Source organism: Neovison vison, chromosome 6 (assembly GCF_020171115.1).
Source record: "Neovison vison isolate M4711 chromosome 6, ASM_NN_V1, whole genome shotgun sequence".
NCBI lineage: Eukaryota > Metazoa > Chordata > Mammalia > Carnivora > Mustelidae > Neogale > Neogale vison.
In genome coordinates this window covers 76,695,481-76,767,569 of record NC_058096.1, presented here as the reverse complement: position 1 = coordinate 76,767,569, position 72,089 = coordinate 76,695,481, and the positions used below count along the sequence as shown (strand labels likewise).

The following is a 72,089-nucleotide window of genomic DNA, read 5'->3' as shown; positions in this document are numbered from 1 at the left end:
TGGCCAACTCTTGATTTTTGGCTCAGGTCATGATCTGAAGGTCATAAGATCAAGCCTCTGGTCAGGCTTTGCCCTGGGTGTGGAGCCTGCTTGGGATTCTCTCTCTCCTTTTCCCTCTGCCCTTCCCCCCACTCACTGGCATACATTTATGTGCATGCACTCTCTCCTCTCTCTCTCTCTCCAAAATAAATAAATAAATAAATAAATATATGTATATAAAACCCCATCTTCAACATGCTTTCACTTTAAATCAGTTCTGTGTTGTCCCCTGCTGAATCCCTGGCCCTTAGAACAACAACCCCTGACATGCATTAAACACTTGATAAATATTTGTTGAATGACTATGGTCAATTTTCAACCCTTCTTTCTGTTCCAGAAAAAGCTGACTGCCTCTTCTTCTTCCTTTTTTTTTTTTTTTTAAAGATTTATTTATTTATTTGAGGGAGAGAGAGAGGGAGGGGCAGAGGGAGAGGGAGAGAGAGAGAGAGTCTCGAGTAGATTCCACACTCAGCACAGAGCTCGATGCAGGGCTCTGTCTCATGACCCTGAGATCATGACCTGAGTGGAAACCGAGAGTTCAAAGCTTAATTGACTGTGCCACCCAGGAACCCCAAGCTGACTGCTTTTAATCTTTGTTGGAGTCCCTAAACTGAGTCCACTCCCTACCGTCTTGCATGTACCCCTTCTGGGTTTCCATCTAACCATAAATGTACCAGGACCCACAAGCCTTCATTTTGAAGGGAGTGATGTTTTTGAGACATGAGGTCTATTAGACTGCCACGTCTTCCCAATCCTTTGCCAGCAACTGCCCACAACACACGAGAGAAGATGTTGTCTGTTCTAAGGAATGAGTCAGATGATTTATGAGATAATGATTAAACTTTAGCCATAGATCCCATTGGAAAGAAAAGCACAGGACATAGTCCCTGTTCTTAGAACTTAAATCAGTTTTCAAAAATCACAGACACAATGGTGCTGCTTAGATACAGATCATTTTCTCTAGAAGTGAATTCAAGTTGAGCCAGCTTGTTGAAGGTGGGGAGAAACTTGGTTCAAGCCCAAACTCCTGCTCTCACCAGTCCTGTGAGACTGGAGCCCACCTAACTTTTCCTGACCTTTGTGTGCTTATCTGAAACTACTTTAAGGGTCTGCAGACTTCCCAGTGGATGAACATAAATATAATCACACTGGATTTCATTTCCAAATGTTGATGGCTCTTAATAGCCCCTGGCCAAATAAAGAACCAAGGCATTGCTTTCCGCCCTCTCTCCCACAGCCCTCCCATTTCATTCTGGGAGTGTCTAAGTTCTGTTTCCTCAGGAACAAGTCTGTCCACACCAAGGCAGCTCACAGCCTCCTCGCCTCCCAGGCCTCGGTGAGGAAATTATTTTCCCAAAGCAAAGGGATTGTTCCGTGAAGGCTACCTGGCCACCCTAAGGATCCAGAATGCACTGAGGTCTGTGACGGAGTCAGGGTGGGGATGGAGAAGAGCCCCTCCTCCACTCTGTTGCACACGTTGTCCTCTGCTTTCCCAACCAGCCTTGTTTGTGTCTGGGATGTCACCTATCTTCCAAGAAATCGCAAACCCAGACCCACACGCTGAGCATGACACAAGTGCTTGCCGTCTCTCCTGTCACAAGACCCTTTTCTCTCCTCTCCAGACACCCAGCTACAAAATTATCTTTTCCAACCCAAAGGGAGAAGCCTCACGGTGTATCAGCTCCTGTCAATGTCCTATCAACGCATCCAGAAGGATCCCTAACTCACATTCTGTAGAGTCAGAATTCAGTCCACGGCTGGATTACTCATGACATGAATGAGGATCTCTAGGATCCCTCACGGCTAAAACAGCCAACGACTCGAAGGAATCCAGCTCTTCTTGAGGGCACAGAACTGCCAGGCCGGGCGACACCTCCTTGCAAGCATAGACTTCAGTGGCATGAGGGTGACAGAGCATCCTAGGGCCAGCCGTAGCCCAGTGGTCCCACATCGTGGGCATTTGGGAGTCTTCTGTGTGAGGTTCCTCCATGCAGACCAGAAAGACAAGAAGGTGGACAGTCAGTATTTAAGGCCATCGGTATCCCTTGCTCATCTGATTTTTGAGGTTTCTTCTCCCCCTTGTTTTTCTTCTCCTTCATATTAGTACTACTTTCCATTTTTCTTAAAAAGGCTCCCTAGGGAAATTGGAAGTTTCTGGGGAGGGCACCTCCAAATCTACCCCTTTCTCAGAAAGGTTAAAGTTGTGTCTTTAGCACCTTGTGAACTGTAACTGTTCCAGAGTCCAAGTCAAATTAATCACTGCCTTTAGCTGAGGTTTCTTCCAGCCGCTAAAGGGAAGGAGGATTGCACTGGTTTAAGAAGCTGAGGTAACAGCCCGAGAAGGCATGTACAGTGCTGATTAGATCTATCTGGTGGCGGCAGTGTGGAGAGTGCTGGGAGTCCATGGGAGGCCAGCTGCCTAGAGGCCGCATGGAGGAAGCAAGCACAGACTCCAGGGAAGGGCCGTGTGGGCTGGCAGTCCCACCATTTCTGACGAGAAATGGCACAGTTGGACTTCGGTAGTGTAAGTACCTACTAAGGCCTGTGGAGGAGGGATTGAAACAGAGACCGGTCAACCAAGAACATTTACAGAAACTCATCCAGGAGAAGTTTACAGAGTTTACAGAAACTCATCCCTCCTCAGGCAGTGGAGGGATGCAGAAATGTTTATGAGGCAAAGTAAATTGGGGTTCAGTGATTGGTCAAATGTGAGGAGTGAGGAACCGGTTGTCTTTGCCGTACTCAAGAGTTGATCTCAGTCTCTTTCCCTTACTGCAATAGCTTGAATAAAATCTCCTGTCATTTTTAACAAGTGTCTGGTGAAAGGGTGTCCTATTGTACCACCGGTGAGCCACCCAAATGTCAGGAGGTGGGTGAGGATCGGATCGAAAGGACGGAACGCAAGACTGGAGCCTCAGAGGCGGGGCCCTCTGGGAGTCAGAGAGGTCAGAGAGGCCCTCTGGGAGTAGCCACAACAGGAGATCTAGATGCTTGAGAGGGGCCTCAGAGGGAAGCAGAAATCTCCCGGGAAACACATGAGGAGGCAGGTCTTCCAAAGCCAGCTAGCTAAGCCTGCCTGTGGTGATCACGCAGTGCGGCATGAAAGTGTGCCCGTGTGGGGACACACACATGTGCTTGAGCACACAAGCAATTCCAGCAGCCACCTGTGCAGTCCGATCTCAAGTAGAGGAAAGATCTGCCCTTTCTCCAGGAAGTCCACCTCATCTCTTTCCTGATACATCAAATCCCTTTACTAGAGAAAAGTATGTTTTTTAATGTAATCACAATTAAGGATAACGTGGTCACTGGAGGGGAGATAGATATCCAAAAACTCACATGTTTTCACAGTGTCGATGATTGCCGTTGGAGTCTTTTCTAATGGCTAATTTTGACTTGGGAAAAAAGCATGGCAGCAGGAAGAAACCGTAATGTACCTTTCAAAAGGGCACAGATTTTTAAGATGAGGGCACGAAGTGTTAAAATTTTGCCAAATTTCGCTATAATTTAATTTCTTAGCTCAAGGTTCTTGTAAGAGAAATTCCTCTAACAAATATCAGCCAAGAAAATGTATTGAAGAAATAAGGTATATCACAGAATACAAAGACTTGATGACTTCCAGGACTCAGAGAAGACTCTAGGACCCCACAGATTTGAAAAGTACCTGCAGACCTTGGCCACTAAGAGGACTCCATCATGATCAGCTGACCCTTGAGGCCAAAGTCATGTTTCCAAAAACAAATTTTATCAAGCCAATTTGGGACAAGATTCAATGTTGGAATCATCCAGTTATGACTGGGATGTGGTCCCGTGCAGACAGCTGACTCCTAGGGGCTTCCTCTGCGAGGTTAGCATGATCACATTCAGGAACAGTACAGAGCGCCAGGGTTCCCTCCACACATTACTTAACAGTAATGTGGCTTTTTCTTTCAAAATCCCAGTCACTTCCTTCTGACTCTTCACATCCTCACTTATCACATAAGGTAGGCTAAGCAAGGGCTCTTTCCTGTGAGGCAGTGATGCTTTCTTCCATGTGAAGATGAGGCTTATAAAGCTTAGCTGACCTGCCCCAGGTTACATACAGGCTAAATGAAGGCAGAAGGACTACAAACCCATGCATCCTGAACTACAAAACCAAATATGTGATGGCGGGTGTGGGTGTAGGAGGGGCCAGATGACTGCATGGACAGGAACGCAGGCACAATAGGTGGTGGGTGTCTGGATCAGAACCACCAGACCTGAAGGAATGTGGTCACATGGGTTCCCACACCAAGCTGTTTACAAGAAGGTAAGGAAAAGGGGAGGAGGGGTCAGAATACTGAGGGAGGAGAGGGAAAGCAAAAAAAATAAACTCAGATAAAGAGGGAGACTCCTAGAGTTTGTGTACAAACATAATGTAAACATAAATATATACACACGTGCCCCAACAGCTACTCTCTCTTTACTGTGTACTTAAAATATTCCCAAGACCATGAATCGTTGCCCAGCTAAGGACTACACTTCTAACCTCTCTTCTAATTAGTAGCCACACAATTCTGACCTGTGGAAGAGAAGCAGAAGTGACATGTGCAGATTCTGTGTCATGCCCTTAAACATGTCCTTTAGCTTTTTTTCCCCTCTCCTGCACTCTGGAATGCAGTTAATGAAAGGAAGTGAGGCAGCCATGTTGGACTAGGAGATGAAAGCAAAGCATGAGGATGGCAGGGCCACAAAATTGAGATGTCTGTGTCCTGAAGCCCTGATGCCAGATGATTAAGAAGCCACTATATTAATCACTGGGAACCCAGATATATTTTCAAGTCCAAGCAATAGTTTTATGACAGTTATAGTGAAGAAATAATAAATTTCCATGTATCGTGCACAGTATCATAGTAGGCACCCAACAAATGGTAAATGTTTCCATGATTGATGCATATGCTAAAAACTAAAAAAAAAGTTGACTTGACTGGAGAATTAGGGATAATTTCTATGTTTTCTTTATTTATCTACTTTAAACTTTCAAATGATGTTTAATCAATAAAAAATTTATTAATAAAATGTATTCCATCAATTGAAATTTTTAAATGCTAGGGACTTTTACACAACCATTTTTCCCCAAGGAATTTCTTTTTCTCATAGGAAAACTTGTTTCTAAGTATTTCTATTATAAACACATCTACAATGGCTGTAATTATACACTTTTGGCAGTTGTGTGAAATTTTTCATGGACCAAATTCCTTTTAAGTACAAATTTTTAATCACTGGTTATGAACATGAAGTATTTTCAACTTTCATTATGGAAAGCTTCAAATATGTCTATGATTAGAGGAAGTAATATAAGATACCCTTCTGAACCTATTACACATTTTCAGCTACCAATTCCTGACCAATTTTTTTTTTTTAATCTATACATCACCCACTTTCAACCCTCCCCAGCTGGTTTATTTTGAGGCAAATTTCAGACATCACATCACTTCATTTTAGTATGGACCTCAAAATAAGGACTTTAAAAAAAAAACAAAAAACACGATCACTGTACCATTATGACACCTAAAAAATGATCAATAATTCTTAATGATTATCAAACATACAGTGCTTAAATTTCCCTAATTATCTCATACTTTTTTTTTTTTTTTGGCAGGATCCAAATATATTCTATGGATTGCAATCAGTCGATGTCTTTAACGTATCCGTTACCAGGACTTTGATGGAAAAGCCCAATGACCTTCTAGTTTGTTGAAGCCGCTACTATTCGGATTCTCTGTTACAGCAGGGACATCCTAACACTCCATCTCTTTACTAGGTCTGCAGGATCCTCCATCTAGAACTACTACCTGTCCCCAATCTGAGGGCAAACCTGTGGCTCATGACCCTGGTCCCCATGCCTGAGCTGACCCAGCATGGGGACAGGACCAGAGTCTAGCACCCCATCTCATCTTGGGCCCAGACATGTCTGGTTTTTTCAGGCCACCCCAGGGTTGCCAGTAGGACTCATGGAAAGTACCAGATTTCCTGTAAGAACAGCCCAGGCGTGGTTCACCTGAAGCCTGGAATTTCTTTCCAGGTGAGAGGGAGTTGTGCAAAGAATCAGTCAATTTGTAAAAGGAGCTACAGGGACCTATGAGACAATCTAGCTCAGAGATCAGCAAACTTTTTCTGTAAAGAGCCAGATAGTAATTCTTTTAGGCTTTGCAGGCCTTAACAGCCTCTGTTGCAACCATTCAACTCTGCTAGAGTGTGAAAGCAATCACAGGGGACAAGTAAACCAATGAGTGCGGCTGTGCTCTGATAAAACTTTATTTGTGGATGTAAATTTGAAAATCATGATTTTCATGACATATTATTATATATTATTGCATGTTACATCTTATAACTATACATTGTTTATAGTATACTATGATGTAGTATGATATTCTGTGTCCTGAAATATTATTATTCTTTTCATTTGTTTTCAACCACTGAAAAATGTGAAAACCATTCTCAGCTTACAAGCCATACCGAAACAGACAGCAGACCAGATTTGTTGGCCTATGGGCCATAATCCGCCAACCCCAGATCCAGCCAACTTTCTCATGTCTTTTACTGAGAATTAAACTTAAGACCAGAGAAATGAATTAATTTACCCTAAGTCACACAGCATGCTGATGACAGAGGCCAAATCAGAACCCAAGCCTTCATCTCTCAAAATGCCCAAGAGAGTTGAATAATTTGCAAGAACAGTCTACTTAAGAACCATTGGAAAAGGCCAAAGACAGAGAGCCTGAGCTTATATTCAATGCCATATGGATACGTAATGACAAGAGAAAGCCTGACTGCAGGGCCGTCTCCTAGTAACCACAGCTTCTCTGATGAAAGATTGCTCTGCCTTGTTATTTATAACTTATTTCCCAATAGGGAGGGTGAGTGATTTGTTTATATTTAGTTATAAGGGCCAAGGAAATCCTGATCTACCATCTTCGGATAGACACAAACCTTATAGCCACAGCTGCCAGGAGATGGGTGAAAGCAAAGAAAACTGCAATGCACAGTGTTGTCCCCGTTACCAACAACAAGGGTCACATATAGCAATTACTGACTGCCTGACACAAATAACAGATGGTGTGAGGGGAAACGGGGAGGGAAGGGATGCATTCCTATTTATAGGAATAGGACTATTCATAATGACTGTCATTATGAAAAACCTTTCTGCACCTTGTTCATTACTTGGAGCATCTGTTAATTTTGCCTGGATTTTGATGTTGTTAGCATTACTTTGTTTCTGGTTCCTAGAATTACATTCCTGAGAATGAATTCTGCTGTCTCTGAAGGGGCTTTCTTGGTTTCATAGAAAACTGAGTAATCTGAAGTCAAATGAGAGGGTACAAAGTATTACAAAACCACAAGCAGCCTGTAAATGAAGAAGGCTCATGGGCCTGAGTCAAGAGATTCCAGGTGGAATTAGGTATAATGGACAAATGAGGCCCAGATCAGGGAAAGTAAGCACTGAAGGGGTTATCGGGCAATTATATAGTGTGTTCCAATGTCTTATTTTACCTTCTCAGCCCCAGAGAGGGTTAGTGACTTGCATATGATCACACAGCAGATTCAGTGAACTCATATCTCATTCCTCACTGCCCCATGACCTTTCTGACACACGAGCAGCCTCTAAAACAAGATAAAAAATATTTCAGGGCACGCAGATGTAAAACACCAACAAGATAAATCAATACAGAACCTCTACTTCCCTCTGTCCACAAATATAAAGAGACAATTATGTGTCATTCCACAATCAGAGGAAAGAAATGAAAAGCTCTATTCGTTAAAGAATGAAGAAGACAAGCCCTAAAACAATAACTCATCTCATCTGTGTGATGTTTTTCAGTTAACAGAGAGGTCTCATCCCCCTGAGTTTTGTAATAACCCTAATCAGGAGGTCAGAAGTACCAAAATTGGCAGCAATTGTCCCTATTTTGGAAGACAAATACCTAAAAGTCATTGAACACTTGCTATGTGGCACTGTTCTAAATGTTTCTTAGGTATTAATGAATCCTCATAGTGAATCAATAAGATGGTTAATATTATTATACCCATTTTACAAGAGTAGAAACTGAGGCACATAGGTGAAATGACTGACCCAAGATAACTGCCAGCATGTACCTGTGGTGGATATACCCTAGGGTGATCCCCCCACCCCCAACAATTATAATATCCTCCCCTCGAGTGTTGGTGGGACCTGTGACTTGCTTATCAACAGAATATGGGATTTTAAAAAGCCATTACATAATGATAGAGGAGCCAATTCTCCAAGAAGACATGACGGTTTTTAATGTGTAAGCACCTAACAACAGAGTGTCAAACTATGCAAAGGAAAAACTACTAGAACTGCAAGGAGAAATAGATGAATCTACTATCATAGTTGGAAACTTCAACACCTCGCTCTCGGAAATGGAAAGATCTAGCAGGCATAAAAATCAGTGAGTACATAGTTGAAGTCAACAACACCATCAATTAATTGGATATAATTAAGCTATATAAACTGCTTCATCCAATATGGAACACTCACCAAGATAGACCACATTCTGGGCAATAAAACACCCCTGGCCAGTTAACTGGTTGACCTCTTACAGTTGTTTTAAAACTTAACATACTTAGAAGAATAAAAATTATATAATGTCTGCTCGCAGACTACAATAGAATTAAAATAGAAACCAGTATCAGAAAGATAACTGGAAAATCCCCCAATACGTAGAGATTAAACAACTTTAAATAACATGGATCAAAGAAAAAAATCTCAAGAGAAGTAAAAAATATTTTGAGCAAAATGAAAATGAAACACAATCTACCAAAACCTGTGGATGAGGCAAAAGCAATGTTTGGAGGGAAATCTATAGCTTTGAATGTATATATTAGAAAAGAAGAAAGATCCAGAATCAGTAGTCTAAGTTTCCACTTTAGGAAATTGGAAAAAGAAGACCAAATTAAATCCAAAGTAAGGAGAAGAAAATAAATAAAAATTAGAGCAATTGAAAATAGGAAACCAATAGGAAAAAACAATCAATGAAACCAAAAGCTGGTTCTTTGAAAAGATCAATGCAAGCACTAAGTCTCTACCCTTAGGGCACCTGGGTGGCACAGTCAGTTAAACATGGTTAGACTCTTGGTTTTGGTTCAGGTCATGGCCTCAGGGTCTGGAGATCAAGCCCTGCTCACCTCAGGTTTTGAACTCAGCATAGTCTGCTTAAGACTCTCCCTTCCATGGCGTCTAGGTCTCTTAGTCACTTAGTCGGTTAAGTGCCTACCTTTAGCCCAGGTCATGGTCCCAGAGTCCTGGGATCAAGCTTAGAATCAGGCTCCCTGCTCAGTGGAGAGCCTGCTTCTCCCTCTCCCACTCGCCCTGCTTGTGCTCTCTCTCTGTGTCAATTAAGTAAATAAAATCTTAGGGAAAAAAAAAAAAAAGACTTCCTCACTCTCCCTCTGCCCCTAGCCACCCCCTCGGTAAAATAAATAAACGAATCTTAAAAACAAAACAAAAAAAAAAACCAGTATGCGTTTAGCCAGGCAAAGAAAGAGAGCGGACACAATGGCTAATATCAGAAATAAAAGAGAGGACATTACCACAGATTCCACGGACATTAAGAGGATGATAAAGGAAAACTATAAACAACCCTATGCTCACAAATTTGATAACCTAGATGAAATGGACAATTCCTTGAACGATACAATCTACCAAAACCCATAAGAAGAAAGAGACAATCTAAAAAGCCAACAGAATATGGCAAAGGTGAGGGGATATCGCTCCCACGATTATGCTACCTTATCCAGCAAAGGCGAAGGGCTTTTTCAGGTGTAATCAATGTCCCTAATCAGTTTGGACTTTGAGCTAATCAAAAGGGAGATTATTCCGGGTGGGCCTAACCTGATCAAGTGAATTGTTAATAAGGGAGCTGGGGCTTTCCCCACGATGAGAAGGACTTGAAGCTGCAGAAACCTTTTCTGTTAGTCTTGAAGACACTAGTTCTATAATTGCGAGGAAGAGGATTCTACCAACAACTATGTGAGCTCTGGAGAGGACCCTGAACCTTGAGGGGATCTGAAGGGCTGGCTAACACCTTGACTGCAGTTTTGTGAGACCCTGAGCAGAGAACCTACTTAAAGCCATGGCTGGGCTCCTGATGCATAGAAACTCTGAAAGAGTACAAAGGGACGTTGCTTTAATCTGCTAAATCTGTCCTAATCTGTTTGTCAGTAATAGATAACTGATAGAGTAAAGGAGTAAAAACTCCTGCCCAAGTAGCCTGACTTATGCTTAAAAAGCTGGGTGCCCAGTTGTTTTTGACACTAAGTGAGAAGTTCCCCTAGGCCCTACCCCCACCATCCTGTTCTCCGATTCTCCGACTAGGTGAACTAGTTGTCCCACAATTAATTCAGTTCTGGCACTAACTATCTAGAGTTAGAATCCATGGGTTGAAGGGCTCAGTTCCACAAGATTGTTTCCACTTCAGACTCCAGTCACAAGTATCAGATCATTCTGACCAACTGGCTAGAATCGAGGCTTCTCACACCCCCCTCGTTGGATCAGCAACTTGCTAGAACAACTCACAGGACTCAGGAAGCACTTTCCTTATATCAACTAGTTTATTATAAAGAATATAGGGGCGCTTGGGTGGCTCAGTGTGTTAAAGCCTCTGCCTTCGGCTCAGGTCATGATCCCAGGGTTGTGGGATCGAGCCCCGCGTCGGGCTCTCTGCTCCGCGGGGAACCTGCTTTCTCCCCTCTCTCTCTCTGCCTGCCTCTCTTCCTACTTGTGATTTCTCTCTGTCAAATAAATAAAATCTTTAAAAAAAAAAAAAAAAAAGAATATAAAAGAAAATCCAGGTGAAGAGGTACATGGGGGGGGAGGGTCCAGAAGGTCTCAAGTGCAGGAATCTCTGTCCCCAGTGGAGTTGGGGTGTGTCACCCTCCTGGCCCCCGGATGGTTAGGGGCTTTATGGAGGTTTCATTACACAGGTATGATTGATCAAATCATTGGCTATTGGTGATCAATTGCTCTCTGGCCCATATGCCCTTCCTGTAGGTGGGGGGCTGGTGCTGAAAGTCACCGAGGTCCCATCACTCTTTGTCACTCCGGAAATTCCAAGGATTTTTAAGAGCTCTGTTCCAGTGTGGAGGCCGAGAAAAATCAAGGCCATCCCACCTCAGGTTTAGCCTTAACATAAGTACAGCCATCTTAGTTCCACAGCCATCTCAGACCCCTGTGCCCAAGGGCTGAACTTTCCCCCACCGTGCTTTAGTAAACTCCACCCTGCTTTGTTCCAGAGACACCCCCAAGCCTGCTTTGGTTCCAGGAAACCCCACCCTGCTTTAGTAACAGGAACCCATAAATACCCCTGCCTTAACTAAGCTCGGGGTCCAAGTCCCTACTCCGCTGTGTCGGGTATACTTGGGCCCACGCTTAAGCTTGTCAAATAAACCCTCGTGTGATTGCCCCGGTGCTTGGCTCCTTGGTGGTCTCTCAGACATGAAAATTCGGGCATAACACCAGTAACCAGGGACAACAACCACATATGTTTTCCCATTATACCACACTGGCCTTTAAGGTCTTCCAGATGAGGACTGGGCCCCACATGAGTGACTAAGTGACAAACCAAAGCCCACGTGGACTGAGGGACTGGTTGGACCAACATCTGCATTTTCTCACTTTAGGACGTGGACTGCTGGCTCCATGAGGCTCGTGATGTGACTCTCAAAATACATAAAGCCATGAAAAGATAAAATGTTTTACAGGAGAGTTTTTAACATACAGGAGGCAAGAAAACATTGGTTAAAGATTAGGAATTTTCACATAAGTCATATTCATTATGATTTTATGAATTAAGCCAAAGAGCCACAGCAAATGAAGTTCAGAGAGACTAACTTTTCCAAGGTTACCAAGTCACCGGGGAGGCCCTGGCATTTGACACTGGGCCCAACACCCTCTTTCTCCTCCTCATCTCATCACCCGAGAACAAAAAGAGAAGATATCAGACATCTTCTAGTTTCCAGGGGATTGGCAGAATTCTTTCAGTAAGGAATATCATCAGGAAATTTCCATCTCCACAGAAAGTAGATCTAAAGAAAATGAATGATAATCAAAGCACAAAGGATTTAACTTAATCCTAAGGAAGAGCTCTCCCAGGGTAAGGTTAATTAAACACTAACGAGATTCTGTTTTAAAAAAAAAGTCAGAAGTTTCTAAAATTTCACTTCTGGATAGCTATTTATGAAGCATCATCATAAGAGAACAGCAACGAGAAAGGTTGGGGATCATTTTGCAAGCTAGTCAAAATGCTTGTAAGCCCAAGGTTTTCAAATTGGACTCTAATGCTGATTGAGTAAAGGATTGTAAAGATCAATCATAGCTTTCTGGGAAACTACAGCAAATGTTAACCACACTGCATTTTTATATACTAATTTCCAAGTTTGGAATAGATCCTAGCTTTTCTCATGAAATCACTGGCTTTGTTTTTCAAATTTATCAACAAAGAAAGCAAAAGGATTAAGACAGGTTTCTGCACTTACTTAGTACACTTCCTTCATGGGTGAATGATTTCGGACCCTCTACCATCACCCACTGCCCCCACTACATGGCCATAAAACCTTCCCCCTCCCTCACTGTCCCTGCTCTGTTCTTGCTCTTGCCTTGAGCTGCTGCAGACCTACTACTGCCCAAGACTCCATAATCAGCCCCAATCCTTTGCCTCAGCAGGGACCGCCTGGGAGCAAGAGCTTTAGGTGACTTCACATGCTATGAGAGCCTAAGAATGTAGAAAAGGAAAATCCCCAATTCCACATATTTCTCCTGCCCTGTTCTTCAGACCTGGCCCAGGATCCCTCATCCCATCTTTCCTTTCTATCCCGCTTCTTTTTTTTTAAAGATTTTATTTATTTATTTGACAGAGAGAGATCACAAGCAGGCAGAGAGGCAGGCAGAGAGAGAGGAGGAAGCAGGCTCCCTGCTGAGCAGAGAGCCCGATGCGGGCCTCGATCCCAGGACCCTGAGATCATGACCTGAGCCGAAGGCAGCAGCTTAACCCACTGAGCCACCCAGGCGCCCTCTATCCCGCTTCTTACACTCAGGCCTTCTGCTGGGAGTCTTGACAAAATGGCCTAAGAGGCGGCCTGGTTTCCTCTGGATGTGGCTGAATCACATTCTGGACTCTTGGTGTATTCCAAAGGCCAGCCCTTTCCATCTATAGAGCCCTTATCAATATCCAACCGAAAAGGGAGAGAATGGTAAGGAAATAAAGGCAGTGCTTTATTTAAAAGAGCAGAACCATGAATTCCAATTTGAGAGTGAAAGGAATAAGAGGGCTGCTGTTGGCTGCTCACCAACAGTGAAGAAAGTTTGAAATATGTATCAGAAATCTTTGAAATGACCATATCGTTGGATTCAGGCATTCCACTTCAGGGTATCAAACAACGGGAAGATAAGTCCGGTCTAAACAAGTGGAGTGGCATACTGTTCTCAGAGATTAGAAGTCTTCATATGGTAAAAATACGAAAGTATCCCCACTTCACAGATGAATAAACTGAGGCACAGAGAGGTTAAATAACTCGTCCAAAAGCCATATAGTTCCAAGAGATGGAGCCATGCTTCAAAACTGAGCCGTCTGGGCCCAAAGGCCACATTGTTACCCAGTCGGCTTTCCTGCCTATGTCTTGGGCACCCATAGCCCACTGAGCCTGTGTACACAGCATTTTCCTCTCTCTGTGCGTCTGTTTCCACCACTAGAGAGAGCAGGAACCTCATCTTACTCACCATGGCTCTTCCAAGTGCCTCGGACACAGGAAATACTCAAAATGTGTTTATTAAACCCAACAGAACAGTTTACTGGTTAAGTTGTCTGTTCACTAGGATTTATGCTTCTACCTTTATAGAATTGTTTCAAAAGAAGGACAGAGACACAAACAACAAAAACAAACAAACAAAAAACACACAGATTTAATGACTCTTAAGGAAAGGGCTTTCTTATGATCTCATTGATATGTGACATTTAAGAAACAAGGCAGAGGCTCATAGGGGAAGAGAGGAAAAAATGAAACAAGACGAAAGCAGAGAAGGAGACAAACCATAAGAGACTCTGAATCATAGGAAATAACCTGAGGGTTGCTGGCGGGGAGGGGGTGGAGGAAGGGGGTAACTGGGTGATGGACTTTGGGGAAGACGTGTAGTAATGAGCACTGGGTATTATATAAGGCTGATGAATCACAGACCTGTACCCCTAAAACCCAATAATACATTATATGTTAATTAACTGAATTTAAATTTAAGCAAAAAAGATAAAGAAAAAGGTTTTCTTAGCTCTTCTCCTTTCTTGGTTTGGAGTTGTTAAACAATTTAAATGGCAGATGCAGAACTTATTTTTTAACATGACTTTCTAAATAGCAAAATCCAAGACATTTCTCATCATTATATTATTTAAGAGCAAGGATCACATAATTTTTTTTCCTATACTGGGAGTGCCCAGTAGATATTAAATACTATAAAATTATAAAAGGGGACAATAAGGCTTTAAAAAAGAGGATTTATGGTTAGAGAAGGGAAATAAGAAAGGAATTATTTGTGCCCGTTACGTTTACAATAAAAATATGAAATCTGATGGAAGTTTGTGAATATGTGAAGCTTGTGAATATGAAATGGTTCTACAACCACCAGAAGTTCATTTAAGAGACTGAAGATAGAGAAGTCCAAAGCAAAACCACGGACACCTAAATCCACCTGTGGTCTATCTAGTGACTTGCTGTGTTTCAGGGTCTCTGCGGTATTACATAAAACCAATCCCCTCAGTCCCAACCACACTAGTCATAGTAAATCCAGGTCGCCTCTTTGCCTTGACTTCTCAGCATTCTCAAAATTTTACAGAACTCTTGGGATGCCTGGGTGGCGCAGTTGGTTGGACGACTGCCTTCGGCTCAGGGCGTGATCCTGGAGTCCCGGGATTGAGTCCCACATCAGGCTCCCAGCTCCATGGGGAGTCTGCTTCGCTCTCTGACCTTCTCCTCGCTCATGCTCTCTCTCACTGTCTCTCTCAAATAAATAAATAAAATCTTTAAAAAAAAAATATTTTACAGAACTCTTGATCAGGAATGTTCAAAGAGAAAAATGACCTCTTTAGGATCAATTGTGATATTCAACCAAATCCGAAGAGATAAGAAAACTTTTACTGGTAGTCAGTATTTGTTTTTGTTAAATACTATTGTATTACTCAAGGCTTTCCAGAGAGAAAGAGAGAGAGAGAGAGAGTGAGAGAGCTATCTTTATTGTAAGGAACTGACTTACGTGATTGTGAAGGAGGACAAGTCTGAAATGTACAAGGCACTTCCCTTGCAGGGAGACTCAGAGAAGAGTGAACACTGTACTCTTGAACATGAAAGCCGACTAGAGGCAGAGTCCTTCTTCCTTGGGAGACTTGAGTCTTTCCCCCTAAGGCCATCAGGTGACTTGTTGAGGTCCAACCTCATTTTGGAGTATAACCCACTTTCCTTAAAACCTACCATTTAAATGTTAATCACATCCAAAAAACAAAAAAACAAAAAACCCTTCACAGCAACATTGGGATTGGTGATTGACCAAAAACCGGTTTCTGTAACCTCACAAGAAGACGCATAAAATTAACCATTACAGCAAGGAATATTCTTTATTATGCCAGCTATTGTGGCTACATTTCCTTCAGCCAATAGGACATGACATAATTTGGGGCCTCTCCCTGAAACAAAATCAAATCAGTCCTTCAAACTGTGTGCAAGATTTCTGTGTACTAAACTCTGTGTCAGACATCTGTTGGCCAGTTTCTTCCTTGGCCTCCATATGATCCAAAAGTAGTTGACACAGTTTTTGGATATCAACAGGATGGTGTTTACCCCTGCCCCCGCCCCCTTTTGGCTCTTTCTGTACCACAAACATTTCCACAGAGGCATGACAGCTTAAAGTACTATCACATTCCACCGGGATGGTATCCTTCGTCAATTAAATTATCTCAATTGTTCTGATACAGAGAAGTAATTGCAATCCTTTGTTTATAAACCTGCATCTTGGATTAAACATTCATGATATCTATACAGGGAACAATAATACACAAAGTATTCCACCTCTGATGAAAGTTGAGTCATGATCTGATAGCAGGGGCTTACATTGAGCCCAGAGCAGCAACGGTGTGGTGTGGTGTCCTCTCCTTGGTCACAAGTTGGGGCGGCCCTCCAGCTGGCCAAGCCCACAGAGCCAGCGTCTCGCTTCCCCACTATCCGACCTCTCTCTCCCAACCTAACAACTCCCTTCTTAATTTCCCCATCTTCCCCAAAGGACTATGCAAGTCTCGGACCAGGAGCAATGCTCCTGGGAGCTGGATTTGGAAGAGATAACCGGAAAAATTTCATTTCTTGACAAATGGCGGCAAATCTTCAGTTGTCACAGGTATGATGTGCTTGTTTTCTCGTTTCTCTAGAACCAGAGGGATTTCAGGTGTTTTATGCTCACTACATGAGTAGTCCCCATTATAGGCTGACATTTAAGATGTTTTAGGAATAACCATTTGTGGAGAGAGTCTTCGCTAGCAAGATTGGGTTTGAGGGGGTTTGAGGGTTGGATAGAGTAAGTCATTTACTTGATGTTTTCTCTTTCATTTATAGGTTGGGAACCAATAACACAACTCTTCAGGTAATTACTTTTCTCGAAGCCGATGTGTTTTCTTCTAGTTTCTTCTTCCAACAATCACATTAACGGCATAATCTGCATTTATTCTATGCACATAATGTTACTCAGGCACCCGGCATTTAACGTGTGAACACATAAAACTAGAAAGCTCGTTGAAATCTTGTCTTGTGCTTTCCTTTTTCATAAAAATCTCTTCCTACTTTTAAGTACTTTTCATCATTAAGAGCGCCATATGGTTATTATTTTAGAAAAAAGTAATATTAGAATCTAAGGTTCTTACACTTGTGAAATAACACTAGATTCTGACATCCAAGTGTTTCAGTGTTGCTGAAGAAAAGTAATTTTGAAAGTCGCTATCATCTTTATTCAGCTTTTGAAAAACTGTTTTCCTTCATCATTTTCAAATAAGGCAAAGGTGACTGAATTCAGGTGTTACTAGGTATTTTAAAATCTGTTACACGATAGAAGATGAAAGATTTTTTTTATCTCCTGTAACCTGGAAAGGTTACAAGGTAACGAACTTGGTATTTCAGATATTAATTCAATCTCTGAACAAACACAGCGCACAATAGGAAGGGGATTTTCCTGGCACCAATATATGATATGATCAAACAACTGAATTATTAATATTTTAACTGTAACGCTAAAGCAACTACCTCCAAGTAACCTGTCATCAGAAGCCTTATTTGTGCTAAAACTTTTGTAACCCTAGTCTAAATTAGAATCAGGGAGATAATGCTTCCATTTTAGTCCTGGAAGTATTAAGTGGAAATAGCTACCATTTGGGTGACTAGAATATTCAAAAGATAAAACAATCTTTGAAAGGAAAAATAAATAAATAAATGTCAAGTTACGCTTTATACAAGGAGAGGGAAACCCATCACTACAAATGCAAAGATTTTCCATTTGATTTACAGAATGTGTCATATCCCAACAGCCGTCTGCAATTTGGATGCTGTGTTTCTGAGATAAGAAAGCATCTTAGCCTCTAGGAATCCAGAAAAGAAGGCCGTTTCCTTCATGTTTCAGCTACCGATAGGGCAGATTTGTTTCACGACATTATTGAAGGTAGACCAGATGCTAACATATTTAAACGCCACAAGAATCAGTCAAGAAAAGCCAAAAATATTTTCTTTCCCTTAAAGGTAGGAGATGGATTTTTTAAAGAAAAAAAATATATAGCTCACTTATTAGGGAGCAGGAATCCAAGAGAATTAAAAGGAGGTAATCTGACTTTATTTAGTGGCCAGTGAACAACACGGGGAGGACCTTCCAGTACAGACTGGAAGGATTCATTGTTTATAAATTGTTGTCTTCTCAAAACAAGAGACAGTGACATTTACATTCTTCTCTAAACATAATTTCAAGTCAATGTCTTGATAGCATTAATTATGTTTCCATAGTTACATTTAACCTCTCCCAGTCACGTAGAACTTACGAGAAACCCCTTTGACACAGACAGTAGGGTTTTTCTGCCTCTTTTACTGCTATTTATCACTATTTTCTGATGTCTGTAAAAGGGAGGCAGTATTTTCTGAACACCGCTATTTCAGAGAGAAAGAGAGAAGAGGGGAAAAGCACATCACCAGCTCTGTTTGGTTTGTTTTTTGGTGGTGGTATTTTACACAGAATCACGAAGGCAACCACCCACCTGCTGATGAAACTGAAGCTGAAACGGGAATACCTCAGCCCGAACGACAAGGATATTGGCCATCAAGTAGCCTTTGTTCTATCCCCAAACCCCCTATCATCTCTTCAAAATCAGGCGGCTTTCCCATCTCCCTAGCAATGGCCACGGTAAGTATAGCTTGTCAATTAAACATGAAAGGAAACGTAATCTTCTCCAAACAACAAGGCTGGGGAATCTTATCTGCTGTCATGGGAGAGTATTATCGAAGATAAGACTACAGACGGTGGTTATTGGTAAAAGGAGACTATAATTAAAATGACTTCCTTATGCTATTTTTCAAGGACGTCGGTGATGTTACAATCTTTCCCTCCCAAACTCAGAGTGTCTCTATTCACTTCCTTGGTCTGCCAATTAACTTCGAGGGAGTGAGGGAGTTAAGTTCAAATAAATCACTATATAAGGTAAGATAGGGCAGGTGACGAGTGCTGCCAACAACTGCGCAGGAAGCCGAGTTGCTGGGTGAGGCAGGCTCTGTCCTTGCTGGCAGGGTCAGGGAGAGGCGGGGCACCTGGGCCAGGCCTGGTCCTGGGGCAAGGAGCTGATCTCAGGAAATGTTTTCTGGGGCTGCCAACGAGCCGGCAGATGTGAAAAGAACCTGACACTGAGGTTATTCAAGTGGATCTGGAAGCTCCTGGTCCCGGGGACCATTTGCTCAATTCCACACTTGATGGGTGGAAGCAGAGGGCTGAGGCAGAGACCCAGCAAAGAGGTGAACTAGCAGTATCTCATTGGGTCAAACAGGCCAGGGCTGGAGCCAACACCTTGGCAATGGTCCGAAGGCCCAACTGTCAAGGTCAAAGAGGCATGATCGGGAACTGGGGAGGATAAGCCCAGGGTCAAGCCAGGGGGAAAGGAACAGCTAGAGTGAGGGATCCCTTCGACTGGATTGCCTCCAAGATAGTTCTCTCAACCATAGTGAGACTCAGGACAATTTCTTCTCAGGACCTTCACCCTGACCCTTGAACTTGCGTGCTGTATCCTAAAGCCTCGGGCAGAGACTTTTCCTATGGGCCCTAAAACAAAGAACTGGAAGAAACACTTCTTCCTGAGGACATCCTGCCCTATACCTGAGCAAGCTACAGAAGGCACCCAGGATGATGAGCCTGGTCACCTGGTTACCTGGGCAAAAACTAGTAACACTTGCTGGTTGTAGGAGACCTGCCATGTACATACAGTTCCACAGCCCGTGCACTGCACACAGGGTCCCAGTTGAGAGGGATGAGTGGGGCTTGGAACCTCTGCTGGGCAAACCACACAGTCTCCACCTGCTTTTTGAGTTGGCCCTGAGTGCAGTATTTCCAACCCTGGATACAGCCTTTCCTTATGGTCCTCAGATATGACATCATCACATGTAGGGACCAAGCCCCCACAGTCCTTTTCATCTTGCATACCCTCACTGGCTTCATGGAGCAACTCTCTTTCCTGTCATATTTACAACACAAACGGACTGGGAGGCCCACAGTTCTTTCTCATTATCAAAAACCTTTCTGCCTTAATCCACCTTCCCTCTGCTGTTCGAAGACCAGATGTCACAGGAAGATAGATCAGCCAGGCCCTCATGAGATGCTGCACCTGCTTATGGACCTCACAGCCCCAGATGGTGCCTTAGCTCGTGTTTTATGTATCTAGTGAGTGGCTCGCCTTTCAGGGAATGAAGACAGGCAATGAACGTGGGATCCTGTCCAAACCTCCAGCGTTAGTGATTATTTGGCTTATGCTGTGCCATAGAACCAGAAGTTAGAGCACCTAACTGTATTTTACCAGAAAAGATAATGTTTTTGACAAACCATCGTTAATTAGAATGTCTTCCTGGCTCTGTAATGAATTTCTACGGGGACCGTCATTTTTGAATTTACAAGCTTCTGGAAATTAGACTACCTTTTCTATGAAAAAAGAGAAAGACCAGGGATCTATATCAGTATTAGCCCATATATACTTACAGAAATTCCAGAAGCCTTCAAAGAATGTAACAGTGGAGGGAAAGAGTGGGGCAGGAGACACAGGTAGGAGGGAGTCTTCTCTCAGTGTACCTTTTTGTACACTCTGGATTTGGAACCATGTGAATGTGTAATCTATTTTTAAAAACACACATAGAAATTTTAAAAACAGGAAAAAAAAAAAAAAAGGATTCGCAGATGTTTCCAAAGTCTTCTAGTCTCTCTTTATATTGTGGAAGCAAGAGAGGCTGAGTCTGAATTCCCCCACTTATCTACCAAACACAAACATGGTGTGATTGCACACCTCCCCCGTGACTTTTCCAAGGTAATTCTCCCACTTTCGGAAAAGCCTGGGGGACAAAAGAATCAGACCACTCTAGCCTGAACCGGAGTTGATGGAGTGTTAAGGAAGTCCCAGAAGTGGAGATAATTGATTTTTCTCTTGAAAAAAAAATTTTTCTTTGGACTTATTCCCATTATGTGGGCCAGATGATAGTGTGTCCTTTAAATAGCAATAGCATTAATTAAACACACCCTGGGATTTTGAGATGCTGAGTCTTGGGATTCTGAATACGTGTGTTCTAGGGAGGTGGTTTGGAAGCTTGACCAATTCTAATCGACGTTTCGTTTCGGCGGTGCAGCCTCCTGGCAAATTATCAGAGCTATTGAATCCTAATACTCACTGGAGAGTGCCTTTTGTTGTCATTCTCTCTCTTTTCCCTTCCCTGTTTGGGGTGGGGGGGGCCTGGGACTTCCTGACTTTAGCACACACTCTTTGCTGGGAATCTGCTAAGAAAGGAGTGGAGGTGAACCTTCTCTCTCCCCAGCTCTCCTGTTTCTCACCTTTTGTTGACCCATTTCCAACACGACAGCTTTCTTCCTTCCCCCAACCAAACACCTCCCAGTGCATGAGGTGTAATGACGGATGGCCAAGGCAGCGGCCCAGGTAGGATTACAGAGAACCTGAGCATCCTTCCTTGGGCTCTTCTGCCAGCACCTCTCTGCCCCTCCCCCCAACACTGCTTCGCTCCAGGGCACTTTCCCATCCTCCTCCACAACCAGGCCCTTCTCCAGAACCCAGCCTGGGAGACGTTCTTGTAGCCTCTTTTGTCAGCAGCCAATAAACCAACCCCTGGTGTGTTTGCAATACCACCCAGCACAATCGTATTAAAAATGTAACACTGGGAGATCAACGTATTCTGGTGGAGACCCAGATGAATGAAGCTTCCGTGGAGGATAACAGGCAAGGGGGTGGCTTTTTGGAAGTGGGAAGCACAGCCTGGTGCCCCAGCATAACGTCTGGTCAATAAATGAAACTCAGGGGATGTTTGCTTGATTAATTCACTGCTCTGGACAATTTCCCACAGAGGCATCTCAGTATGGGGCAGCGAGTATCAACTGTGTGCCCCTCAGGTGCCCTCTCTACCCTTCTCCACCCTGCTTTCTGCCAAAACTGACCTGGAGGGACTCCATCAACAGGGCTTCCTCCTCCTCTGGCTTCCTACTGAGTTTGACCAATGGGAGCCCCCCGGAGGGAGCCCGAAGGGAGGAAAGGGAGAGAGAAACCCAGGCACTGTGTAGCCAGCTGACTCCCTCTTCTCTTGTGGCAGTTCTCGCCCCAGGACTTTCTCCTTCCTGGTTCAGGTCATTCTCCCCAGCCCCCAACACTCTTCAGGTCTAGAGCAGATAGTGCTGCTCGCGGTGGGACACTGCGTTAGTTACTGTGTTTTCCCCACACGCAGCCCACATCTTTGTAGACAGTTCCTGTCTTCAACTTTCCTCAAGTTAATTACCCTGACTTAAGCATGCCATCTGTTCCCTGCTGGGATTCTTACTGGTACAAGTTGGAAGGCTTGCACTGGGGTCCCAGAGCTGCCATTTACAAAATACCTGACCTTGGGCACATACATAGCTGCTGTGTACCCCAAAATTTTTAATTGTAGAATGGAAGGGCCAAATTAGATTTTTTTAAAAAAAATTCAGCAAATGCTTATTGTGAACCTGTTATGTACCAGCCTCTGTACCAGATGCTGAGGGATCCATGTTGGACGTGATCAAGCCAAGAGTCTACTCCACCACTCTGTTTGACAGGCTAGGAGAAAGATGTTTCTTAGGACTCACTAATTCTAAAATCTCTGATTCTGTGATGAGCTGGTAGTTTCTAAGGCAAGAACAGATTTAGAAAAGAAGCTTCAAAAAGAGTTATTTTAACTCACGTTGGGGGCGGAGGCCAGTGTGGACATGCTCCCATCTGCATGGTCAAGGTTGCCGCAGGGAAAATCTAAGCCCAGGGACCAGAATCAAGGCAGTCAAGGCAAGGAAATTAAATGTATTGGGAAGAATGATCAGGACCTCTGTGTTTTTCTGCGTGTGTGTATGTGTGAACGTGTACATGTGTGTGAGTATGTATGTGTGAGTGTGTGTGTGTGAGCGTGCGAGATAATGATCCTCATCATTATCCTGATCACAGCAATCAGGAGAGAAAGGTACTCATTACAAATCCTTGAAAACTCACAAAGTGAAAGAGAGAAACTGTAAACCATGCTCGATTGTGTTAAATAGTAACAATCACTAGAGTCATTTATTAGGACAGTTTGCCATTTGTGTCTACTTACCAGGCACACAATGACATAAGTCTGTTATTGAATACACCAGGTTAATCTTGTGATAAGTTAGATTAGCTATGAAGGGAAATGTTATAGAGGTAAGATGAGTCACCTTTACTGTGACGAGGGCCAGTGGGTCTGGCCTGAGCGGCCCACGGCTCCTCTGTTCGAGGCCTGCCCGAGGTGTATCTGGACAGGCACACTCCCCACGATGGAAGTCGTACCCAGCAACAGAAACAAGGGTTTGGTTTGGTTTAGTTTGCAGAGTTTTAGTAATTGAATTTGAGTTCTAAGCCTTCTTAGTGCCAACAGTCTTCATCTCCCACATTTATCCACGGCTTCCCCTCTCCTCCTCCTTCCAGGCTCGGCTCTTTTCTCATCTGTGAGGGAACTTTCTTCCCTACAGTGTCCCAGTGGAGACAGGCTGTGTGTTCACAGAGAGAGTAACACCCTGCATTTACTCAGCACTCACGGTGGTTCCAAAAGCCTTTGTCCATACTTCTTCCTTTTCAATAATAGTCATAATGTGGATTGAGCAAGGATTATCTGCATTTCAGGATAAGCAAAGAAAATCTTAGCAAGGATGGGCAGTCTGTCCAAGTGCACATGGTCAGTGAGCGGCGGAAATGGGCTCTCAAGCCTGGAGTTGGGAGGGCTCAGTCTTTCTTCTGTCTGGGATGCCCTGATGTCAGGGACGAACTTGGATTCATTTTCAGGCCTCTCCTGGGGATGTCCTGGGTGGTGGCCCATTGACCATGGGGCACACTGAGTCTGTGTTTTCCAAGAGCAGCCTCTATGCAATTTGGCTCCCTCTCCTTGACTTGCTGTTGCCCCGAGACACCAGGGCAATAGCACTTTTCTTCAAGTGCACTCCTGGGCCCTTGCTCACCCCAAAATGCACCTGCCTCTATTTCTTTGTAGAGATGGTCTTTTCTTTTGATGGTGGGAGCAGTGACGGCCAGGAAATAAACTCCAGCTCCAGAACCAGATCATGGTCCAACAAGGGGAAAACCATTCCTCTCCTGCATCTGGCCTCTTAGAAATCATCGGGCTCTGGACCTAATGGCTGCCTGTTCTTTTTGTCCACACTCTTCAGCTGGCTGTGAATGTGTGAATGTGATACTCAAGGCTTCCAGGATCCACCCTATGGTACTTTCCAGTCTCAACTTGCATAGACTTCCTGCCCCATGGTTCTGGAACACACATATGTGCATACACATGCTCACTTCACAACGTCTCCTCTCCCTGGATGCTCTGGGTACTCTACGTGTGTGTGTGTGTGTGTATGTGTGTGTGTTTGCTGATCTTCTCCACCTAGCCTCCCCTCCATTATAGGCAATAGGCCACTGTGTGATCTGTCCCAAAGTGTGCGATATGTGCCTCTGCTGGAGCATGAGTGCTTTTAAGGATGTGTCATTAAGTAGCATATTAAATAGACTGAGTCACCTTGTGGGAAAATTAGCTCCTTCTTCACTCTGGGAGACCCCGGAGAAACACTCTGTAAGGGGTACACATGTTGACACCTCTTTAACACTTCCGACTTCCTTTTCTAATTAAAAAGAATGTGAGGTCAGGCATTTCATAGGCAACGGTTTCTAGCCTAAGTCAATAACATTGTTTTATTTCCATTATTTTTTTCTATATGGCAAATGATTTTGATTCCCCGTTAAAGATGTGATATGAAGTGTCCTTATTAAGTAGATATTTTTCATGGTATAAAAGAGTAGGTCAGGCTAATTAAAGATATCAATTTAATAATGATTGTCAACCAAAAAGGAGAGCAATCATAGGATGATACCCACTCAAAGCCGGGAAGGCAGAGTTGTGATGTTGGAACGGACTCAAAGCCCAGCTGTTTCTACCAGCTGCGTGACTTAGTCAAATACTTCTCAGTGAAAGGGGGAACAATAAGAGTACTTACCTCAAAAAATTAAACAAACATAATGAACATAAAGCACTCAGGCCAGTGCCTGGTGCATAGAAAATGCTCAATAAATGCTAGGTGCCATTTGCTGGCCCAGTTCAAATACTACCTCTTCCAGGAAGCCTTCTTGAGTGCTCCAGTCAGAAGTTCTCCTTCTTCTGTTCTCTCAAGCTGCTTTGTACCTACAGAACTTCACACATTCTATCTTATACACAGTTGTGAAATATTGGACTTTTTACATATCTATATCCCACATAGGACCAATCACATGCTAAATAACGAACATGGCCCTGATTATGAATGCATTCCCTTTTTTTTCTTGTGTTTGGCTTATAAAGGCTTATTTTTTTCTGGAAAGCTCTAGAAGACCCTCTCCAATCTCAACATGCTATAGAGTGTCCAGGAAAACCTTAAAGATTTTGGGGCACAGGAACAAAGAATGCTTGCTTAGTATCATTTATTTATTTATTTATTTTAAAGACTTTATTTATTTATTTGTCAGAGAGCGAGCGAGCGAGAGCGAGCACAGGCAGACAGAGTGGAAGCAGAGTCAGAGGGAGAAGTAGGCTCCCTGCGGAGCAAGGAGCCCGATGTGGGACTCCATCCCAGGACGCTGGGATCATGACCTGAGCCGAAGGCAGCTGCTTAACCGAGCCACCCAGGCATCCCACTTAGTATCATTTAAATCAGTATTGCAGTCAGGCTAGAAACACGGAGTCCTGTCTGTTTCTTGTTTCTAGAGCAGTTGAGAAAGACTCAAAGATGGGAGAGGTAGGGTCTGCAGAGTCAAGGCTATAGATAGGGACAAGAGGCACAGAGGCAGAGCAGCAGCCCATGGTGGACTGCAAGTCATGAAGGAGAGATGGCTGGCAATGGAGGGTGAGACAGATGGGAACAACAAGGTACAAAGTTGACATACTGAGCCTTCAGGATGAAAGAGTCTAGGGGTGCCTGGGTGGCTCAGTCAGTTAAGAGTCTCCATAATCTCAGGGTCCTGGGATTGAGCTCCACATTGCACTCCCCGCCCAGCAGGGAGTCTGCTTTTCCCTCTCCCTCTGCTCCTCTCCCCACTATTCTCTCTCTCTCAAGTAATAAATAAACTCTTTAAAAAAAAATAGTCTAAGTGAACCTGGTGTGACTCTTTTGCACAAGACTGTACAGTTAAGACAGGGAATAAGATAAAATGTAAACCAGAATGTAGGAAAGGGACAGGCCTATCTCCACAGGTTTACCACCTTACTTAAGGCTGTTTGATAAGCAATGTGTCTAAGAAGAATTATCTTTGTTTGAATCCTTTATTTCCCCTCTCCTCAGAAGTTACGGCAGACCATCTTTGGAAATGCCATGCAAGTCTTCAGCTATGACTGGAAAAAGGCCCATTTCCATTTCCATGATCCTTTTTCTGACCTGGCTTTTGCTTTGGAAGTAGGAAAGGTAATAATAGGCAAAAATTTTTTAAATATTCTGATTCCATATTCCCTATCCATATTTCCTTCTATTCTCATCCATAAGAATATATGTTTTCATTATAATCATTTGTAGAAGCGTGTCTCATATAATTTAAAATTTAACCTTAAATGATAAGAGGCTGTTTAAAATTATAGCTCAGTGTCAGGATATAGCAAAGTCTCGACCTCCTTCCCTCCATGCCTCACCCCGATACACCATGCCCTCCCCAATTCTAGTTTTCCTGGCTCTTCTCTCCAAGTTCTATGTATCCCTGAGGATGTGAAGGCAGGAGATCCAGGAGCTCCTTCCTGGCTTGTTTAAAATCTCAGTAATTCATGTCCTCAATTACCAGTCACACAGAATTTCAAGGACTAGCCAAAAATTCCCGACATCCTCCAAGTCTAAAAGCTGGATAGGAAGTGGGAGCATGGCAGAGGTAGGGTGGAGGAGGACCCATGTTCCCAGGTGCCAGTCTACAGGGTTCCACAAAGAAGGTGGTTGTTGCAGATTCTGGTCCAGCCATGGCATTTGACCAGAGCCCGCATACATAGTATGGTGTCCCTTCGCTCAGCTGAGGGATGCTATATACCAGGAGGAAAAGGGCTGCAAGGAATAGATGGCATCCATTTCCAAGAGTTCTCCTTTGTCATGTTGGCCCCATGGGGTTCCAGCACAATTGTAAAGCTCTGCTCCCAGCCCTCACATGCCTCACTATTCATCTTCCCCGTGTCAGGGAGGTGCCCGAAGCATTCAGATGGCTGTACAAGGATCCATCATCAAACACTTGTTGTTTACCGGGAAGGAAAAAGACTGTAACCTTCACAGGTAAGGGGCCTAGAACCACTTGAGAGATTTAACCATCTCATGAGAACCTTTGTGTGCCAAATAGTCACTAGGGAAAATTCCCTGCGTGGCCTCAGGAAGGGAACTTATCTCAGGAAACCAAAATGGCTCTGGTTCTCCCAGAGGGACTGGATTTGGTGGCTGGGGAGGACTCTCCTGGAGCCACTCTCAATGGCTGCCAGGATAATGTTGACAGTTCTTATGCTCTGTGGCAGATCCTCTTGTCAAGTAAAGCGGTGCACCTGGTCTCAGGTGGGCTTACTTGACAATATTTGATGTGGGAAACCCCAAACTAACAATTTCAAGGAGGAACAAAAGGGCTGCTTTCTAAAAAACCCTGATAAATGGAGGATTAATTCTCCTATTTCACCAGGCTGGCAAAGTACAGTTTTTGATAGTTGCCTATTTAAGAAAATCAGTTCAAATGGCTTTACTTAGAAGTCAACAAACCTCATCATGTGCAAAGCTCTATGCTTGATATTAGAAAAAATATAAACAAGTAAAAGGTATATATCTACCCTCAGCAGGATAAGTTATCCCTCAAAACAGGAACTAAATGTATAATTTTTCTAAGATCATGAAATGCAGTTTCCTGACAGAGCAAGAGGTGGAAATTCTTTATACAAGTGATTTGTGAAGGGAATGTCCAGTTGGAAAGGAAAAAAGTGCTTTTACCCTTCTAGCTTCTTTGGCTGGTCTAATAATTAACCTGACATTAGAGAGATTAACAGGAGAAAAACAAACAGAAGTTTAATAACATGTATATATCCTGTATACCTAGGAGAAACCCAAGAAAATTGAGTAACCAAAGGCATCACCTTAAATACCAAAGGCATAGCCAAAGGCATCGCCTTAAATACCATCTTTAGTGAAAGACCAAAGAAGGTGTTGGGGGTGGGGATTCTGTTATGGGAGGTTACCAGGAAAAGCACAGTAAACAAGGGTAAAGTTGTTTTGTAGATTTACATCTGTGCATTCTTTACTGATAGGAGTTTCTAAAGATTTAGAGCCATCCCCCTCCTCCAGTGAGGGAAACATCCTTAAAAATGGAGATTTCCCTTAAAATGTCTTTTACAAAAAGCTAGCTTCTGAGTTTCAGAACTTCCCTTGAGCCTGTAGTTTGTTTTTGTTTTTGTTTTTAAATAACCAGTTTAAAATAATCAGTATGCTAAAGAGTCATATGTTGGAGTGGCAAGAATCTCTCCCCTTTGGCCCTCAGGAGCTGTAAGAGGGAAGCAGGAAAGGGAAGGAGAAGCAGAAGAATGTGGTCTGCAGCGATATCCAGCCTCAGTCTGATCCCATGTGAGCTCTGCAACCTCAGCTGCCCCATCTTCAAAGAAGGAAGTGGGGCCTTTGTGCTTCCCCCCTGGCCATTGGCTTTGACCCATGCCTCAAAAGGCAGGCCAAACTCGTAATTACTCCCGGGCAAGGTGACTCTAGCTCTTCAGAGAAAGTTGAAAAGTAGGAGCCATGAGTAGCAGTCCCTCAAAGCAGCTGGGGGAGTTGTCTACCAACTAAGTAAAAGGGACCTCAAGGAATCTAGATGAAACACACACATACTTGCTACACACATAAAGCACTTAGCACAGGACCTGGCGTGCAGAAAATATTAACTATGTGGTAACGAGGAACCGTCTCATAGACCTGCCCCACGAAGACTTCCTGAACCTTCTTGCTCACAAGTCCTGTCTCCTTCTCCTGCACGGTCAAAGCACTTTGTTTTATTCTCATCCACTTCCTCAGACTAGAGTTTTGGAGTATGAAACTCCTTGGAACTCATTTCTGTATCATCACAGGGCTAGAAGAATGATAGATACCATGGTTGAGTTTATTCGTGAACCCCCATCACGTGTTTCTCTAACAGTTGTCTGTGTTAAACATTTAGAAAGCCAGCCTAGTAAAGGTCTACCACATAAAGACTGGCTCCCATTTCCCGGGAAATGCTGACAGCCTGGGATAGCTCCCTAGACTATCGTGGTGAAGAGCAGGGAGTAGGAGCAAGGCCGCCTGATTTCAGGTCACTGCTCTACCACTTTCAGGGTGAAAGACCAGGGGCCAATCATTCAACCTCTTTTTCTTTCTTCTCCTCTAAAATGCAAGGAACAGTAGTAACTACTTCACAAGGTTGAAGTGTGGATGAAATGAGGTGACATGTGTGAAACCCTTAGAATAATGCTGGGGGGAGTGAGTGGCAGGTGAGCCTAAGCTACAAGTCAGTGAGGGTGATATAAGGTGAGTCTCCAGTGAGTCGTGGGCAGGACAGATAAGAATAGCCCATTAAAGGTGCACCAGGGCACGCAAAAGCACGGAGGTGGAATGTAGGAAGTATGTTCAGGGCACTGGTCCTGTGGGACAGGGGTTTGCAAAATAACGCTGGGAAGTAACACTGCAAGGATTGTTTAGGGTCACCCTCGCAAAGGGCCTGTAATTGGGGTAAGAAGTTTGGCTCAGTCTCTGCTGGAGTTCAGGGGAGGGGACATCGGTGGGGACTCAAGCGGGGTGATGACTCACAGGGCAGCACTGGCTAAGATCACGAAGAGAAATAATATGTGAGGATGCCAGTTCCCGTGATAGAGTAAAAACAGGTCCTCCATGACATTCTCACGGGGTAGGTTGAGGAAGGAACCAAACAGACCCACCTGGGGTTCAGAAGGGGACTTCAAGGTGGAGATACCTCACATTCGTCTTGGTGACTGTTCATGCTCCTGTTTTCCTACCCAAATTCCTGTGCTGTAGTTTATGTGCAGTAAGCAAACGGGAGCAGGACCAGGGCCTGGCTACGGTACTGGCTGGCATCCTGTGGATGGCAGGAGCTGCTGAGAAGGCCACCATCTGTCTTGTCACCGAGGACACTTATGTCCTCTCGACTCCTGACTACTCGGGAGATGATTTCACAGAGCGGGTAAGTGCAGCCCCGCCCTTTCTGCCAAATAAAGGGCCAATGAAGCCTAAGAGGGTATTGGATTCAACATGGAAATAAAGACGAGGTCTCATCCATGCTCCTCGAAGAGTCCAATGTGGTCAAAGGAATCTTCCAAAGGAGGTAGGGACCAAGAGATGTAAGTGATTCAGGCAGCCTTAGGAGAGAATCCTGCTGTGAATTTTTCCTTCCAGAATTCACCACGATCAAAAATATTCCATGCCTGGGGCGCCCGGGTGGCTCAGTGATTTAAAGCCTCTGCCTTCGGCTTAGGTCATGATCTCAGGGTCCTGGGATTGAGCCCCGCATAGTCTCTCTGCTCAGCAGGGAGCCTGCTTCCTCCTCTCTCTCTGCCTGCCTCTCGGCCTACTTATGATCTCTGTCAAATAAGTAAATAAAATCTTTAAAAAAAAAATCCCATGCCTGAAATTATAGACGGCATTTCCGTAACCACTATCTTAAACTTTGCTGAGTTCTACCTATGAGGAAAAAATATGTTTATGGTCTTATGGCTCAAGATATCATATTGGTTTAAAACTAAGGAATGGAAAAGTGAGGTCAGGCCATCCACTCTCACTATGTCCGTTTTACATGGCCTTGTATAAGATAATATGGCTAGTTTTAGCCGTGTGACTCTGCAATGAAACAAAAAGCTCCCTTGAGGAAATAACAGTAAGTTGACATCGTATGGATGTAGCTTTCATCTTCCTTTTCATTTTTATCTTCTATTCCTGATTTATAGCTCCAGCTGTTTGAACTTACAGAGAAAGAAGCCACTGAGAGATTCATCTATGATCATTTACAATGTGTAAGTGCTTAAGTGTTGAGATAATTCCTTTATGTTGAACTGATCTTACAGGAATCTTCTTTCTTTTCCAAAGTGTATTTCTAATGATGCTTATTAAGAAAACCAGGTCATTTTGAAAGCTAAGAAAGGGCTGAATGAGAGAAAGAGAAGCCCGCCTCTCCCTCCCCGCAGCCTAAAAAGAGGCCAGCTCACACACAGGCCACTCACAATTGCCTCTTTGTCCCTGACTAATCAAACCCAGAGAATAATACTATAGAGGGCATATGCCAAGATTTCTTTTGTGGAAAGAGAATATGTCAAAGCAGTCTTGCCTCATCTAACGGATAAAACATAAAAAGGCTCAACAACGAAGGCCCTAGTCTAAGGTACCAAAATGACCATTCACAGTGACTCCAAGGAAAGGACTTCTGGTCTGAGAGACGTGGCCCCGTTTCAACTGTTCTCCCAGCACCTTCCACACAGTGTCCTTCTGGTGGCCATGGCTTTTGCCCACTTCCCAGAACGGGACAGTGTTGGTGGAAAATCTAAGGTGCTCTTTTAAGATTCCTTTGCAGGGAAAGGAATGAATGCTGCATATCTAAAGAATCAGAACCGTAAGGGGTAAAAGAGGACAGTTAGCAGGGTTACCATGAAGCCATGCAAGTATGGATTATACAGAAGGGGGAAATGTGTTCCATGAAACTCATCGCTCTGTTCCTTCGGAAGGCAATAAAGGCAGAAAGCTCCAGCATGAGTTCTCAGCCACACATTGGCTCTACCATCTTGATTAGACTGGTTACCTGAGGCCTACCTCCCCCGCCATCTCACAGGTCTGTGTGGCCGGCAGAAGAAAGTCCCCCTCCCCCACCCCGCACAAAGATGTCCATACCCTACCCCTTGGAACCTTCAGAGAAAAGGGGGATTAAGGTGGCTAATCAGATGACTTAATTTTTTCATTTTTTAAGATTTATGTTATCTAAGTGTAGGTGACATTCCACGTTATATTAGCTTCAGGTGCACAACACCGTGATTCAACAATTCCATGCCATGATCCAATGCTTTAAAATAGGGTGGGTTCTCTGATTACCCAGGTGGGTCCGAGGTAATCACAAGGGCCCTGAAATACAGAAGAAGACAGACGCGGAAGTCCGAGGGTGTCATGAGAGAGCAGCGTCCCCTGCCCTTGCTGCCTTTGAAACTGCAAATGGGGCATGGGGGGACAGGGTCACCAGAAGCTGTAAGAGACATGGAAACAGATTCTCTCCCTGAGCCCCTAGCAGGCCTGCTGACATCTCGATTTGGGCTCAGTTAGACCCATTTTGGACAGCTGACCTCTAGAACTGTAAGACAGTAAGTTTGTATTACATTTTATTAAGTGTTTAATTTTAATTCCAGCCTAGTTAACATACAGTGTTATTGGAGTTTCAAAATTTGTATTATTTAAACTACTAAATTTACGGTTATTTGTGGCAGCCTCAATATAAAAACGAAGAAACCCACATGATAGATGATAGATTTTAATATCTGACATGGAATATTAAGTTAGAAGCCAGCTTAGGGACTCTGTTGTGGGCAGGAGAGGTTTGACGGGGTGACTCAGAGAGAGCGGACCACGTAAGAAAGGTGCCTTCCAGCAAAGAGAGGCAAGCCCTTTCCTCTTTGTCTTCTGTGTGCTGCGCTCAGGCCTGGGGTAGTCTGATTCACTTGGAAGGGCCCCCACATCCGCAAAGGCTTCCTCAGTGCAGCCAGAGTGGAGAATCAGAGGGTCAGAGCTGTGCACACTACAGACTGAGAGTCAAGCCGGAATCAGCAATACAAGCCCAAAGCAGGGGCAGACCACGTGGCGTGGGTGAGCATGGCACAGCCGGGCTTCCCGGGTCAGACAGACCCGTGCTGACTGTCACCACAGCCTCCCTGGGATAGCGTTGGTTTCATGCTTGATGCTTCTCTCAAGGGCATCCCCAACCAAGGACTGCCCATTACAATGAACCCTGACCCTAGACCATTACCAAAGCCCATTCAAGATGCACCAGTCCCATGACCTATTCCTGTGTCCCACCTTGAGACAGAAATCTCAAGATGGAGCTCTGAGAGCTACGTGTGGATAGCAAGACCTATCTGACTTTCATTCCCCTGAAATTCAAGACCTGAATTTCATCCCCCAAGAAGATATGGGCAAGTCCTAACCCCCAGAGCTTGTGGAGGTGATCTTATTTGGAAAGGAGGTCTTTGCAAATGTAATCAAGTGAAGAAGGAGGCATGCTGAATTAGGCTCAGCTCTACTCCAGGGACTGGCATCTTTTTTTTTTTTCCTTTTTTAAGATTTTATTTATTTGACAGAGAGAGAGAAATCACAAGTAGGCAGAGAGGCAGGCAGAGACACAGAGAGAGAGGAGGAAGCAGGCTCCCTGCAGAGCAGAGAGCCCGACGCGGGGATGGATCCCAGGACCCTGGGATCATGACCTGAGCCAAAGGCAGAGGCTTTAACCCACTGAGCCACCCAGGCGCCCCATGGTATCTTTAGGAGAAGAAAAGGGCAATGTGGACACAGACGCAGACATGCAGGGAGAACACCATGGGATAAAGCAGGCAGACAGACGGGAGTGATGCAGCCGACAAGTCACCACATTCCACCAGAAACTCCAAGATGCCAGGAAGGATCCTTCCCTATGGCCCTCAGCGAGAGCGTGGCCATGCTCTGACACCTTGATTTCAGATGTCCAGCTTCCGTAACTGTGCCAGAACAAATGCCTATTATTTTAAGCCCTTCAGATTTCTGGCAATTTGTTACAGCAGTCCTAGGAAACGAATATACCCATCATATGCAATTGGCAGCAGTAGCCCACACCGTGTTGTATTTTTAAAAAATTTGACTTAGCAACTGTCAAAAACAATCAGGAAATTCCACATAAAAAAACAGATTTTTTAAGCTTTTCCCCCCAAATCAGGAAATCTGGCTGTATTAGCCCTATCTTCTAGTATGTCCTCAAATTAGCTGACATGGGGGCCCGACTCCCCTTGGACAAGTTATGAGAAACTCGTTGATGCCACTTACCAGGTCAAAGGGCTTTGCAGATGTGATTAAGTTGAAGACCTTTTTATTTTATTTTTTTTTAAGATTTTATTTATTTATTTGACAGAGATCACAAGTAGGCAAAGAGGCAGGCAGAGAGAGGGGAGCAGGGAAGCAGGCTCCCCGCTGAGCAGAGAGCCTGATGCGGGGCTCAATCCCAGGACTCCGGGACCACGACCCAAGCTGCAGGCAGAAGCCCCAACCCAGTGAGCCACCCAGGTGCCCCTAAGTTGAAGATCTTAAAATAGGGGGATTATCCTCAATTTTCCTGATGGGCCTAATTAATAAGAACAGGCTTATAGGGAAAGTAGATGTCAGGAGAAAGAAATAGATATGAGGGGAGAAGCAGAGGGAGAAGAGGGATACCATCTTTGGTCACAATGTGGGATCATGAGCCATGGATAAGGATAGCTTCTAGAAACCGGAAAAAGGGGGGCGCCTGGGTGGCTCAGTTGCTTAAGCCTCTGCCTTCAGCATAGGTTGTGACCCTGGAGTCCTTGAATTGGGCCCGGCGTCACTCCCTGCTTACTGGGGAATCTCCTTCTCCCTCTGCTTCTCCTCCCCACCCAGGTTCTCTTTCTCTCTCTCTCAAATAAATAAATAAAAATCTAAAAAAGAAGAAGAAGAAGCTGGAAAAGGAAGTGAACAGCATGGCCCATAAAGCCTGCAGAAGAAACACAGGCTGGCCAGCAGTTTGAATCAAACTCAAGAAGTGACACTCAGGTTGAACTTTCCAGACTATGAGACCATAAGACAATGAATTTGGGTTGTTTTGCGCCACCAAGTCTGTGGTGATTTGTTACGGCAGTAATAGGAAGTAATAGGAAGCTGATAGGTCAGCATCCCGGTTTGCCTCAGGGCCCACCTTCCCCCATTTCTCTCACACTCTGCAGGACACCCATTTGGGTTCCTGTCTGGCTCCTATGGCACTGGAATTTGTTTCGCCTGAGGGTCCTGCCTCTGCCAGTTCACAGAGCGTGAAGGGGACAAATTAATCCATAAAAGGGAAAGCACCTGCATTTTAGTGGAAGCCTTCCTGATACAGTGCCTTTAAAGGAGAGGTTTTAACCCTGGGAACCTTGAAAGGCAGCCAAGGCACTAGTTTTCAGCAGGCAGAGAATTGACATAAAGCTAAGGCCTACTACCTGAATGTGGCTTGGGCAATTTGGATTTGATCCAGGAGATCACGGGGCACCTTTGGAAACTCGTGAGCAGAAAAAATAACCTGGGCCAGAGAAGAGACAGGGGAGAAGTGCCTTAAAGAGGGACGGATACTAATTTTGCTTGGTTCTTGCATGTTCCAAGCACGAAGGCAGGTACTGTGCAAGAGGCCATTTAACTTTTGCAACAAATCTGTACTTTATCTGCAATTGTAGATGAGGAGAGTGAAACTCAAGCATGTCAGTAACTGGGAGTGGGAGTAGAACTGTTTTGAACCTAGATCTGTGTAACTCCAAAGCTATTTCTATAAAGCGTCTCTGCTCCCCTGCAGCAATGAGGAGGGAGGGATGCCCCACCCAGGGAGAGGCTGGGAAGGGCGCCAGCCAAGAGCACACAGAGGGCCTGGGCTAAGGATGGACGCCGGAAAAATGGAGAGGAAGGATACACTACACCTGAGCCAGAATTCAAAGACAGCCACGTGACAGACATGGAGGAAAGAAAAAGAGGTCAAAAAGCAAGAGAACGACAGTGCCTGAGATGAGGCAGGATGCGTTTGAGAGTGAAGATGACCCAGGGAAACTGTCCTATTAGCAGCTTTTCTAGCTTCTTGGGTATAAATCCTTGAATACATGACTAGAGATAGACATAGGTGCATTGCTTTTAGCCAAACATGCTTTTTTTTTTTCTTTTTGTCCCCCCCAAACAGTTCAAAGGGGAAGGAAGCCATGGTGTCATCTTGTTTCTTTATAGCCTCATCTTCTCCAGAACATTTGAAAGGTAAATTCAATGAATATCTGCACAGGCATTTCCTACTGCTCTGCGATCACGGAAGTGATGTCCTCTCGCATTGGAAAATATTTTCATGCCCCGTTGGAAACATGAGTACAGTTTTTTTCTAGTCGATGCTCTTCTGCTGCTTCATCCTTTTCTATAGTCGGTTGGGCCATAATAACGAGTGAGTAGATATCATCAGGAAGGTTTGATTCTGCTTTTCTAGGACAGTGGTGGCTTCCTTCTTCAGGTGGTCATAAAGACGGACAGATAACTCCAAAACATATTTGCATAATTGTCATGATAAAACTGTTTTATGATTTATAGACACAAGAAAATCCACAGATCTTTATTTTGTCTCTGTGATATGCAAAGCCCTGTTCTTGGCACCATGGGAAATAACAAATAAAAAAAGAGACGGCCTGACCTGCAGGATCGGCTCTGAGAAAAAGAGGACGTATACACAGAGATACTGAGCGTGGCACAGGTGGTAATTCATGTACCAAGTGAGGCGTAAAGACAAGGAGTCGTAGGGGTTTCTAGAGGAGGTAGGGTCCCCAGCTGACAGACTAGTCAAGGAAGGCTTCCTAGAAGAAGTGGACTTTCTTCCGGGCTCTGAAAGGAAGGTAAGCTCTTGAGAGTCAAAGAGAGATAGAGAGCCTCCTGGGAGGAAGAGTTACAAGCCCGAAAGCAGCATTCCGAACACTTGCTTTTTGCACAATGTCATCATATTTTTGTGGTCTGTATTATTATTTGCTTAACAGCTTACTTTAAATCATATATTTAGATATTAACTTTTTCTAAACATCCATATCCTTTTATTTTTTTATTTTTTGACACAGAGAGAGAGAGATCACAAGGAGGCACAGAGGCAGGCAGAGGGGGGCGGGGTGGGGGGGAAGCAGGCTCCCTGCTGAGCAGAGAGCCCAATGCAGGGCTCCATCCCAGGACCCTGAGATCATGACCTGAACCAAAGGCAGAGGCTTAACACACTGAGCCACCCAGGCCTCCCCATATCCTTTTAATCATGTATTTGCTGTACAAAAGAAAAATGTATTAAGCACATTACTATATATATTTTTTCATATATATATATATTTTTCATTTATTTTTTAAATCACGCCACACTTTGGGCAATGCTGCCCTGAATTATATCTGATGTCACCAAGGCACTCATGGTGCTTGACTGAAGTTTTCAGTTCCAGTCACAGAAGTAAATGACCTCCAGGCCTGTGAATAGGTTCCTTCAAGAACACATGACAGCTCACACGCCAGTACTCAGCACCTCTCCCGAGAGAGCTGGAGCCCCATTCCACCTTGGCTTCACACGGTCCAGGGTAGGACCGCCACCCCTGCTCCCCGGTGATACAGTCAGGAAATGGGCTTCCCCCCCAAACTGGTATTTTTCACTTGAACAGTCTGTTCAACTCAGTCTTGGGCCAGCACCCTCTGGAGTGGTCATGTGTCACTGTCCTAAGCCAAGCGTGCCTTGTCACTCAGAGCAAACAGTTTCTCCTGCGTCCAGCACCCACACAGAGCACACACACGTATGAATCTGTCACTTCATCCTTCTCCCTTACCCCTCGTCAGCAGCTTCCCCCAGCTGCATCCCTAGCTTTTCCCCATCACCTCTGCAGCCTCCATCCCAGAGGCTTTTCCAGTTAGAGACAAGAAGGTGCGAGGCACACGGGAAGGACAGTGACCAGGCAAACTCACTCAACCGCTGCTCTGTGCTGGGAGGTGGAGGAAGGAGAGGCTGCAGGTTGCTGCTGCTGTCGTTGTCTCTGACTGAAGGCTGATGGCGTCTCGCATTCCGCAGGCTTCAGATGGACCTGGATGCTTCCACCACTCATCTGCTACAACCAAGTGCTGGGAGTTTCCTGTGCAGGCAGGTAGGTTGGGAGGCTTTACCTTTCTATTGTAGAATCTGAAATAGGCTTCTTTTTTTCCCCCCCAATTAAGCATATTCTCTCCTGAAGTGATGAGTAATCGAGTTATCTTTGAAAGACTAAGAAGATGCTCGCCTGAGTTTGTTATCAGAGTCTACCTTCCAATTTCCACCATGGTCTTCCCAGTTTACCTCTGAGAGCCCCACATCCCTGAGATTCTACAGACCTGTTAGAAAATACCTTGACAAAGCCCACCAGGAATCCCTAGTAATGGAAAGAAAAGTATTGTAACAACAGCTTCATGCACTGCTTCTTAAATCATAACTATGGAAAGCAGAGTCTAAAAGAAATGGAAAGGGAAGGAGGGCAAAGAGATCTGAGTGGGGCACGTGAGGTTCTCTGGGGTATCGCTGAAGAAACAAAGTCACTAAAGTTCTGCTTAAACCCTACCAAATGTCCGTGACCTGTTTTTCCTTAATTAGATATTATGTCATTTCATTCTTTTAAGGAAAACTGGTAAAATTTTTTAGTGATTATTAAAAGAAAAAAGAAATTCAGTCCTTCTGTCGTCGCTATCTAAAATGTAAACATTTGCGAACCATATCATCTAGGCAGTTTTGAACATGATTCTGACCGGAAGAGCCAGCCCAAATGTCTTCAATGGCTATCAGAAGGGAGAGTCGCAGGAAATATTACATGGAGTCCTGACCCGAAGTGAGGTCGGGTATTTGCGGTGGTGTAAGCATGTCTCAGAGGATGATAGACTTTCTCAGGTGAGTGTGTTTGGGTTCTCAAGTACACGACCAGAGTGTCAATGTTTTGGTATTTTTTTCAGTCTCTATATTAAGGCAATGAAAATCTGAGCTAACATTTTCCTTTACTATATTCCTGCCTACCTCCCACCCACCACATACACACATATAAACAGAGAGACTTTCAGAGTTTCGATGTAAATATCCAAGTCTACTGTGCTTGCTTCACATTTTATTGTATGCATTTTTATCTAGAGTACAGGTAATATAAGTAACAGGCAAATAACTTTTTTGGAAAAAAATATTTGAAATATACAGATGAAAGGCAAACCTCCTCTATCCCCATCCAGCTACAGGCCTCCTTCTCAGAAATCAATATTCTCAGCAGCCCATGGGTATCTTCCCAAATCTTTGTTTATGCAAATAAATACATATTTTCTATCCCTTGCTTAAAGTTAAAAAAAAAAAAAAAATCACTGGGGAAGAAAGGCTTCTGCCCCACTCCCTCTTAAATTCTTCTCAAAAAGATTTCCAGCCCAGGAGATTTACAACCTCTAACAAGCAGAAAGTAGAATGTGCCATTGAAAAAAATAATCAGAGAATTAAGTAAGATGTGATTCTGCAGAAACAAACAAGAGAGAGGGTGAGAAAGCAAACAGACCCACCCCAAACCGCAAATCTAAGATGCTTCTGTGATATTTTCACAAAGATCTCCATCCTAAAACCCAGGGAAGGCAAGGTGGGTTCAGTGAAAATCCACGCTTCTCTGGAGTGGCCAGGAAATTAGCTGGGATGTAATTCAATAGGAATTACCCCTCCTCCCAAGCCCTTCACCTGTCCCCGACCTCTCCCAGCCACCAGCACCAAAAGAGAGACTTGCTGCTCAGTGCCTGTTCTGTCCTTCACCCTCCCAGTTCAGCTCAAAATCCTTTTCGTTGCACGAGACTTCAGGCTTTAAAAAATCCCTTTACACCCAGAGCCTCACTTGTCTCCCCTCCTGCTGTTGGCTTCAGCCACAATGCCTTATTCATGAAAACTGCATCCCGTTATACCTGCAAACCATGTAGCTGAGGGCACCAGAGAAGTAGAGCTTGACCATAGCAGAATTAAGTACATTTTGCATACAAGCGTGTTCAGAGTTTGCTTATTATTCCTTGACTTTGGAATCCAGGCCCCTCACAGAAAAACAAGAAGCAACAGAGAAGCTACAAGTGAAAAAAATGAACCCATTCCCATCACCCAGAAGGGTCAATCCTTTCAGCAATGCTTCCTTTTCTTTTTCTTTCTTATATAAATATATCCTATGCTTACTCTATGGAAACCCGATTTCTATCATTTAACACAGATATCTATATGTGCCAACGAATGTACGTCCTTCGTCACATTTAAAGGATGCAAAGAGTTCCACGGCACAGGTGTGAAAGACCATACTTGGAATATACCCTGGACAGAGAAGGGATTTGTTATTGTTATAAAATTCCCAATCACTTGGTTTTAGATAATCCGGGAACTCATCTTAGGATTTGATAGATCTAGAATAAACAGGAAAACTAAGCCACAAAGAAGAGAACTCTAGATTTCACTTTACCTATTTTTCTCTCTCTTTTTTTTTTTTCAACCACACATGGTCACTTGGCAGTCACGGTCACACACTCCTCACCTCTCCCAGCCCAGTAACAGGCCAAGACTTAGTTTGGAGAAAAATGGCCGGACACGGGAGGGGCAAGTTTCAAGGAGCAGGGGGCACAAAGGCAACAGATGTAATTTGACTCCTTTGTCTATGATTATAAAGCTCTTTCACTCTATTCTCATTATAAACTACTGAGATTTAAAGCAGCGTTTCTCGAATTTCAGTCAACGGCACAGGTAATTCGTGGCTTTGTCACAGCTCCACACCTGCTGCACGCTCTGCTATTATTTGATTAATATTTTTCTTTAAATCAACTCACTTTAAAAATTTGAATATAACCATTTCTGCAGCAGTAATACAAGCCACGGACTTGACGTGCTCATTATTTTTCCCCCCTAATGCTTCAAAGAAATAAATATACAGATTTTGTTTTAAAGCTTACCCCTGGGCTACTGGCTTCCTGCCACAGGCCACCAAATGGCACTTGCGCCGTGCTTTGGAAACCCGGAATATAAGTGAGGGGGTACCTACCGTAACATGCAGGGAGCGGCCCTGACCTGAAAACCTGGAGGTTCTGCCCTGCTGCCCCTCATGGGGTGTGACTTGGGCCGGGCACTCACCCTCTCTACAGTGGTTTCCTCATCTCAGGCTCGTGTCCTAACACCTGTTCTGCAACACGCGACAGATGTGAAGAGCAAACTAGATCATGAATGCCAAAGCCTGTTGGAAAGCAGAGTGACCTGGACACATATAAGCTTATAATGGATGATAAAGGCCATGTTCATTGATCTTCTCCTAATTGTGAGGCTCTGTGTCCAGATATAAAGATGAGTCACACATGGGCCAGTACTTGCACACACACTGACTGTCTGGGGAAGGCTCTAGGCAGTAAATGATGGAGAACAGTGCTCTGCACTGGCTGCGCACTGAAATCACCTGGAGAGTTTGGTTTTCTAATCATTTTATATTTTAGAGCAGTTTTTTTCCTCAACAAAATTAAGTGTAAGGTACAGAGATTTCCCATATATTCCCTGCCCCCACACATGCATAGACTTCCCCATTATCAACATCCCCCGCCGGAATTGGCATGTTTGTTACGTTGGTGAGCCTATGGTGACACATTGTGATTATCCCAAGTCCACAGTTTACATTACCGTCTCGGTGTTGTGTACCGTATGGATTTGGACAAATGTATAATGACATGTGTCCACCATTACAGCATGATACAGAGTAGTTGCACTGACCTAAAATCCTCCATGCTCTCCTCATCCCTCCCTGCCCCCATCTGAAGCAACAACTCATCTTTCTACCATCATCTATGGTTCTACCTTTTCCAGAATGTCACATGGTGGAATGATAGAGTACGTAGCCTTTTCAGACTGGCTTCTTTCACTTAGTAATATATAAGTTCAAGGTTCCTCACTGTCTTTTCACAGCTCAATTGCTCATTTCTTTAGAGTGCTGAATAATATTTCATTACCTAAGTAATACTCCATAGATGTACCAAGGTGTATTTTTCCATTCACCTACAAAAGACATCTTGGTTGATTCCAGGTTTTGGCAAATATGAATGAAGCTGCTATAAACATCTGTGTGCAGGTTTTTATGTGGACGTAGGGTTTTACCATCTTTAGACAGATATCAGGGATCATGACTGCTGGATATATGACAAAAGCATTCAAGGTTTTTTTGGTTTTGTTTTGTTTTTTAATTTTTTCTTTCTTTCTTTCTTTCTTTTTAAGATTTTATTTATTTATCTGACACAGAGAGAGAGATCACAAGTAGGCAGAGAGGCAGGTGGGGGCAGCGGGGGTGGAAGCAGGCTCCCTGCTGAGCAGAGAGCCTGATACAGGGCTCAAACCCAGGACACTGAGATCATGACCTGAGCCAAAGGGAGAGGCTTAACCCACTGAGCCACCCAGGCACCCCGAGTGTTTAGTTTCATAAGAAACTGCCCAGCTGTCTTCCATGGTGGCTGTTCATTCTTGCATTCCCACCAGCACCAAGTGCGGCTTCCTCACTGCACATCTTCACAGCATTTGGTGTTGTCAGTGTTCTGGATTTTGGCCATTCTCAGAGGGGTATCATGGTATCTCATTGCTGTTTTCATTCTCATTTCCCGGATAATATGGGATGTGAAACATCTTTGCATATGCTCAATTGCAATCTGTATATTTCGTTTCACGAGGGGTCTGTTAAAGTCATTGGCCCACTTTGAGAGCTTTTAAAACTACCAATGCCCAGGTCATCCCCCAGAACACCATCAGCTTCATGTGTGAAGGACCAGAGTGGGCACACAGGGCCCCACACTCAGACGACCCTGCCCTCAGTCTAATGCTCTCCTGTCATCCCTTTAAATTCTTACTAATTTTTGAATGAGGGTCTCCATGTTTTCATTTTGCACTGGGCTACAATTGCATAGCCAGTCCTAGCCAATGACCCTATTGCATTTGGTCTAGAGAGCATCTGAGCATTAGGATTTTAAAGCCCACAAGAGATTCTTATGGGCAGCCAGGTTTAGAAACTTCTGTTCTAGATCAGGACTGCTCAACCTCAGCACGACTGACATTTCAGACTGGAGAATGTACTTGTAGTGGGAGCTCTCCTGGGTATTGTGAGGTGTCTGGCAGAATTCCTGGCCTCCACCCCCTAGATGCCTCTAGCTCCGCCCCTCGATGTGACAACCAACAATGTCTTCAGACCCTACCAAACATTCTCTGGGGGGACAGAATTGCCTTGGCCAAGCTAATGCTTTAAAGGAAGGGCAAAAACTCTCCTTAGACCTAACTGATTAAATCCATGTATGCAGAATTGGAAAACTAGCTATTGCAACTAACATCACAGGAACGACTATCTTCTTTCAAGCGGTGACAGCCTTCTGCTCCTGTAAACACCTGCAAGGCTTTAGGGACCAGTCTCCAATCTTATCTTAAATTAAAATTAAGTAGGTGTCTGCTAAAGAGCTACTAAGTGGCTCTGAGAAAAGGGACCATGTCAAAGAAGATGTCACAGAAAGGGAGAGAGAGAGAGCGAGAGACTGAGAGAAAGAGAGTGCATGCCTCAAAGAGTCAAGAATTCACAGAGATCCAGCACTACCATTTTCTCTGGAGCACATTTCCTTCTACACAAGTCAGCTCAGCCCAGTAGAGCTGCTAAATCATGCTTCACAGAAAATTACCTGCAGAGCCCAAAGTACCCTCCAGTAATAAAGCGGATGTTTGTCAGGACCTTAAAGTAAGCCAAAAGGCCAAGGCATGAGGTAACAAGTAAGAGCTTTCCTACTGAGAAAGTGATTAATGTGGCAAACTGGACCAGACAACAGGACCAATGTGTAAATGCTCGCTCATAAATCGGAAGTAGGGCACAGCACGGAAACTGCTCGCGTTCACTTTAAAATCTACATAGAAGTCATATCTACAATGCTCCTGTTCTTTCAGAAAGGGACTCATGTGACTTTTCAGCCTTCCTTCTTGGACGCTGTGTTCCCTCTCCAGGGAGACTCCTATGAGTCCTGCCCTCAGTGAAAATTGCCTGCAATTGTACACTAATGGCTTAAAACCCTGAGGATGTTTATTATGTTGTCTCTGTCATGCACTTGGAGTTTGGTTTCAGAACAAATGTATTAAAGAGCAAATGCTGGCTGGTGGCTAGTTTTCTTACTTGAACTGCTGAGCTATATGAATATAATAGACACACTTTATGAATAAATAGACATGTATACATATAAAGTTTTATTGGAAGGGGCTTTTTTATTCTTTCTCTATCTGCTCATTATTTGGGGATAAAAAGCAATCCATTACTCATCTATATTACTCAAATAATCATATCTATAATTATGTTTTATATATATATAATTTTAGATATATTTTTCACTATTCCTGGAGATGGTGATTAAAGAAGTCTATATGAAGCTTATTTGTTCATTGTAGTGCTAACAGCCTCTTGTACAGAGCACACCCTGTGTGCTAGGCTCTCTCTGAGCCATTCGTTCTCAAGGATTCCTTATTTCATCTAATCCCTGCTTCCTCTCAAAGGTGGAAGTGTTAGTTTCAGTCCAGTGTCGTGGTTTGATCATTGATTTTAACTTTTTTTTTTTTTTTGAGAGATATCACAAGTAGGCGGAGAGGCAGGCAGAGAGAGAGAGAGGAGGAAGCAGGCTTTCCATGGAGCAGAGAGCCCGATGCAGGACCCTGGGATCATGACCTGAGCTGAAGGCAGAGGCTTTAACCCACTGAGCCACCCAGGTGTCCCGACCATTGATTTTAGACCTGAGAAAACCTAGACGGAGCAAGGTGTGGGCACTTGCCCTTGGCTCCCAGTAAGGTGTCAGAGTCAGGGTTAGGATGCCTGCTCCACCCACATCAGAACCCAGGCTCTGCCCACCGGGCCGTGCTGTCTGTCATTATCATCTTTCTTGTCTTCTAGTAAAGTCATCAATACAAAATGCCAGTTTGGGGATTATACTCTATCATGAGTGCTTTTATAATCTATCATATCTTCATATTTACATATAGATATAGATTTGTATCATGTCATCTATAATCTGTTGTAAGTACACTGATGTTAGATTCTAACATACACTTATTTATTTATTTATTTTTAAAGATTCTATTTATTTATTTGAGAGAGCGAGTGAACAAGCATAGTGGGGCTGACGGGGAAGGCAGAGGGAGAAGGAGAAGCAGGTTCCTCACTGAACAAGGAGCCCAATGTGGGACTCGATCCCAGGACCCTGGGATCATGACCTGAGCCGAATGCAGATGCTGAACCCACTCAGCCACTCAGGCGCCCCTCTAATATTTATTTTTTAAAAAGATTTATTAAAGATTTATTTGAGAGAGAGAGAGAACACTTGTGTGGGCAGGGGAGGGGCAGAAGGAAAGAGAATCCTCCATCAGATTCCCCACCAAACTCAGAGCCCAAAGCGGGACTTGATCCCAACACCCTGAGATCGTGACCCAGGCCAGAATCAAGAGTTGGATGCTCAAGCAACTGAGCCCCGCAGGCACCCTAGACTCTAACATTTAGATGGTGGCAATACCATGGTTAGGTTTTGGAAAGCATGGCTCCAGAAGCTCGAAATTTATACATTGACTTTTAGGTGAAAACCCTTGTGAGTTGGAGGTGACTATGAATAACATGTCCTTGGGGCACACCCTCTGAAATGTATCTGCCCCCCTTCACCTGCTGGTTTGTCAGACCATGTCTGTCAGGTATACTACCGAAGGACACACTTGGTGGTACTGAGAGGCACTAACAGAAGATGCATGTGACCTCAATGTATCTGAAGCCTCATATTTCAGAGTATTCTATCGTAAAACTGAAATACCTTACACAGCAGAAGTCTGCTCAGAAAGACCTAGATGGGGTTCTAGAACAGTGCTCTCTGTATCACTGGATCGAAGACCCCCATGGTCAAACCCCTTCCTTTTTGCTCTGAGCAGGGTAACTCCTCCACCCAGGACTCCTGAATGTGCCAAACGGGTACTTAGGGGCTGTATGGGTATATAGCGGCTCCTGCCTGGGGTGAGGCTGCAAATCGGAAGATTACATGTATCCACTAATAATAAAATCGAATATAAGAAAGGTTTCAGAATTCAAAAAAAAAAAAAAACCCAACATGCTAAAAGATCCCGCTGTCCAGGTGAAATCCATCTTATGATGCTATATCTGTCTTCCTAAAGTAAATCTCTTCTTACTCTGGGATAAAATTGCAGAGACTGCAAAAACACACGTCTTTCAATCACAATGTCACAGCCCAGTGGGTGAGATTTAAAAAAAAAAAAAATGGAGTTCTCATTAGATACCACGGCAAGCCCCCCAGAGCCCACCAGACTGACAGTTCCCGCGGAACACAGCCAGCTACCCACAAGCTGAGGCACTATTTTGAAGCCTCCCGTCACTTTTCTATTTGAAGGTACAGGTTTGAGTGTGAGGTTCCAATACCTAAGTGAGAACATAAAGCAGTTTGAGTCTAACACCATCTGGAAAGCCTTAGGAGGTTCACATTATCTTCGCACCTGCCATGGAGAAGAAAAATCAACTCTGATTTTTAGAAGGGACTGAAGTCATTTAGGTCTTGCTGAAACGACTCCCCCGGCAGCCCTGGCAGAGCACACCACCATCCCGGCCATACCCTCTTCCCTCTTTAAATTCCCTTGCAAGAGACTAGTAGGAAGAAATCCAACCAGAAAAGTACCCTGTGAAGCTCCGCCCACGGCGCTCCAGCCGGCAACCCCTGCCCACCCCACCCCACCCCCCAGTTGCTTAGGTAGCACCTGGGCCAACAAGACAACATACCTGCAAACTCGTCCAGGGGAGTTACAGCCACTCTGTGCTCCAGGTGCAGAGAGGAGAGCCAGACCCTCCACAGTCACGCATTCGAATTGTCACCAGTAATCAGGGAAGAAAGCACAAATCTCCAACACCTTTCTCCCACTCCCATTACCAAACTGGGCCCTTGGGACTTGCAATATTAAGCTCATTATGCAAACATTCTAAGAGCCATTGTTCTAGATGGCCAAAAAAAAAAAAAAAAGAATTACATGGATTCAGTCCTTGCCCTGTGGTGTTTAGAATTTGTCCATCCTTCGTCCTGTACTTATAGTTTTACACTAGCTGTATCCTCTAAGGATACATGTCATGAGAGGCTTGATTGCTGCATGGAACACTGGCCTTATTACACAATGAGTGAACTTAAGGAGAAAGGTATTTTATTTATAGCACTACTGTATCACCAGTTAATTTCCTTTTTTACCATGGCAACACAAGGCGACACACACAAATTCTGCATTGGCGGAATTTCACCAATAAAACATATTTAGAATGTGGCTTTTGGGGGTGGAGGTTAGCTGATGCACTGTCTACCCAAAAGCGATATAAAGTCTTCACTGGAAGTTCCAGTCAAATACATGATGGGGTCTACTAGGAAAAGAGGGGGAGATAACGTTTGGTGGCATTTAAGTGGGAGGGGCTTCATTTTGTTTTTTTCGGGCTCACTTTAAACCAGGTGTGTTCTCAGCTATAATCTTAAGACTTGCCTCTTAGAGTTAATAGCCAAACTACCCTGGCAGTCAGGAATGCCGTTTTCTTTTCTACTAGAATCTCTGAAGGCAGGCGAGGCTCTGCCTGCCCAGTGTGCAGTCTCTGTATGGTTACTTTGGGTGTGGGAGATTGTTGTATTATAACTGCTACATCTTCCTCCTACTCTTAATAAAATCTTGAGTAGCTTTGGGTTCAGAAGAGGAAACTACTGCATTGTTGCCGAAAGTAACAACAGTGTGGTGTCAGCACCTCCTAGAGAGTTACCCAAGTGCCTGCTGAATTTTGCCTACATTATAAAAACTCCAAGAAACAATATCTTACATGTCTGTGTTCTATTACATCCACCCAGATGTAATTTACAGGGAACTTCATTGGTGGGAAATCAGCCCAAATTCAATTCCTTTGGGTTGCAAAAGAAGCGACATTTTCTTGCAAACGGCCCTAAATTTCCTCATTAGCTTATTTAAGTTTTCAAACTTTAATAATTCCATGTCCTGCAGATCTTATTTTGGTTACATCTAACCTGAGTACACAAGGTGCCAAGCAAGAAGGCATAAAAAAGAAAGTGCTTGTTTTATAACTAATGAATGGTTACAATGTTATTTGGAACTTGTGGGTGGATTCTTGGAATGTAAACACATTCGTTGGCTTCCATGGCACGTCCTCTGTGTTTTATTTCCAACGTAGCCGGTGGGCGACTTGCCCGTTTGGTATGTGAGATGCTCATATTATACTCAGCCCAGAGGGGCTAGTTCTCATGTGAGTAGATAAGCAAATCCTGCAACCACTATGAACATGTCCAAATTAAGGCGCTAGGCTTGGACTGCTTTTTTAAACTACTAACTAAAACAGAGTTTGTGTCTTTCAAATACAGCGATACGTTTTTCCTATGGTAGCTGAAAAGCGAAAATCTTAAAGACAAAAGCATTTCCGAGTCACCCCCTGACCCACAACTGAAGAATTTAAAGCAAAACGAAGAGATTTGAATAGAACTATTGAGAAATCCAAATGTCAAGTTATTAGCCTTTAATACGTGGGTTTATGAAATGTGATAATTTTTCAAAGCTGGATTTTCCATAAAACAGAATTTGTTCCTGAACATACAGGACAACTCTAAAAAGGACTGAACGGAGAAAAGAAGCAGAGTTGGACCCTTCGGCTACAGGCAGACATGCCAAGGCTGAGGGTCCAACAGTTCTCCCTGGTATCATCTGAAAATGTTGTTGTTGTTGCCTGTGTAGTTCATAATTATTTCTTCACACAGAAAAAAGTAGTTTTTAACATTAACAAGTTTTGATGACAACCTTTTAAGAAATATGTGCTTTCTTGTCTCTTTAAACAAAATGGTCGCTATCACACATGGAAATGCACTTTAATATCAGGTTCTCGGGGCTACAGAAGGTGCCTCTCAGAGCGATACTCTTGTCCGTCTAATTCACTAGCTCTGAGAATTCAAGGCTGAACGGATAGTTGCCTGCAAAAGCTAGATAAACTAGTTAAAGGTGCAAATTTAATATTATTATTGTAATGCTAACCTAGGATGCTCAGCTCTTGGTACATCTTCACATCTGATGTGCTTTGTTAACATGCAGGTATGTGTGTCTATGTATGAATGTTTATATGTATGTCTGCGTTTTCCCCTCACTTCCTGGAAGCTCTTTCCTCCATTCGAAATATTCTCCATTTCTATATTCTAAATATTCTCTAAATATTCTAAATGGCATTTCCAGAAGTCTGACCACCTGCTGAATGAAGTACTGTCCTATCTTGGGCACAGGAATAAATATACCAGTCAATGATGAAGACAAGTTGAAGTTCTCTTATTCCAGCCCTACACTTATGTCTCAGTTGATCTATTATTCTTTACTTAACTTCTAAGCCCAACTCCAAACGTGAGGTGCCTCCATGTCCCCCATGGGGCCGTGCCCACTCTGCAGCATCCTGGTGACACCACAGCACTCATGCATGTAAACTCGCTCACCACAAAGCCTTCGCTTCAGATCTCACCGCACGCAGAGTGCCCCGCACACTTGCACCTGCAACGAGAAGCCTCCGAGCTGCTTTTTGATTACGATGACGAATCAGCATCTGCCTTGATGCAGCCAAATCTGTATGTTCATCTACATTTTCCCCTTCCCTTCCAGGTGGGCAGCATGCTGAAGACCCCCAAATTACCTATTTGGCTGTGCAACATCAATGGAAACCCCAGTGTTCTTTTCAGCACAAACAAGCAGCTCTTATCAGACTGGAGAGCGGAGCGTCGCTTTGATCTGTACCTGTACAGTGGCCGGCCCTCCCAGAAGAAGCCCGTGCATCTCACAGTAGGTGAGCATTTCAGACTCCAAGTGCTGAGCCCCTTAGGGCGCTCAGAAAGACGCGGTGCTGGTGTTTTGCCGCTGTGTGGGTGTCCACGCTCACCTTGCAGGAAGACGCTTGGGCTTGAGTTCTGAAATGAAACCCACGCACCAGCCCCATGGGTCTAAACCCAAGGAGGGCACCTGGGGCAGTCTGCAGCTGCCCTAAATAAGAGTGGCGGGTTTAGGGGCGCCTGGGTGGCTCAGTGGGTTGGGCCGCTGCCTTCGGCTCAGGTCATGGTCTCAGGGTCCTGGGATCGAGTCCCGCATCGGGCTCTCTGCTCAGCAGGGAAGCCTGCTTCCCTCTCTCTCTCTCTGCCTGCCTCTCCGACTACTTGTGATTTCTCTCTGTCAAATAAATAAATAAAATCTTTAAAGAGTGGCGGGTTTAGATGTAGCACAGAGGAACAAACAACTTCTAGGTGAGAGAAACAACAAAAGAGAATGATCCCATCCGCAAAAAAACCCTCTCCAGGACTTTTTCCCTGTGAGCACGGGGCTAGTAATGCCTGAGGGGAAGCCCTGGAAGAATGGATGGACCAGGGCAGAGGGTGTTCCAATCGGTCAGTTCCATCCTACAACTGATCAGATGATCATCCAGTGACATAACTCAGCAAACTGAGAGTGCATTTCTCTTCAGATATTTGAGGGCCTGCTAAGGGCCAGGCACTTAGCTAGACGCTGCGAAAGCCATAATAACAAGGCATGGTCCCAGCAAAATGTAAGAGGTTCCGGTCCACTGGGAGAAGCACACAACCATACAGGTCATTTTATTTCAGTTACGATCATATTCATTTAAACCCATAGGGAAAAAAGGCTAAACTTTAACTGTCTCTAAACTTGTAATGTTTTTAAGCACTGGCCTTTTGGACAAGGGAATAAACACGATGAGACCGGGCATCTGTCGTGGGTATCTTGGTCCTACTGGTGGAGGCTCGATGTTTGACTTGGCCTTTAGCATCACAGGCCTGGTGTTCAACAACTTTTCATGATAATGACTGAATCTGGAAAATTATCTTAATGACTGTTTTATCTGTGCAAGTCCTAATCTTCTTTAATTATGGAAGATACATATTAGCCCACTTAATTTAGGAGGACATTGACAATATGTTCCTTAAAATATTGTTCCTACTTTACTCTCATCTTTGAGGAAAGCATAATTTTAAAAAATATTTTATTTATTTATTTATTATTTATTTGAGAGAGAGAAAGAGAGCATGCATGCACATGCTCAAGCATGGGTGGAGGGGCAGAGGGAGAAGGAGAGAGAGAATCCCAAGAGACTCCGAACTTAGCAGAGAGCCCGATGTGGAGTTCGACCCCAAGACCCTGATATCATGGCCTCAGCCAAAACTGAGTTGGATGGTTAATGAACTGAGCCACCCAGGTGCCCCAGAAAGCATGTTTGTATTAACTCACAGGTATTGCAAGAATTCTGTTCTGGGCACTGTATTGGAAGCTATACACATAATCCCAGTAAATTCTCCCAGCAATCATATGAGGTAGATACTATGATATCTATTTTCACAAAGAAGACACTGAGGTAACCAATAAACAGTTATTAATTGAATAAATGAGGCTGAGAGATGTTAAGTACATTCTCAAATGGCATATGAGACAAAGGTGGTTCTCTCTCTCTCTCTCTCTTTTAAAAGATTTTATTTATTTGAAAGAGACAGAGAGAGAACACAAGCAAGATGAGGGACAGAGGTAAAAGCAGATGCTCCCCTTTGCAGGGAGCCCAATGCGGGGCTTGATCCCATGACTCCGGGATCATGACCTGAGCCAAAGGCAGATGCTTAACCAACTGAGCCACCCAGGTACCCTAAGACAAAGCTGGTTCTTGAACCCTGTTCTTGAGCACCTCACTAAACTACCTCACCCTTCACAAAAAAATGTAAATGTACTCTTAGATGCATTGAGAAGTGATGAGCTCTCCTTCCTCCTGGTTTTCCTGATAACTTCCTTAGCCTACGCTTGGCTCTATGTGTCACATCATGGTGCTGGAATGTGCATCACATGATATATCAATATTCATGTTTCAAAAAATACACATGCTACCACAGACTTGTTCTGTATAGGGCATTTCTATATACCATCTACTGGAATCCCCCTCTGCTTAACCAATTCTAGGAACACAGTTCACTGAGCCCAATTCCTGCCCACCCATCGTGTTTTTCTTCCTTCCTGGCTTCCTCTGGAATGGTGTATACAGGCAAGGGCCTAAATGCTGCCGTTTGGGGTGCCTGGGCGGCTCAGTTAGGCGTCTGACTTTGACTCAGGTTCTGATACCAGGGTCCTGAGATAAAGCCCCAGGTAGGCTCCCTGCTCAGCGGGGAGCCTGTTTCTCCCTCTCCCTCTGCCCCTCCTCCAGCTCTCTCTCGCTCATTCTCTCTCTCTCTCTCTCTCAAACAAATAAAATATTTTTTTAAAAAAATGCTGGCTGTTCCTCACTCAGATACTCACTCCCATCACTGGGAAAGGAACCAACATGAAGATGAACATGTACCAGGAAGACGGTTTTCTCCAGTGGAGATGGCAATCAGAACCAAGTGGAGAGAAGCCACCATCAACTGGCATGGAACCGTTCCCTTCCTCTAAAGAGAGAGCCAGGATGTGCAGCGATTTCTGAAGTTGAGCTGCTCGGCACAAAGCCTCATATGGGGGTAGACCCTTTACTTCTACATTCCTCATTCATGAACCCCAATGAAAAACTCCACTTTTTCCTTTTTCACCTCCCCCCACCTTTATTTTGGTCTTTGCAAAGCCCTCTGCTGCTGTTATCGGTGCTGCTGAAGAAACATAGGCCCTTCCAGCAGGGGCCGCAAAGTGTATCCCTTCCTTTTATTCAATAGAGCAAATGAAGTGTCTTTCTTGACTGTTATTTTCTTTTTTTTTTTTTTTAAAGAATTTATTTATTTATTTGACAGAGAGAGATCACAAGTAGGCAGAGAGGCAGACAGAGAGAGAGAGGAGGAAGCAGGCGCCCCGCTGAGCAGAGATCCCGATGCGGGATTCGATCCCAGGACCCTGGGATCATGACCTGAGCCAAGGGCAGTGGCTTAACCCACTGAGCCACCCAGGCGTCCCTTGACTGTTATTTTCGATCAGTCTTTTCTTGGTGTGATTCTCCCTGAGGATGATGGACGCAGGCAGCTAGCTTTCATTTGGGGATGAAGTCATCAGTGATGCATCATCAGATTTTTAGTTATGGCAAGAACTCAAGCCTTCTCAAAGACTTCCCGGTATGGAGAGCATTCTTTTCCAAGGTTACATTTCAAATGTCCACATTAGCAGGTTCTGGTCATTAAAATAGTAAATGGGCTTCTTTGGGCTTGGGGCAGGGACTATTCCTGGTAGCGTCGCAGTGATAGTCGTTGGCTTATGGGTTCAAGTCAAGGCGAGCACACAGGAGGAGACATTCCTCTACCAGTGCTATGTTTGTTTCTTGTCTTTATAAGCTGAATATAAATAGATAGACAGACAAACAGATAAACAGAGAAAGAAGTTTTATTCCTAGGTAAAATAAAATTATATATAAAAATAGATTCTCTTCTTATGTCATTGTTTAAAGGGAAACAATCCTTTTTAGAATGTAAATCTTTCCCAGTCCTATTGAATGCCTACTCTTTTTCTGAAGAAATACACAGAGTAAGACACCTATTCTTTTTTTTAAAAGTACATGGAAACCATTTAGACCTTTTTCCAAACCCACTCCACTGGTCTGCCAACTCTCAGACTTAGGTCTCTGTATTCACAAGCCAAAGGTTAGATCGCGAAGAACACCTTTTCCAAGCCCATTTTCCAAATTAATTTGTGAAATGCATTTTCATTTGGCTCAAAGAATAATGTTTTAACTTAAGGAGCATGGAGAAAATGAAACTTCAAGGTGAATAATAAACTATGTCAAAAAAGAAAGCCAAGTTGGCTTGGATTGCTGATTACGGTATCTTTATTACTTTGATGTTCTGATGAGGGATGTGAAAGCCATTGGATAAATACGCAGATCCTTCTGGACCCTTGTTTTATTTGGTATTAGTTTTAGCAATATGGTGCTTTTCCTGAGGTGCAGGCCTGGTTTTTGTTTTATGGATACCGAGGCATTTCTAACCAAATGTGCCTGTTGGAGTGGACCGCTGGTAAGTGTAGGGACAATGAGAGACAACAGCACGTGCTTCACGGAGGACGTTCCCAGCCACGATTAAGAGGTTTCATTCCAAATGTCAAAACGACATTCCAAATGTCGTGCTTTTCCAACAAGAATGGTCCAACAAGGGATCCATGACTCTCTTAGGTCAATCGTGATTCATTTCCTGGGGCTGAGAGCAGGACACTTGTTACCAGAACAAAATCGGGGCTCTGCAGAAGGAAGAAGGTTGAGATGACTGTTGTGTAGACAACTGGTCTGTCATCCTGACAAAAGGCATTTTTAATTGGCCTCATTTCTGAGTCTATTTTTGGTCCCTACCCTATTTTTCCTTTGAATTTCTAATTTATTTATAATTTGTGTTACTTTGCCATATTTTATGTGTTGTAACTTGTCTTAAATTACTCCTGGAACAAATCTATAAATAAGTAAAATAATAGAGGAAAGATTAAGAACCTATGTTTTATATATAAAGGTATAATAATTTTGATATATATAAAGGTATTAATCACTTTTCATGTCAATGTTGGAAAATGAGTTTTTATTTTGTCTTATTAGCAGGGCAGCCAGTAATTTTTTTTGAAAGGTGGAAACATGTTATCTAAAAGGAGCTAAAAATGTCCTGGGATAATCAGATCACCTTTGAACTTTCTGTGTTTTGAGAAAAATGACTTCAATTGTCCTGTCCGCTGCTGCTTCTTTCTCTTCTTCTTCTTCTTTTTAATTTTAGGTATATTTATTTATTTTAGAGAGAGAGGGAGAAAGAGCACAAGGTGGGGGCCAGAGGGAGAGAGAGAGCCTCTCAAGTAGACACCCCGCTGAGCTTGGAGCCCAGTGCAGGGCTGGATCTCACAATCCTGAGATCACAGCCTGAGCCAAAACCAAACTTAACCGACTGCATCACCCAGGTGCGCCATGTCCTGACAGCTTCTTAATCAGTCCAGAAAAGGTTATTTGCTTGAATACAGAAGTGAGTAATTTTTCTGAATAGTTATGTAAACTAACTGTATCCATAGTGGGACAATGTCCTTTAGGAGATGGTAAATACTTTTTTCTCCTCAGTATTGACTAGGACTCTATGTCCCTCAAAATTATTGTCTGTTCCTAGAGAAGACGCGCGAATGACTTTTGTGAGTACATGTTCACCACAGTGGCAAGACAAGGTGGGAGCTGGCCGGGGGCGGGCAGCCTGAGAGTCCCGACCCCCACACTGACAGGGTTTGGCATTGGGCTCACCAGCTATGTGCAATCTGCAGTCATACCTGGACCTGATTTTATTTACAAATAAGTAACACAAACTGTTGACTGTTGTAATTGCCTTTTCAGGGCCTTGGAGACACAACCATTCATTCATTCACTCAGGGAACTTTTCTAACGTTCCCTATGTGCCAGGCGCTCCGCTGGGTGCTGGAGAAATATGGTGAGCACAGTCAGCCGTGGGCTCTCCTCTCTCACAGAGCTTAGGTTCTTCTGAGGAGATGGCATTAATCGGAACACCACTTTAATGAATATAAACTTGAAAACTGAGATAAGTGGTCAGAGGGAAGGGATTTCCGATGCATAATATCTTAGAATAAAGGCCTGGAAGTCCAGGAAAAGGTTTCTCTGCAAACAGATGGTTAAGCTGAGGTAGGAAGCTAAGTAGAAAAACCAGGAAGGTCATAGAGGGATGAGCAGGGGCAGAGCCTTGTGGTGACAGTGCTTAGGGACCAGAGAAGCCAGTGGGGCTGAGGTGCAGGGGGCAAGGTGGAGAGTGTCTGGGAAGCAGCTTGTGGTGGGGTGAGGGAAGGACTGACCACAGGACAACCTTGGAAGGTTTTAAGTGACCTGGTAAGATTTGCATTTTGAAAAAAAATGCCTCGGTGTGGAGAATGGGCTATAGAGAGCCTGGAGGGGATGTAGAGACAAGTTAGGAGACAATAGCTGTGGTACAGGGAAGAGATGGCCAGAAAAAACAGTGGGAATAAAAGCAGACCAAAGTGGGCCACTGGGGAGCTACCTATCGGTAAAACAGACAAGACCAAGAGATTGGCTGGGGAGGGAAGACTCAAGGGTAGGGGGAGGGAGGAGCATAGGGGGAGGGAGGACTCAAGCATGACTTCCAAGTTTCTGATTTGAAAACAGGTGGAAGTTTGGGCCTCCAGTGAATTTGGAATCACTAAAAGAATGGCAGATGTGGAAAGGAGGAAGTCCCAGATTCAGTCTTGGATGGAACATTCACATGAAGAGGAGGAACAGGGGACTAGAAAGGGGGACCTGGCACTCAGAGGAGAGGCTTGGACCAGAGAACTACATCTGGGAGTCTTGATGGGAAGGAGCATGAGGGTCTGGAATAAATGTGCCTATAGGAGAGTAGGAAACAAGAAGAGGGCTGGGGCTCCAACTGAGCCCTGAGGAATTCCAGGGTCAGCAGTCAAGTCAGGTGTGATGAGCCTGGAAAAGAGGCAGAGAAGGAGCAGACAGGTATAAGAAGCAGCCAGCTGGTGATACCTGAATAAAAGGTATTTTCAGTCAATGACTCTTGATGTTAAAGTCAACCAGAGGGGATCAAGTCTGAATAAATCCGGACAGTTATTTTTAGGATAGCAGTTCAACTTTAATTCTGTAGAATGTAATCATACCCAATCTCCTTCCCAGAAGGACTTAGAATGGCTGACAACTGGTGAGCCTCTTGGAGAACTTTGTGTCTTTTTTCTGTTACTGAAGCTCATGAGAAAACTTCTCACTACTGTCCACAAGGTGGTGCTATGAGAGGGACTTTTTTCAATCCCATGATCAAATCTAATTATCAAGTGAATGTGGGTGATTCAGTCACACACACAAAAACCCAGTAAATAATTATAAAATTGATGTAAGGGTTATTCAATCTTTGTGATACTTGGAACTGGTATCTCTAAGCATGGTGAGCGGAAGTATTCCAACCTAGGAGTCTTCCTTTCTCTCCTGCTCCATTGGGGGCAGCAAGAGCTATAAATGTTAACTTCAAAATAGCCCCACATGAACCACCCCCTTCCTGGCGTGGGCACCCCCTGGCTCTCTGCTGGACTATTACAATAGCCACCCAAGTGTTCCCCTTACTCCTCTCTTATCCCCTTCCGGTCCTTTTTCAACACAGCAACCAGTCCTCTTTCTAATACTGGAATCTGACCATATTATAACCATTCATATTGCTGTTATGAATTCATTTTCATGTAATGAGGACAAAATACCAAAATCTTAACATGATCCACAAGAGCCTGTAGGATTCAGCTCCTGGTTCATCTCATGCCACTTTCCTTCTCATCACCGTACTCCACCTAAGCCACACTCACCCCCACTTCAGGGGTGTTGCCTCTACTGTTCCCTCTGCCCACAACGATCTTCACTCTTGCTCTTCAGATCTCTTCTGGAAACCACTTCTGCAGAGGTTCCTTCTCTGATGTCACCCTCCTTCCAATAGCTCCCCTGGTTCACTTCTCTTAGCATCCTAATCTTTATACCATTTACCACGATTTACAATGACGTGCTTATTTATAAGCTTATATGTTAAATGCCCAGCTGCCCCTAGACCAGTGGTTCTTAAGCTTTTTGGTCTCAGTACACTTCTATGCTTTTATAAATTATCAGTGACCCCCGCAAAGAGCTTCTGTTTATCTGAGTAGTATCAATTAATACTTGTCCTATTAGAAATAAAAACTAAAAGTTATTTAAATATTAATTCATTTAAGATAGCAGTGGTGAAACTTATCACATATTAACCCAAGACAGTATTTTATGAAAAACAACTATATTTTCCAAAGAAAAAAAATAATGAAAACGGTGTCATTATTTTACATTTCTGTAAATCTGTTTAATGGCCAACTTAATAGAAGATAGTTATATTCTCACATTTGCCTCTGCATTTAATTTGTTGTGATATGTTTTTAGATTAAAATGCATGAAGAAAATCTGTCTCTATATAGATATATAACAGGAAAAGGAAGGAGAAATGCAACAGCTTGTGGCTATTCTTCTTTGATACTATACCAAAACTCTACAAGTGGTCATGTTTTAAACATTAGTTACAGTGTAGAAACTGGAATCATATCAATGAATTCTTCAAATGCTGTTACATCAAAATCCACTCATTTATATTGTACCATAAGTGGATCTTTCCCATACATTTGTCATTTGGAAAATATTGGTTTGTAGGGGCACCCAAGTGGTTCAGTCTGTTGTGCCTCCGACTCTTGATTTCAGGTCATGATCTCAAGATCATAAGACTGAGCCCAACCTTGAGCTCCATGTTCGACAGGGAGTCTACTTGGGATTCTATCTCTCCACCTGCATGAGCATTCACTTGCTCACTCTCTCTCTCTCAAATAAATAAATATATCGTTTTTAAAAAGAGAAAGTACTGGTTTGTTGAACTGCATATATCCTTAAATAATATTATATAATACAAATCCAAAAATCACATTAGTTACTAATGAAATACTTGTACGTGAAAAAACATTGATGGAGCTCACAAACATAATGATGAAGGGAAAAAAAAAAACCCAAACAGGAAATAGCCCGTTCTATAAGGATCCATTTATATATAGTTCAAAAACAGATAAAACTGATCTGTGGTGATAAAGGTCAGGAGAGTATGTACCTTTGGGGGGCAGTGACTAAAGAGCAGTAGTTTAGTGGGGAAGTAATAATGTTTTATTTCTAAGTCTGGGTGCTGGCTACACAGTTGCATTCATTTGCAAAATTTTTTCAAAAAGATGCACTTAAAATTAGGCTCTTTTCTGTATATGTTATAGTTAATAAAAAGATTTTTCCAAAGAAGATATTTGAGGATAGACATATACTTCAATGGAATGGAGTTATGAACCCAGAAATGAACCCTAAATTTTATAGTTAATTGATTTTTTACAAAGAGGCCAAGACAATTCAATGGGGGAAAGAATGGTCTTTTCAACAAACACTGGGACAGCTTGTTATCTACATGCAATAAATGCTTTTGGACCCCAACCGTACACCATATGCAAAAACTTAACTCAAAGTGGGCCATAGATTTAAGTGTAAAGGCTAAAAATATACCACTTTAGAAGAAAGCATAGGAAGAAATCCTTGTGATTTTGTTTTAGGTAGTGATATCTTAGATGCAATACCAAAAATATAAGCAACAAAAGACAAGATTGATAAATTGGACTTTCTCATTAAAACTTTTGTACTCCAAAGGACAACCATCATGGAAAGGCAATCCATAGACTGGGAAAAAATATTTACAAATCATGTGTCTGATAAGAGACTTGTATCCAGAATATATAAAGAACTTGCATAATTCACTAATAAGACAGCCCAGTTTTAAACACACAAGTGATTTGAACAGACATTTTTCTAAAGAAGATCTACAAATGACTCAATAGGCACACAAAATGATTTTCAACATTATTAGCTATTAGAGTAATGAGATACCACTTTACACTCACTGGGATGGTTATAATAAAAAAGACAAGTGTTGCTGAGTATACTAAGAAGTTAGAACGCTCATTACTGGTGGAAATATAAAATAGTGCAGCCTCATTAGAAAACAGTTTGGCAGTTCCTCAAAATGTTAAATACAAAGTTACCCTATTACCTAGCAATTCGATTCCCAGGTATGTACCTCCAGAAAAACAAAAACAAAGTTACCCTATTACCTAGCAATTCGATTCCCAGGTATGTACCTCCAGAAAAACAAAAACATATGTCCACATAAAAAATTTGCACACAACTTCTTATGTCAGCATGATTTATAATAGTCAAAAAAGTAGAAACAACTCAAAGGTCCCTCATCTGATAAATGAATAAACAAAAAAATCATATATTGCTATAATGGGATATTACTCAGCCATAAAAAGGAACAGACAACTATATCATAGTTGACTATTACATAGGTGAATTTCAAAAAATTATGCTAAGGGAAAGAAGTTACTCACAAAAGACCACTTATTGTATGCTTCCATTTATATAAAGTGACCAGAACAGTCAAATCTATAGAGGCATAAAGTAGATTAATGGTTGCCTAAGGTGGGGGGTAGGGGAAGGAGGAGAAGTGTGCAGGTGGGGAGTGGGGATGGGCAGTGACTGCTAACGGGTACTAGGTTCCTTTTGGGGGACAAAGAAGTATTCTAAAATGAGATTATGGTGATGGTTACACACTCTCTACATATAATAAAGAACATTTAAACAGGTAGACTTTATGGAATATAAATTATATGTCAGTAAGTTTATTATAAAAAATAGCTATTTATAAGGGGTACCAAAACTATTCCTGTGAAAGGGACCATAGTAAAATAATAAGGATCTGACAGGTCTGCAGAGACAAAACATCTCTGCCTCTAACCAGCATGTTTTGAGAGGCGTAACTGTTTCTGGGGTTGGGAAGTGGTAGAGGTTTCCTCACCATCCCCCACCCCCCAAATAACCAACACAGCTCCCTACAAAGACACTGGCATTTGATTTGTTTCATACCCTGAACTCAGATTCTTCCCCAACCCAATTAAGTCCTTTGACCTTGAATTATCTTTTCTTTTGCATGTGATTATAACCCCACAAGAGGGAGACAGCTGGCCCCTTCCTCTCCCTCGGGGGCTCCCAGGGACAGCCAAGTTCACCGCACTGTAGGAGTTAATCAGACTTGACCAGGCAGAAAGACAGGGGAGCCCTAATGGGCAAAACAAAAGTGGCAGGTGAGCAACCTGCCTGGCTGCTACTTAAAAGTAAGACAGATGCACTAAGTAAGCAATTTAAAACCACAGGGGCGAGGGTGGGGGTTGGGGGAAGAGGTGTGCAGATGAGCTGGCAAAGTGAACCCAACCGTCACCGTGACTGGACATAGCTGCCGTCGGTTCATGGGACGCTCAGAACGCAGGCAATGCCAAGCTCACGACGAGGTGTGTGCGCACGTGTACACAGCGTCACTTCCGAACCAAATCTGGTTCAGAATAACATCATCCATAAGAGACTCCAGAACCCGAATTTAATAAATTTAGTCAAAATGCAGAACACTGTTACGTGCACAAGGCTGTAAAATGAAAAGTCAATTTGAAATTTCGTCCACAGAATGAGATTTCCTATTTTTAAACAGGAATGGTACAGCACAGAAAACACTTTGCTCCTTATCATGGTCTGGGTCACTTTGCCCTGCACACTCAGGTTGAGGCTGCGAGCATATGGAAAAAAATGAAATCGTTATCCAAGAATTTAACCAATCCCAGGACGTCAAGTATGATGGATCTCCTTGTTCTGCCCTCAGCGTGGTACCCCTTTCCAGGACCCACCAAGGAGATGTACGTTCTAACCAACAGGCCACATCTGGGTTGGTTTTTTCCTAGCTTCTTCTCCCCAGAAATCATCAGAGAGCTTTTGGACAGTTTTGTTTACATAGAGTCCATTACTAAGTAAACAACTCTTAAAATCATAAAATCCAGTCCCTTCCATTTTTCTCTGTGTCTTTTCACAAACTTGCCTGTGAGTCATCTTTTGGCCTGAGAGAAATAGATTTAATCAGTCCTTGGGTGTTGATGGAAAGGTATCTTTTGGTTATCTACTCAAACAGCTCCCATTTTTTATGAGAAAGGATAGAGAACAAAGCAGGGGTGATGCTGATGGACGTGGGGAGGGGGGAAGAAGGGAGGGAGGACCACAATAAGAGGGAGGACAGAAGGACCCTCCAGGGTACCTCAAGACAGACTGATGAGGGGCAAGCTTCCCAGAGAAGACAGAAAACAGTACAGCCTAGTAACTGTACACATTTTATAGTAAAGCTGTAACAGATACCCGTTCAGTCAGAATAGCTGACTCCTTGTGTTAAATCTGGCTTGTCATTTTGTTTCCTGCCCCAAGCTTCAGTTTTCTCATTTTTTTTTAAAAGATTTTATTTACCCATTTGACACAGAGAGAGAGAGAGAGAGATCACAAGCAGGCAAAGAGGGAGGGGGAAGCAGGCTCCCCGCTGAGCAGAGAGCCTGACTCGGGGCTCGATCCCAGGCCCCTTAGATCATGACCCAAGCCGAAGGCAAAGGCTCAACACACTGAGCCACCCAGGCACCCCTCAGTGTTCTCATTTTGAAATAACTACAACCCACAAACTACTTCCAAAAGTATTAGGAAGACAGGAATTCCGTGAACAACTTTAGGCTCCTTCAGACTATAGTGAAACAAGGAATGAAAAAAAGTGACTCAAACTTTAGTGAACTTTAATAGGTTAGAACTGGGGATATATTTTTAAACACAATGTGTCTACAACACTTTAAGGATATAGTACTAAGGAATATAGGTAATGTTTCCTTAATCTTCAAATCATATTCCTAGTTGTTCAAAATAGTTGTTGTTGGGGCACGTGATTGGCTCAACTGCTTAAGCGTCTGCCTTCGGCGGCTCAGATCATGATCTCAGGGTCCTGGGATCGAATCCCATATCGGGCTCCCTGTTCCTCAAGGAGTCTGCATCTCCCTCCCCCACCACCCCTCTACCCCTTCTTGTGTTCTGTTTCCCTCTCTCTCAAATAAATAAAATCTTCAAAAAAAATCCCATAGGGCAGAATTATTTAAGATTTTATCTTATTTGGGGGTGCCTGAGTGGCTCAGTGGGTTAAAGCCTCTGCCTTTGGCTCAGGTCATGATTCCAGGGTCCTGGGATCAAGCCCCGCATCGTGCTCTCTGCTCAGCGGGGAGCCTGCTTCCTCCTCTCTCTCTGCCTGCCTCTCTGTCTACTTGTGATCTCTGAGTGTCAAATAAATAAGTAAAATCTTTAAAAAAAAAAAAAAAGATTTTATCTTATTTTTTTAAGTAATCTCTACACCAAGCATGGGGCTCAAACTCACAACCCCAAGATCGAGAGTCACATGTCTCACTGACTGAGTCAGCCAGGCGCCCCCAGAAAACAGAATTTAATGCAAGATGGCAGGGAGGTTCAGACTTATACAAGGCCACTCTCCACATTGACTGAAGCAGTCTTTCCCCCAGTGCTCCCTCCTGAACCTGAACATTCTGTCACCCGCCTGCCCCACCTTCCCCTGAGCCCTACAGCATCCTGGGAACCTCTCATTCCTTTCAGCAGCCTGGCACAAGGCAGCACCCGCTGTGACCTTTCTCCTCGGTCAAACCCCAAGAGCCCTCTGCTACCACAGAAGAGGTTCACAGGCAGATCACCCTCCACCACCAGCTATCACACATGCTTCTTTGATATTTGACTTAAATCCCCACTTGGGAATAGCTTCAGTGTCTAATATTGTACTGGAAATGCTGTTTACATAGCAAGAGAGAGAAACACATGACAAATTTCCAGACTGACCCACCTCCGTCACTTTATGTTTTAGGTCATAATCAAAATAATCTTTTAAAAATTGCATTTAAATAGTGTTGTAGCAGCTATTGGTGTGGATGGAAGTTGGATTTAGTAGGTGTTTTCCAGGTGAGGAAAGAGCTTCAGAGAAGGTAAGCAAGCTGTTCGAAGTCTTATGGTGATTAAATTGCGAGGCCACGGCTCGAAGCTGGGGCTTCTGATTTTGTCTGGGGCTCCTTCCCCTCTTTGGAAGGCAGCTATGCTCACCACTATACCACCAACGCTCCTTCCCCTCTTTGTTCCAATGACACCTGTGTACGCTGCCTTAATGGGAGATAGGCGGCTTGGTCGGGGAGAGGAAGGGAGGTCAGCTGCTTTTTCTAAGGGACCTCGGGCCCGGCAGACTGGCCATGCTCCCGGACCTCCGAGTTGGGAGTATTGAGGGGCAAGGGAGGAGGTGACATCAAAGCTGAGCGCTGCTCCGACATCTCTGGAAACCCAGACCGTGCCCTTCCGGAGTCTGTGGCACGGATTTCGGAGTTTCGGAGCCTTTCTATGAGACTCAGGACACCTCTGCTTCCTCGTGAATGCTGTCCCCGCAGGCCATTGGTCCTTGTTTGTACCACATTCATTCACTCATTCACTGCCTCCCTCCCTCATTCATTCAGTCCCTCATTCATTCACTCACTCACTCATTCATTGTCTGCCCTTCTTCCCTAGGATGTAAACTCCACGAGCATGGGAATTTTTGTCTCTTTTGTTCACTGATAAATCTCAGCACTTAATACAGTGCCTGGCACATTGTAAGCTCAGAATAAAAATATGTTGAATAAAAACACAGAACCTACCAGCCGTCCCCTATTTTGACTAAATTATATCTCCTCAGCACACATGTTGAAGGCCATAGGCAAAAAAAATCCCCAGAAGACAAAAGAAACGTGATGGGAGGAAGCAACCCCAGAAGGGGGCGCTCTCTGTGCCAGGGGCTGGGAGTCTGGGGGGGCAGACTGTAGCTTAGCACTAATGGTCATTTTTCAAAATAACCACTGAAAAGTGGGGAGCCGCTGATTATAGTATAACTTGACATTTCTCTGTTTGTTTGTTTTTCCAGTCCCTAGATACTCTTTTGAGGCAAAACTCTCAAGTTTGAGATTAAAACAAATGTATATCATAATTTACAAGTTGAGATCCCTAAAGGAAACTGATGTCACTGGATACTGATTACAACCTCTGGCCCAAGTGCTTAACAAGAGGCCCTTCATTGAAATATCACACAGCTTTAAACAACATATGAATCCTGAGTCTTCACGGTCTAGGGATGGAGTCCAGAGCTGCCTACACAACAGACTTGGCTTCTCAATGTCCCATTTTCCCCAGCAGTTGCAAAGGAAGGTGGGAAGGAAGGAGAGAAGGACAAAGGGAGGGAGACAGGACAGAGGTCACGGCGCTGGTTAGCAAGGAGGTGCTTTAAGTGTGGGCATGACGTGTTTTAACCTAGTTATTAAAGACACAAAAAATAAACTTGATTCGGGGCGCCTGGGTGGCTCAGTGGGTTAAGCCGCTGCCTTCGGCTCAGGTTGTGATCTCGGGATCCTGGGATCGAGTCCCGCATGGGGCTCTCTGCTCAGCAGGGAGCCTGCTTCCTCCCCTCTCTCTGCCTGCCTCTCTGCCTACTTGTGATCTCTCTCTGTCAAATAAATAAATAAATAAATAATCTTTAAAAAAAAAATAAACCTGATTCTTTAAGGGATTTGATAAGTACAGAAAACCTGGTATCTGGAGCTTTATTTTCATCATGTTTAGAGATTATACTGTCTGGTTTAGTCCCTGTTTTTAAGTATATAATAGAGTGTACTTTATTTATTTACTTACTTGGAAAATGCCTCCAACAGTTCTCTCGTAGCAGAAACAAGAGGTGTCCTCAGAGCAGACGTCTGTCTTGCTGGTCACTGGAAGCAGTGGAGTCCTGGAGGTAGCTGCACTCTCAAGGGCAGAGGGAGCTGATGGTGGGCGTCTGGTCTCAGCTCCAAGGCCAGAGGCATCACTGAGTAGGTTGAAATTGACCATCCTAAGAGTATTTACATCACACAAACTGGCAAACAAAAAAATTGGCAAAAAAAAATTTTTTTTCAGAGATCCAGTGGTTTAACATTTGTCAATGTGTCACTGCTTGAGAGGTCCTTTTAATAATAGAAACACAGGGTGGTGACCCTCCATGGTCCTAAAGAAAGGATGTAACCGCTCTCTATCCTCTGCAGAGCTTAATGAAGGCTCCCCCACCCCTGTAAGACCAGAGGGTTGTGCGGACACAAAGATCATATTCATAAAGTGTCCAAACTCCTCTGGGTGAGAAGGAACTGTGATGCCCCACCTTGCTTATTGAAATTCAAGTTAGGGGCATTTGTTAGGAGAATCATGGTGTGATCCCAAGCAAGCCCCAGTATTGGCAGAAGCTGACAAAGGGCACGATATAAAATTACCTTGAGGGAAGGGGCTAGTTGAGATTTGGTCCAGACTCAACACAAAGGCCTTGAGGGTTTGGTGGGAGACCATAGATTCTCCAACTGTGGTATTCCTCAGCTGTTTCATGCTTTGAAAACCCATGACTGTGAACTTGAAGCTAACATGTGAATCACCTCCACAACACTTTCAAGAGCACCTGAGTCTTCTGTCCCAGAGCACAGAATTGGCTGGTGTTCAAGAACAAGACTGTCACGCATTGAGTGACGGAGGAATGTTACAGTTTTGGTGCTACTGACGCCTGGCATCTGCAAGCAGGATTAAACCACTCTATCCAAGGAAGTTCTTGAAGCTTTTCAACAAAAAGTGGTGGTTGGTGGGGTGGGGGGTGGGGCACTCCGATAGGACAGAATTCAAGAGGAAGAGACCCGGCTTCATGCTAATGAGGCAGTATGGGTACTCGGGCAATCACATGGTAAGCAGAGAACATTTTATATGTATATACAGAGGGAAATATATTCAAGTAGGAAGAATGATTATTATGAGATTGCTGACAATTATGAGATATGACAATTATTGCTGATGATTTTCTTCTTTACACTTGACTTTCTACAGTTACAGAAGAAAAGTGAAACCTAAGCTCACATATTTCGTTACTGTATCAAAAACATCCATGTTCCCCCTATGGCAAGAAGTTGCTCCCAAACCCATAAGGTTGCCTTTTTAGGGTTAATGACGGAATCACCCTCTGGTTTAGACCATTCCAGGATCCACTCCACTCAAAACACAAGGGAGAATGGCAACACTGGGGCTTAGCTGGGGGCTGACAGTAGGGCTTGGAAAGGTAATGGGCTGTCACCAGCCCCAGCAGGACAGAGAAGAGAAGTACAGTCACAGCCAAGATCCAGACTCCTAGACCCAGGCAACACCATGAAGGTCACCTATCCCATCTGCTGCCAGCAAGCGCCTGGCCCTGTATTAAGTGAGGGGAGACTGTGGCTATCTTTTATCCTTTTTCTTAAATTTCTTTCATGTCATGTTCTTGTATTAAAAAAAAAAAAAGGCAAAAGCAAGATTGGCCAATAGGTAATAGGATTTCCTCTGAGTGTCATTTAAAGTGGCAGCTCTAGAGTCAAGACGAGACTTTTGTGTTGCTTTCCTCTGCTGAATCTCTAAGGGAAAGTTTTTTGTGGGTCTGAGGTGGAGAAGGGGGATCATTCTCCTAAGATCAACTTGACTCAAGAGAGGCGTCTCCAGCTCCCCTAGGGTCCCGGGATGCCTGACATCTGCCCCTCCCCTTCCTGACCAGTCTCCCCCATGCTGATGACAAGCTCCTCCGTGACAGAGGCAAGGGCAGGAACCACTCAACCACAGACTTTAATAACTTTCTCTCTACATGCTAACATGGGATCAATGAGATCTAAATTGAAATGTGTGGTTGAATGGCTTTCTGAAAATGTCCCGAGCCTCCAAGTCTTTGCAGGAGTTAAAATCTCCTTCAGGGAAAGGACGAAAGTACTTGTGTGGCTGGCTCCTAAGCACCTTACCCTTTTCACAGATAACAAAGAAGGGAATGGATTTATGTCGTTGACGGAATGGGAAATAGAACGTAGAGGAACAAGGCGTTCTCCAGAAAGCACAGTCTGAAAAGCAAAGGCTTCTGTATTCCTCCTTCATTAAGGGGGGCAAGTCGGTGGGGCAGGAGTGAGGGATGAGGGGTGGGGGTAAAGTAAGGAAGGAGGGAGGGCCACGTGAGGATGCAACCCGTGGAGTGCATTTGACTGCTCGACCTCACTCCAACGACCCTCTGTGAGGTCATTTAAAGTGCACCTCAGGTTCATTCACCTGGGAGAGAAATGTAGAAAAATTACCCATCGCTTCTCAGCTCAGGTTGAAGACCCTGCAATTTGAGCTGTGCGAGTGTGGGCACCAAGTGGGCTTCCACAACTTCCCATGTCTCAATGTTAACAAGGAAGTCCCCAAACAGAAGGCAAGAGGTCTGAGGTGCAGGTGTGAGGCTGGGTGCTGTCATATGGCAAATGTGTGAAGTGGACGGGAGTCCACGCAGAGCGGGCCACCACTGCAGCCGCTGGACCTGGAGACATGGGCTTGCCTTGAGCTGGCTAACTCCTATGTGTGTTTTAAGAATCACATCAGATCCTCCTTCTCCTCCAGGAAGCCCTTCTCTGACAGGCCTCTCTTCCATCACTCTGCCAAACTAATTCACTTAATAATACATACACTGACAGATTATCTTAGCCAGGAAATGCTTCATTTAAAGGTTTTAAATTCTCAAAAATAAAGGACTATTCAGTAAACTAAAAATTCAACAATCCACATGTTGATTTAACTCAACACAGCATAAATACATACCTAAGATACAGTGATTTTTAAATTCTTGTTCACCATGGCTGAAATTGATAGTTATTCCCAAATATCCATTCCCCTTCTTCTCTGGGAACATAGCAAGACTAATTGTTTTTACTACTGGCCTCCCAGAATACATTTCTCAGGCTCGCTGGCAGCAAGGGACCACCGTGTTTCACTCAGTTCTGACCAATGGAATGTGAGCAGAAGAGAGTAGTAAAAATGCCAGGTTGGGTCCTTACAAGGAAAGAGGGAGCGATCCCCTGACTCTTTTCTTTCTTTGCACTGGTTTGAAAGAGGATGAACCTGGTGGTAGTGGTTCACCGAGGCCCACATGGATACTGTGAGCAGCTCCTTTGGGATGGGAGAAGAAAAGGATAGAAGGAGCCTGGGACCCTTCACCCTGGTACCACGATCCCAGTCCTGAAAGCTTACATCCAGACTCTTCCGTGAGAAAGATGTCCATATCATGTTTTCATTGCCTACAAGAAAAAATTGTATTGACTGTCTTACCATGTACTTAGGATTTCCTAAGTTTGAGGAGCTCAGAGTAGGCATATGGAACTAAGAGATGCCATCCCAATTTAAAGGAGGTGTTAGCCTAGTGAGAAGGGAGGCTATAAAAAGAATTACACACACACACACACACACACACACAGTGTGACAAGAGCTGCAGGTGCTGTGGGAGGTCACGTACAGGGCTTCCTGAAAGAGGTGTTTTCCATAAGGACTTCTAAATAACATAAAGGAGTTGACAAGCTCTGAGGAAGGAAGGGAACAGCATAAACAGAGACAGCAAGGCCAGAGAGAGCTTGGTGCTGTCCAGGAAGATGGCAGTGGGTCCGAGCACTTAGGGGGATGGGGTCTGTGGTGAGTTCAAATTCTAGTGCAGCACCTATTAGCTACATGACCTTAGGTGAATTACTGAACCTCTGTGTGTCTGCCTCCTGGAGCCGCCATCAGGATTAAATGAGATAACTCATGTAAAAATCCTTAGCGCAGTGTTTGACTCATGGTGTGGAACAGGCCCAGCAAACAGTAGCTTAAAAAAAAAAGAAAAATGTACTTAGGTATGACTGGAACCCAGAGAACAAAATGAAGAACGGTCAGAGAGGAGGCTAGAGGGGTAGTTTGTGACCAGACCATTAAAGCATTTGGATTTCATCCTGAATCCAAGGGATATTAAGTAGGAGGCTGGCCGGATCAGATAGCTTTCTGCCTTTGAGGCTCAATTTGACGGCAGAGTGACACATAGGTCAGAACAGGTCAGGCCTTCCTTCTAAGTGAATCTCAACTTTGCACAAAGGAAAGCATTATTCCACACAGTGCACCCCCTAGACACACATTTTTATGAACTGTAGATGGTGAAAACAGGCAGCCTGAGTTGTAAAGACCGATTACCTACCCAGTAATGACAATTCACAACCCGGTCTGAAGGGGGCTCACTGCCTTGTCTCTGCTTAAAAGGAAAGCTTATTATTGCTTTTGCCATTGTTATTCTGTAACAGCCTAAATTTCCACTCCCTGTCTTGCTAAGAAACATATCCATGGTCAGATGACCAAGAATATCATTTTCCACCTGAACGGGCATAGCCATTACAGAAGGCTCCCTCATGTTCAAGGGTAAATTCACAGAAGCTCTTCTTAAGATGAAACCTGACTTACTTAGGAGTCTGATTTTTCCACGCAAGCAAATGAGAAAGATACTCAGGACTTGCGCATTGTTTACATCCTTCGGAAGACCCAAGTGGATTGAGCAGAGCCCCGGGAGCAGAGAGCTCCTGTTGGGGGAATTCCCTGAACTGTCTCTACCTAGTGTTGGGTTATCCAGACCCTGTTATGTCATAATTTTCCTCCCTTCAGAAATGGTGAATACTAATAAAATCATGACTCTTCCTTAGAGAAAGCATACCAGATAAGGATCTGTACACTTTCCTGTAACATATCTGCATATCTGCGCTAGGGGAGAAGAAAGAACACATGCAAATCCTTGCTGGAAGGTGGGGGAAGAGGTTTCTTCCCTAGATGAAATCCCCATGAATCAAGATTTAATAGGCTTTCCCATGGGTAGGGAGTACCAGCAAACTCACCAAAATCCTGAAAGCTTCCCAGGAAAGACCCTAAATACACCTCCATTTTCTAGAAGGGGAATAAGGTAAGTCTTGGGGAGCCTCGGCTCCACAGGCAACCCTCTGGTCTTTGGATGATGCATTTCCTACATAGTGTAAATCAGTGATCAGGCCCTAAAGAAGGCGGCAATGATGTGAAATACACAGGTTGATGTGAAATACACGGGGAGGCACACACAACCTGGGAATCCTCAGCCTCTGGAAGGGCACATTCATCCTTTGTAGGTTCACTCCTGATCTCCCAGCTCCCTCATATCTGAAACTCTCACTTTTTTCTACAAGAATTCACAGTTAGTCTCTGAATGACTAGAGACTGGGTCTTGTCTCCCCATTAGCAGGGGCAGTCTCCTGTTGTGTCGCATGCATGGCTAACGTCCCATTATGGCTGCTCCATTACTTGGCTTTAATTATTCTAAATTAGTGTTTTCCCACGGCACACCAAGAAGGGAGGAGCAAAACCTCTTCTCACTCTTTGCATGTCTCATCTATTCCTCACCCTCCAAACATTCCAGACACAGGTGGCACAGCTACCCAGGACTCTAATTGCCTTTGACAAAACAAAGCATTGGCAGTGTGACCTTTCATAGGTGGTGACAAAGAAAATGACACAAATTCGGTTGCTTCCAACATCCCTTTGTCACAGGCTTACCAAACCCTTCAATGATTTCTGCATTTGAAAGCAGAAATTGTTCATTCACCGATTGGGGGAAGCTTCAAGATTATTGTTATAGTTCTTCAATGTCAGCTACTAGAACCGGGAAGTGCCCAGAATATGCATATGGAGATTCATCCCTCTTCCAAGTTATCTCAGAGGAGTTCGTGATTTATTATACGTTGCCACTGTATTGAAGTTAATTATGTACATGTATTATTTCTTCTACTAGACTGGAAAGGCTGGGAGGGCAGAGATAACATCTATTGCTTCTTTACTTTTAGAAACAAGCTGAAAAATATAATCATGCATACAGAAATTCACACACACACACCCCCACACACAAGTGCACAAACACATGTGCACTATGTACCTCAAGGCCCAGGACAGAGTCTTTCCTATTACATTTTTCAACTATTAAAAACAAACAAAAATGAGCTCAAAGACTTAATGACAAAAGCAAGATGTCAGATTGCCAATGCTGGTTGTTCCTAATATTATCAAACACAGATACATGGAGATCTACGCATCAAAACGAGATCGTTAGAAGACACCAAAGTGTTAACAACACTTATTCTGAGTGGTAGAATTTTTTTGTTTTCATTCACAAAATGTCCAAGGTGTTGTGTTGTGTTTTGTGGGTTTGTGTGTGTGTATGTGTGTAAAGAATACCTTTTATTTTTGTAATCAGAAAAACTTCATTTTAAAAATATTTCTGTCACAAACATCATATATCTAAAGTGTTAACTGGATCCGTGTATGATTTTCAAGATGCAGAAGGCGTGTAGGTCTGCAGCACAGGCATATGAGCTTAAAGGAGAAAGGAGAATCAGATGAAGATACATTCCATTCCGTGGCTCCCTGAGACTCCAAATTTTGCTGCTTTCTTAACATGACCAGATAGACTATATGAGGAAGCCCTCCCTTCACCAACTCCTACAATCAATAGAAAGTTACAAAAGCCCCAAACTACAGAGGATTCTGGGTTCCTACTGACAGAAGCCTAGCATCCTGATACTGGTCACGTGATGAGACGGGAAGACAAATCTAAAGTAAGGACCCCCAGGGGCCAGAGCCGATGGATCCCCTGTTGATCACAGAAAACCACCCAGCAGCTGAGTTGCATGAAGGCCCCCTTCCCTGCCAGGCTCCAGGCTTTGGCGAGCCTGCGACTAGACAGAAGCCCCCCTGCTGCCCTCTGGCCCCTTGGTACAGGGCACAAAGTGCCACCCCAGCCAGAGATCACCGTGGCAGTGGCCAAAGACGCAGGACATCTATCTGGAAATGCTGAGAGTCCACGCCAAGCTGTAGGTGAGCAGTCTTCATCCGAGTGTGCAAGCCTTTGCAGGGAAACAAAGATTTGTCCAGAGGCACAGAGCAGGCACAGATTGGTTTAAGGCCCCTAATTTCCAGGCCCTGGACTGGTTATCTACTCTGCGAACACCAAGGAAAGGGGGCTGCGTTCACAGTTCTCTCCCACGCTACACCTCGCCCAACCCACATAGAGTGGTTGTGTTGCCCCAGCGTATAAAAACCCTGGA

General features: G+C 43.9%; 1 protein-coding gene across 1 annotated transcript; it reads left to right on the top strand.

Moving 5' to 3' along the window:
• Window positions 1–16,337: 16,337 nt before the first annotated feature.
• Window positions 16,338–52,115, top strand: MINDY4B (MINDY family member 4B). The gene is made up of 12 exons (XM_044254809.1): window positions 16,338–16,444; window positions 16,660–16,687; window positions 18,314–18,481; window positions 26,156–26,275; window positions 27,024–27,115; window positions 29,870–30,035; window positions 30,796–30,861; window positions 35,781–35,851; window positions 37,665–37,737; window positions 38,346–38,507; window positions 49,305–49,485; window positions 51,973–52,115. Exons 1-12 carry the CDS (start codon window positions 16,338–16,340, stop codon window positions 52,113–52,115), a joined length of 1,377 nt encoding a protein of 458 aa, XP_044110744.1.
• Window positions 52,116–72,089: the final 19,974 nt, after the last annotated feature.

What these genes read in the sequence shown, in the direction of transcription:
- MINDY4B (XM_044254809.1), top strand. Translation starts at nt 16,338, where the DNA reads ATGCAAGTCTCGGACCAGGAGCAATGCTCCTGGGAGCTGGATTTGGAA. An exon ending in AAAGACTGTAACCTTCACAG is followed by an intron (nt 27,116 to 29,869) that starts GTAAGGGGCCTA and finishes CCTGTGCTGTAG; the next exon opens with TTTATGTGCAGTAAGCAAAC. An exon ending in GCCCGTGCATCTCACAGTAG is followed by an intron (nt 49,486 to 51,972) that starts GTGAGCATTTCA and finishes TTCCTCACTCAG; the next exon opens with ATACTCACTCCCATCACTGG.